This window comes from Fringilla coelebs (genome assembly GCF_963513975.1).
Source record: "Fringilla coelebs genome assembly, chromosome: 3".
Classification (NCBI taxonomy): Eukaryota; Metazoa; Chordata; class Aves; order Passeriformes; family Fringillidae; genus Fringilla; species Fringilla coelebs.
In genome coordinates this window covers 33,403,714-33,475,802 of record NC_140030.1, presented here as the reverse complement: position 1 = coordinate 33,475,802, position 72,089 = coordinate 33,403,714, and the positions used below count along the sequence as shown (strand labels likewise).

The window sequence follows — 72,089 nt, the reverse complement described above, 5'->3', positions numbered from 1 at the left end:
GGGGACAGATACCACAGCTGATCCAACTCCCTTGACAGGCACTGTAGCTGAATGTGAGAACCAACTCGTGCTGGTGTCAGATGCTCCATAGACAGGAAGACATGGACATGAAAGCTCACTTAGTAAAAGACAAAGCAGCGTTACCAAAAGAACAGGAGGAAGAAGCAGAACAAGAGGTGACCCCCTGATCCCTATCCTTGATGATCTGCAGGATGTGTGAAAAGATTTCAGCCATCATTCAATGAGCACATTGTCACTTGGCTGCTCCAGTGCTGGGATAGTGGATCTAGTGTCCTGGAATTAGGGTATGGAAGCCAAGCAGCTGGGATCACTTTCTAGGTAAAGGGAGTATTGATAAGGCAAATGGAAAGGGGAACACAAGTACTCAGCCTGTGGTGGAGATGCTTCCTGTCAGGTGTGGAGAAAAGGAATCCCTTCAAGAAAGACAAGTGGACCACCATGAAGAAAAGTATCCAGTACCTTCAGGAATCAGCCATGCTAGAGATGATTTATTCTGCCCCAAACAATATGCAGTCACCCACAGATCAAGATGAAATCTAATGTACATGACCCATGTGTCAGAAATTTGTATAGAATGCACTTTCTGCTTATGCCACCTTATTGGCAGTCATTATCTGGAAAGACAAAGAGGCATCAATGATGGGTTTAGATTTCACCAGCTCCAGCAATATGAAGAAAACCTCTGTTCCTCCCTATGAGCCTATATCTTGGCTGTAGAAAACCTGTCCAAAAGTGGGAAAAGCTGTTCCAGGAGTTTCAGCAACAAAGAGAAGATCCTCACCTGTACAGACCAGTATCTCAGCTATTGCAGTGTGCATTCTTTTGCTCAAGAGGGAGGATATAGAGGGTGTGCACCACAAGATACCCTGTGGTTTTACCTGAGGGACAACAAAGAAGACATGAGGAAATGGGGTGGAAAGTCTACCTTGACTCTAGAGACATAGGTATATGGGTTGCAAAGAAAAGCAATCACAAATGGGGGTTCTTCCAGGAGCACTGCTGCTTCAGTCTTCAGTGGGCAGTTCCCCAGTCAGAGTGGAAGGGTTGATCTTACTTCTGATCCTATGGAAATTAATTCTGTTTTTACATGTCAATGGGGATGTCTATGACCAGTACTAGAGGGGCTCTCCCTGTAAATATGTGAAAGAAGGGGGCAACCTGGTTTACTGGACTATGTGGATCCCATGGCCTGGTACATCAGATCCACAGGACTGTAAGGCTCTAGTAAATACCAGTGCACAGTGTACAGTGTTGCCATCAGATTTCAAAGAGGTAGAATCCACCTGTGTTTCTGGACTAATGGGAGATCACAGGATCTGTCTGTGTTCAAGGTTGAATTAAGTCCAACTGAGAATGAGTGGCAAAAACCCCCCTCTGCAACTGGTCCAGAGGCTCCATGCGTCTGCCCTGTAGACATCTCAGGAGAGGGTATTTCAAAGACCTAAAAGAAAATTAATGGGCTTTCAGTATAGCTGCCTTGGAGAAGGAGGAAAGTAAGCATCTGTTTACCTTGCCAGGTCTCTCAGAGGTCCCTTCTGTTGTGGCATTGTTGAAGGCTGAAGAGCAGCAGGTGCTGATTCCTACCACTGCAGTGTATTGGCAGCATTATCACACCAACTGAGACTCCCTGATTCCCATCCATGAGCTGATTCATCAACAGGAGAGCCAAGGAGTGATCAGCAGGACTCACCCTTTCATAGTCTCATATGGATAGTGTGAAAGTCTAACGGAGAAAGGAGACACACAATGAACTCTTGTGGCCTGAATGAAGTCATGCCACCACTCAGTGCTGCCATACTGGACATGCTGGAACTTCAGCACAAGCTGGAGTGAAAGGCAGCCAGCAAGCATATCAAAGTTGGCATTGCTGGTGTGTTTTCCTCAGTCCTTTGGCAGCAGAGTGCAGGACACTGCTCACGGGCCATCCAGTGCACCTGGGATTGACTGTCCTGGGAGTGGAAACACAGCCCTACCATCTGCCACAGAGTGATCCAGACTGCGCTGGAACTCCAGAACACCTGTAATACTTGGATGACAAATAATTGAAATTACTGCAAGTGGCTTGGTGAGCACCTCTGCCAGCTCCCTCAGTATCTTGTGTGGATCCCATCTGGCCCTATCGACTTGTGTGTGTCTGTGGTTCCTTCCGACTTTATCGATTCTGTGAGATTCTCCTCAGCCCTCCTTTTTTGTGGTGTATTTATAGAAACATTTTTTATTGTCTTTTATGTAGTAGCCAGATTAAGTTCTAACTGGGCTTTGGCTTTCTAGTTTTCTCTCTGAATAACCCCATGACATTCCTGTCATCTCTCCAAGCTTACTGCTCCTTCTTTCAAAGGTAATACACCCTATTTTTTTACCCTAAGTTCCAGCCAAAGCTCTATGTTCTACCAGGCCAGATTTCCCTGCTGGCTCACCTTTTGGCACATGGGAATGGCCCGCTCCTACGCCTCTAAGAGTTCCTCCTTGAAGAATGTTCAACCATCCTGGACTCCTTTGCCCTCAGGACTTCTCTCGGGGGATTCTGTAAACCAGGTTGACACTGAGTACAACAAACAAGATGATTGCTCACCTGCCTGTTAGATAATTAGTAATCTGCCATGGATGGTTTTTCAGCTGGAGCTCTACTGTGTTTTGTTCTGTTATCTGGCCACTATAAAGCATGTATGAGGCCACACAGGAAATCCGTGATGATATGAGAGTTGTGGTACCTCCAGTAGGAGGATAATACCCAGCTGTACACACTGATTTCATCAGATCCAGCTGGTGCTGTTCAGCAGCTTATTTCATTTATGACCAAACTGAGTTACAGGTTTATGTGGGCTGGAAATAACTAAAAAAGAACAGAGTTGAGAAATCGTTAAATATTGCTTGTGCAGGTTCACAGCTTTGGGTCATGCTGGATCCACGGGTTCTGTTGAATGTCCATTAAAAAAAAAAAAAAAACAAAAGAAAATATATATACATATATATATGTCAGAAATTTCCTTTCAAGTGTCCATTTTATAAAAGCTAAGCATGGTACAGTTCCCATGTTTACTGCAGCAAACTTTATATTAGTGCATTCTTGAATTTTTCTAAAAATGTCAGATAACATATGTTAAATGCAATAAAACCTATCAAACTTGTTACACTGGGTCCTATCTAGTTCCTTAGTGAAATTTTAAATCTGAGGTTTGATCTTTAAGTCTGTAAATAATGCTGTCTACTACTTCTGAGATTAAAGCTTTGGCAAAACCAATCAGTTTAGGCCAGTTAGTCAGATGGTCACAAGTTATAGTCTTTCTTGTCTACATTCTGGTCTAGTTGGACATGAAAAAAGTCCAGTTCAAAAGAGACACAGTTGTACTGGGACAGTCCTGTGACACCTGCCTGGAAAGCAGCATATGGTAGTTTGTGCAGAGTTCCTCTGCACAGCCCTTAGACTGCATGTGGTTCCTATGTGACTACTTAAGCATGGCCAGAGAAACTTGAATCTATTTCTGCCACTCCCTAAAGAGTGAGAAAGCCCTGAGAGACTCCCATTTACTTTTTGATGAAAACAAGGGGTGTGGGCGGAGGGATATAATTGGTGAATGCCACCCAGTTTAAGAAACCTGAGACCTGAGTTTGTTCAACATCTGTTCTTGACATCTTTCCTCATAAATTCCTCACTTGAGACCTAGCTATTGTTAGATTTTGGAGAAAATACTTGGACTATCAGAAAGAACCAAGTAAAAGTAGTTTTACTTGGGCAGCTCAACGTAGTAAATTTAAGGATGTGCATGGGTGAAAGATGCATTTGTGTGCAATACCAGATCAGGGCTTAAAGTTATTACAACATATCACCATTGTTCAGTGCATTATTAGAGTATTTCAGAGAGGAGGTGGCCATAATGCAATAATGTGTATCAGTCACTTTAACACGTATCTTTCTGAAGAGGTGTAATAGACATCTGAACAGCAATCACCATTGTAGCTGTAATGGGACATACAGGTGTGGTATCAGACACTTCTTGTTCCACTGTCTAAAAAAAAGATTAATAGCAAACCACATTGTTTATTGTCAGGTCATAGGATCTTGCAGAGAATATAGGATACGGATTGGTTTCTGCTAATTCATGAGTCCGTGTGGGGTCTTTAGGAGGATAGGAGAGCTACAAAGTGTGGGCCATGGTGCTCCACAGACTGTTAACTGCTGATACCATTGCAACTGTTACAAGTCTCCTTTACCACAAACAGGGAAAGCAAGACAAGATACTGAATATAATTGTGAGTTTGGTCCTGAAAAAGTGATGTTAATATCTAGATTTCAGTAATCTAAATTATGCTCTTAGCCACAAGGACATGAAATGACTTGTAAATATTTAACCAAGAAGCCATTTCTTATCAGTCTGGTTTTATGTGCAGCTTCTGTTAGCCAGTGTACCTGTGATATTTAGTAAGATAAAAAAAAAATTCAAAACCACCACCACCAACAACAGAAGCATTAATTTTCTGGAAATCATCTGCTGGGGGGAAAAAAAGAGTAGGATTAGAGAATTAGAGAGATGGAATGTGTTTGAGGATAACTACATCCAAGAAGGTACAGTCAGGGTCCAAGAAGCTTAGACAGGGTCTTCAGAGAATAAATCCAACATAGAGTAACACTTGCCCTGCCCCTCAGGTGTAATGATGACTCTGTTTCTATGCTACCTCTTACTTGCCAGTTGCTTCTTTTCCCAGCATCCCTTTTCAACAATTTTATAAAAACTGAGCTGACAAAAAGCTAATAAGGAAAAGGCCTGTGTTTTCTTTGCAAGTCTTTCTAAGCTGAGGCTTAGAGTGTTTTTTCTTCTTCATTATCTATGAAAAATGATGATGATAGTAATGGAATTGCAATCATCTCAGTGCCTCATGTGGAAGATACTATTATAAGTATGTAAATTGAGTTACTCTTATGATTGCATATATAAAAATATATTTGTACTGGGACAAAGTGTCCCCTCATAACTAGAAGAAGTAGGGTTCAAAATTTATTTAAATACTTAATCATTAATACTCCACCCTCTGAATTATCAATGCATCCAAACAATGTATCATTAAGCCACAGAGATTGCACTTCTGACCTATTAATTAAACCTTTACTAATGGCCTTAAGACGGAAGTAAATAAAATATTAGTGAAATTGATAAATGAATAGGAGGAGTTGGAATAGAAGCAACATGTAACAACCTTAGAAGAATAAAGAGTTAAACCAGATCAGAAAACAAAATTATAAAAAACAAACGACTAAGTGGGCAATCAGTAATGCTGCAAGGGAAGGGAAGGTGATGTTACACAAGGACTTAAATATGTCATAACTGCCCCCCAAAGCAATGGCATTGTATGCAATTGAACTCTGAAAAAGTTCTCATGAATCTTGTTTTTCACCCCTTACCTGATTTCTCCCTTTTCTGTTAGAGGTCCCTACTTTCATAACGCAGCTGAAGAATCCAGAGTACTTCTTTAATCCCAGTGAAAGTGGGATGTTCCCCTGAAGCAGTGCAGCTCAAATACACTTTCCTTTTGATGCACTCTGCTGCAGGGAAAGTAACCTGAGGCCGTGGGATGAAAGGAGTATCTCAGACTGGCTCACCTCTTTTCTCAGCAGCATGATCAAAACATTCAAGGCCAATTACTTTCAAAATCATCTCCTAACTCTGGAAACAGATAAATTATTTTCTGCCTTGAAAGTTCTCACTGTTTCTGCTGATAATAATGAGAAAACAACTCCGATGTTAGCAGCATGCAGCATTTGACATTTGTCTCACACTTAGCTTTAGTGGAAGACTCCAGTGACACAAAGCACTCATCTGCTCATTTCAACAGGAGGTTTCCCTGTGTTAGATATCCCATGAGCATGCACAAACCACAACTATCCAACAAATTAATGATCTGCTAACAAAGAAGCTTGTCAAAGCTTTTGCTGCCAGAATTAGGACAGAGATCAGATTCAGATTTTCTGATTTTTTTCAGCAGCCCTGGACAGACTGCATCAAAAGCATCATGGTGGTTCCTGCTTACCAGCTCATCAGAAAGTTATTGTTATTACAAAGGTATTTGCAATTTGGAAGAAGTTTTTAAAAAATGCAGGCATTTTATAAAAAAAATTACATAGGGACTAAATCTAATTAATTTATTTGTGAAGCCAGACAAGAAGTAGGAAAGTATCATACCATAACATTCAATGGGACCAATATTTTAAATGACAGCAGGTCCTAGTACCATACAGATAGGTCAGCTTTGTGTTGCATCATGTTGGTATTAATTGTCTTGAGCGCTCTTTGGATGTACATTGTAATTACTGTCCATCAGTATTGTTGAGAAAGAGGAGCCTGTAATTTCCAATCATATAGGAAATAGGGATTACTCAGATTTTGCCAGGGAGGAAGACAGGACCTGAGATGCACAGTGTCTCAGAAAATACCTGCTTGTGGATACTGCTTAGAGTATAAATAGAGTTACATTGATAAATTTTTAATTACCAATACAGCCAAATAATCTCATCAACACTCTCCACAAAATGCAGTGTAGAAATTGTTTTCTTAGTAGTTCCCTTGAGTTGAATTTTATGGTTTGATTTTTAATGTTTCAAGAAAATTGTATTTTCTCTGCAAGTTTTTAAGTGTGATATGTTGTAAATTAAGGCTTTTTTCCTATTTAATGAAAAAATAAAACTTTGGTCAACTGAAGATAATAATTTAAGACAACTGAATGAGTCTTTAGCTACTTTCAGGATATGTTCCAATAAACAGAAATAAAAACCTTTTTTGTTTTCATAATATGTAAACAGTGAAGAATAATAAGATTTGAATTATGAGGGATTGTTTCCATTGCTGGAACTAAAAATAGTTTTTAAACTTCAGCAAAAGTGGAGCAAACTGAAATTTTAGAATAGACTCAAAATGGATTTAAATGTTGCTCATTTAAAACATAAAGGAAAAAAATTGACACTGAAGGAAAAAGACATTGAATCACAGATTGTTTAGGTTAGAAAAGACCTTTAGGATCACAGAATCCAACCACTAATCCAGCATTGCCAAGTCAACCACTAAATCATGTTCCTAAGTGCCACATCTATGTGCCTTTCCAATACCTCCAGGGATGGTGACTCAACCACTTCCCCAGCAGTCTGTTCCAATGCCTTACCATCCTTTTGGGGAAGAATCTTCCCTAATATCCAACATAAACCTCCTCTGGCACAACTTGATACTGTTTCTTATTGCCTTTTGCTTGTTCAGTTCCAGAATTACTAAGAGAAGGAACCAGAGGGTACAGTCCTCTCTTGTGGGGGATATGGTTGTCTCCTCTGTGATGGTCCAGGAGACGCCCATTTCAGTCCCTTTCTTCAATCTCTCCCTTCTTTGAAGAGAAGAAACTGCTTAGATTTACTTATAATTGCTATTATTCAAGCAACAATTTATGCAGCTTGAACTGAGGCAGCTTGCTGCTATCGTCAGTTTTACTGCAGCATATTAGTAGGTTCCTGATTGTTTATAATACCTCTTTCAGAAAAAATAAATGACTCTGATCTGACATCCAGTTCTCAGGATGTACTGCTGAATACAAATCTCCAGAGGGCTTTCTAAAACAATTATTCAAAGAACATACCAATATTGATAATCTAGTCCCCAATACTGTGTTATTGAAAGGGCTAAAATTGTGATATGGGGTGATGTTTTCCCACAAAAGAACTGGCATTTTTTAGCTGAGAATATGATTGAAGATTACGCAGCAAAGCAAAGTGAATGAAAGTTTTTAGTAGGCAGATTGCCCAGAATGGAGCCTCAGGAGATATTTAAAAGAAAAAAAATTGGATCTAAGCCTGACAAACATGAAGTACATTTTAAGATCTTATTACTAGAAATAAATATGTAACTGATTTTTATCACAGCTGTAAATACCAGCATGAGTGCCAAAAGATCCACCTCAGGACATCCTCGTTATAGCTCTTAATTTTAGCTCATCTTAAATGAGCTAACCTGGTTATTGAAAGCAGTCCAAAGGCAGCAACAGAGAGCAACATGGGTTCCCATGCACTGCTGAGAGCTGTTGAGCTGAGAAGCCATGCACTATCCTGCACAGTTCTCCATGCTGTCACTGTTGCTTTTGGTACCCAAAACCATTTTCTAAGGAATACCTATAATATATAGCACAGTAGTGACTACTGCCTGATAAAAAGTCTTGCTTTCTCTATAAGAATATGACTAGTTTAAGAGATGATGATGATTTTGTGCAGAGCCATCTCTCCTATTCTGTCTTGACAGGTCTGAAACAAAGGTAATAATGAAAAATCAGGTGATTTCCCTGAGAATCAGATGTTGCAGGTTGACTTCACACTTCCCTAACTGATGGGAATGAAAGCAGCAGAAAATTAGGAAAGGAACCATAGTTTCAGTAGCAAACTGTGCTTGTGAACTCACTGCAGCGACACCTCCTCCCAAGGCTTCTTAAGGAAGGAGGTCACTTGAAAAGTAACCCATGGATTAATGGCATGAGGGAAACAACCACCAAGAGAGATTAAATCCAAGGTATGAGAGCTGAAATTAACAATTAGCAAATGTCCAGACACATGATACCTATAAAAGATTAGAAGGCTTTGTCCACCCTGTTTCCACTGGGTGTGTGAGCAGCATGAAGAGAGATGCACAAGTTAGGATAATCCAGTAAGCAGAGGTAAAAGAGCAGTCAAGATATGGCAGTACAGCGTGGGCCAGTCAGGAATGTATTTGATATTCACTGGATAGCCCCAGCGACTGCTGATGGTACCATTATCAGCACTGTGGTTATTTGAGGTAGCCAGAGCACAGCCCACACAGTGGTTCTTAGCAGTGCTAAGTGTCCATCCCATTTGTGGGTGAGATGTGGAGAGGCCAGTGGAGGCAGTGGGTTATGCTGTGCAGAGCATTACTCTTGGTTGCCTGCCAAGGTAACTCCAGGCTCATTGGAAGGGCTGACCTACATGCGGTAGTCTTGCAGCAACACTTGTTTACATTGTGCATGGAATAGATACCCAGAGGTAAGACAAGACAAAACCTAACTTCTTTTTAAAAATAAGGCCATGAATAAACAGTTATCCCATACCTAGAGTGCATCACAAGAGGATTTGTCCCCAGGGAGAAAAATACAAGAGTAATCGAAGGGGGATCACTATGGCAGTGCACATTTCTGATGCTGTGTAGCAGAGAAACCCCACCAGTTATCCAGTTTATTACCTTATGCCCTGGGAAAGTTGAAATTCAAGATTATTACACTTTAGACAACCTTAAGACCATTGCCTTAAGCAAGCGAATGTTCTTAACATTGCTGATATTAAATCCTTCAAAACTGGGATAACAGTCACAGGTAGGCAAGGTTGCTGGCATTTTGACCCTACCTGGTATGTATTCCATATATACTAGGAAATTTTCAGTGAGGCATGTGGTGCTCCAGTGTATGAGCATGAAAACTAGTTTGAAAAACCTGTCCCCATTTGCAGCGGTGAGAAGGGAATATAATTATGACCAAATGAAATATTTGATTGTCAAAAATGAAGATCCCGTAACACCAAGAAGCGATGCGAGGGCTGTCTTCCAAATAGAGAAGCCTGTCAGGAACCCTTCAGGCTTAACTCTGTCTGAAGGATTATGTTGGAAACTTTAGGCTGTTAAAGTCTTAATCCCACTGGATGTTCAGAAATACTGAGCCCATTGAAGATGGTCTGAGTTACCTGCTATCTGAACAAGGTAGCAGCAAAGATCAAGGACTGAGCTAGCATAAAGAAGAAGTGTGCAAAGGAGATGATGGAATATGTTAGAATTAATATAAACTGTCAATGAGTGATGTAAAGAAAATCTACTGTACAGATGTTGAAAGTGGTTTCAGCAGATAATCTCTATCATTTCTGTAAAGCCTAGAGCCTGAGTGTTTACAGGTACTCCTGCTTGCCCAGCCACTAACCAGTACAGGCATATCCCATGCCTCAGTACAAACTCTTTCATACAAAAACGTAATCTATTACTTTCAAGATGCCTTAGGAAAAAAGATTACAAATAAAAGCTGTCTTATTCACCAGAGTCATTACTTCAAAAAATAAATTAAAACTTAAGATAATAGAAGGTAGATTTTAACATCTTATTATAGCAGTAGAAAATTAGTCACTGTAGTGTGGAAATTCAATATAATCTAAATGGATAGGAGGGAAGATTTTGTTCTCCATGTTAAACTGAAAGAATCAAATGTTCATGGTTGAACAAATCCCATTCCTTACAGCTTGTACTGCTCTGTGAGCACCCTACAAAATGCTGACTCCCCAAGTCCCATTTTATCCAAAAAAGTGCTTGCTGTCTCTCTGAAATGATGATATCTGAGTCTCTGATCTATTTCATTTCTTCACCAAAAAGACCCACAAAGCACCTTAAAAGAAGTCTGCCTAGTTCTCACCCATCATTAGGCAGACACAGCAGAACTTTCTCACATGTGAAACCATTACACTTAACTTTGTTTTTTTCATTGGAATCTGAATTGCCAGGTGTAAATTGCCAGGTGTAAATTGCCAGCTTTATACTAGCTGGCCAGAAGGCTGGCAGAGCAGCCAATAACACCAGATCTGGTTTTGCCTTGGTCTTTACCTTACATGTATTCTGATAAGAAACCACATGTGGTCACGTATCTATACCATGAAGGTACATTGAAGAGAAGAACATATCAGCCAGTCACTGGGGCTAAGGTAGGCTCTGGATTTAGCCTCATTGCCCAGGTTAGCATGCTCTCCTGTCTGGTTTAACATCCAGAGAATGTGGTAAACAGGTCACCTCTCAGTGAGCTCACCTTTACCACAAGGTGAGAGTAGACACAGAGGGAGATACTGATGAGTAGTTGATATGTGGGGGCTTCAGATCCCTAAATTACTGCTTGCCATCTGCCCCCTTGCTGCTCTCCTAAGTTTGATTGCTTTTAGGTCAGGGACAGTAACTGCAATCAAGAAGAATAATTATTTTCATTCAGGAAACAGGCAGCATCTAGCTTAAAGGTATATTTCAACATTTCTTCACAAAGCAAAATACTTCCCTGTTTATTTACAGAGATGGATGCTAAACTGTGGTTTTGTGAGTGCTGCTACATAATAAAGTTAGTAGAATCTGATTACTTTAAATTAAATACTTTCTAATAGTATTATGGAATGATTTTCAGGTTGATTTTTTATAGAAAATGCATCTTTTCTGAGAAAATATATTGCAGAATACCCTGTAAAGGCCAAAAAGACATTTTCTAGGGCTGCTGTGGATGTTTGAAAATAGAACCATTTTCAATGAAATTTGCTTTCTTACAGTCCTCAGTCATCTGCCCCAGAGGCCATGACCTTCCAAAGATAATTGAATGTCTTTTCAATTACATTGGCCAGTACTTGTGGGTGTGCCCCATCATGTCCAGTGTGTATGTCCAGTTAATTTAAATAGTCCCTAACATTATCCTCATCCACCAAGAAAATTCTTTCTTGCTCCAGAGCCTTGATATATCTTGTGAAACTCTGAGATTTGTATGAGAGGATTTTAAGAACAGAAAACTTAGAACTATGATGGCATTGCAAAAACAAATTATTCAATTCTCATGTATAAAAATCATGTGGTTAGTGAGTAGGGGCTCAGACACGATCTTATTTTTACATGTGGTGCTGGGGAGTCTCAAATTAGTCAACAGCAAATGACTCATTTCAAAAAAACAAGTCATTAAAATACACAAAAATGTCACAAAATTACCTCAGACTTGAACAAAATGCCTTATTATTTAAGGAAGAAAAGAAAAAGGTGTTTGAGACATTACTGGATTGCTGTTAATCTTTGCTGGGAGAAAAAAGTAAGTATTACAGTGGTCTCTAAGTTAGTAGGAAAATGTTCCAGGGAACCAGTGTCTGGAAGATAAAACTGGAGACAAAACGCTGCACTAAGCATAAGCACTGAAATAAAGCTTTCAAGAGGATTTGTGAATAATCATCTTTGAATCAAATTTACTCTAAAAGAATGTTTTTTGTCAAAAGTTTCTTTAACTCAGTACAAATTTAATACAATGAAATGCAGTGAGTCTGATATATCAACACAGATGTTAATTTCACGGTCCTGTCTTACTTAAAACTATTACATAATTCATTCCAGAGGTCCTGACAGTGAGTTTGAAGCCAAAACTTTAAAAGGACTGCCTGTGCTGAAGGGTATGGTTGATGCTGTACATCTGAAGAATGCCAGTCAGGCTGAGGTATCTCAGATCGCTGTCGAGGCATGAACACCAAAATTAGATGGGAATTAAAACACAGCAGTGAATGGAAGACAGAAAAAACCTAGTAAAACATGAGATCATTTCATCAGAAGGAGAAGAGATCCCACCAAACAGTGAACATTTTGAAACTCCTACTCAACAGTGTTTCAATGTAATTTTTGTACGAATGAAGTTTCTATAGAATTATGAACATTTTTTGCCATCATGGACTAATCATTTGAGTGTGTACATTAGTCTGAATTCTTAACAATGCAGCATTGACTGTGGTGTTGATTTTGTTCTAGATAAACATGTCAGAACTACCAAATGCATTGTCACGTTTGTTTTATATTTATTAGTTACTTTTTGCTTCCTAAATTACTTACCATATGCTGAGTGACTGGGTTGCATAGCTGTATAGGAGGTGTCATTCATATGACATGAATATTTTGTGGAACTCTTTTTTGCATCAGGGTTTCTACCATTATGTATCTTAGTCTTCTCTCTTCTCCATCTGTTGAAATGGTGAATTTATTAAAGATAGTTTTAAAATAAGACTTCTGTGAGACAGTTGTCTCAGATGTGACCTTTATGTTGAACAGGGAATGCATGATTATTGCAAGACTTACACAGCTTCTCATGGAATTATAATTTTATCAAAATTTTGCATCGAAAGAAGCAAAAAGAAAGAAGAAAATAAGCTCCATTAGAGAATTGAAGAACTCGGGAACAGTTCTGAACTAATAAACTGAGTACTCAGCTACAATTTCTTTTTAATATACTTCCAAGAAAGAAAGTTTTATTGTACTTGTAAGAGAAGCTACAGTTAGATTTTCATGTGCACTACCTCTCTGATGGAATTATTTCAGTTGTACTATATTAATGTCTTCTCCAAAAATCCCATCCTCTTTGAGAGAATTCCTTCCCAAGTCTACGCTGTAAAAGCATACTCTTATTCTCTCTGTTTTCACATCACATCTTTCCCAAGCAGAAAGGCCCATCTATTTCCTCACCTACACCTGTCTTATTTGCATCCTGAGGCTACTCTACTGCTGCATGTTTTACTCCTGTTCCAGGAGGCAGCCCCAGGTCCCTGAGCACACTACGAGCTGGATTGGGGCTGGAGTCAAGACTGGTCCTTCCTTCCTTCCTTCCTTCCTTCCTTCCTTCCTTCCTTCCTTCCTTCCTTCCTTCCTTCCTTCCTTCCTTCCTTCCTTCCTTCCTTCCTTCCTTCCTTCCTTCCTTCCTTCCTTCCTTCCTTCCTTCCTTCCTTCCTTCCTTCCTTCCTTCCTTCCTTCCTTCCTTCCTTCCTTCCTTCCTTCCTTCCTTCCTTCCTTCCTTCCTTCCTTCCTTCCTTCCTTCCTTCCTTCCTTCCTTCCTTCCTTCCTTCCTTCCTTCCTTCCTTCCTTCCTTCCTTCCTTCCTTCCTTCCTTCCTTCCTTCCTTCCTTCCTTCCTTCCTTCCTTCCTTCCTTCCTTCCTTCCTTCCTTCCTTCCTTCCTTCCTTCCTTCCTTCCTTCCTTCCTTCCTTCCTTCCTTCCTTCCTTCCTTCCCTCCTTCCCTCCTTCCTTCCTTCCCTCCTTCCCTCCTTCCCTCCGTCCTTCCGTCCTTCCTTCCGTCCTTCCTTCCGTCCTTCCCTCTCTCTTCTCTTTCACCCTACTCCTTATTCCAGTTCTACCAGTGTGTGTTTATAGTAGAAGATAAAGGACTAACTCATACTGATTTCCATGCCAAGTGTATAATTTACTAATAAAACTTTAGTAAGTTTTTGAGGATCCTCTGGATTCTGCTGCTCTTTTCCAACCACAAGCCTCTATGACTGTTGAGTGCTCCCCTTCCCTAGGAGTGGGACACCACACATACAAAATCAGGCCTTGAAATGATGCCTCTAGGTTACAGGGAAATTCTGCAAATATCTCTGAAATGACGGCTGTCTGGAATGGGACTTTCCAAGTGTCAGTAAGATCATCAGTGGCACTCAAACTCATGCTATTTATCCATTAAATAAACACACAGAAACAGAATTACCGGGGGTGCTATTCCATCATTCTCAAGTGGTACTCAGTATGTGTATGTATCACAGAATCACAGAATCAGAGGATCATGGAGTGGTTTGGATTGGAAGGGGACCTTGAAGATCATTTGGTTTCACCCCCCTGCCATGGGCAGGGACACTTTCCATTAGACCAGGTTGCTCAGAGCTCCATCCAACCTGGCCTTGAACACCTCTAGGGACATAAGAAAGGTGTGTATTGTGACATTGTTAAAGAGTTAGGATGTTTGCCTTTTGGGACGAGAGAGATTTTAGTCTCTTACTGATAAGGTCATTATAAGGTTGCTGGATGATGAAAGAGTATGCAGGCTGCAGTGCAAAGATCAGTGTGTAGGGAAACACCTGGATGAAGCCCTGTCTTTGCAGAATGCTGAGCTTAGAGTGAGGGCTTGCACACTATACACGTTATCTTTTCATTACTTGAGCAGATAATGGCAGGCTCTGGTTGCATGCATTTCCCCCATACACACTCAGCTGGTAAATCTGGCACACACAGACAGAAATTCTATCCCCTCCCTCTATATCTAAGAGGAAGCAATCAGGGAAAATGAGAGATGCCTCCTGCTCCCACATCTGTTATCGCACAGTGACGTGGCTTAGGAATGAATGAATGCCAGGCAGCCTTGTGTCGCGTCGTGTGTTGTGCACTGGTGTGGTATGCACATCCACTCTGCTCTTATGGACTGATTTATGTTGTGAATTAGAGACTTTTGGGTTTACAGACTCTACCTACAACCCAGCCTTTGTGTATAAAAGCAAAAGTATGTGTAGAACGACGGAAAATATATTTTAATAGAAGAGGTGGAAAATGTTCTTCTCTTAATCTAAGCAAATAAAGCCTTGTTAGGAATTGTTATCAACATGACATGCATCTATTCCCATTTGAAATAATGTGCATTTGAAAGCCTGCTCTGAAGCAGTCTGGGACAAAATAAACAGAGGGCTCCGTTAAGAATTTATTTTTCTTTATTAACTAGTAAAAACTTTTAATGACTGGAAAAATATAAGCAGGATTTGCTAGGAAAATAATAATAGAACATGCATGGCATCATGATCATGTTACCAGAAATGGTTTCACTATTGCTTCATGCTTGGTAGATCCTGGAACACATTAGTAACGGAGACTGAAAACAAGCAAACTATGGAAAGATAAGCATAATTCCATCTGTTAATGCAAAGGAGATTTCTTCATTACCTGGTGACTCAATAGTGTGTTATGGACTGCAACATGTGTTATGGAAGTTATGGAAGTTGCCATTGAAAACAAGCACTCATTAACATCCCACTGACCACTGCAATTCCTGGGATATGAAGGGGTCTGAGGTGTCCCTTGCCAGCTACAGGGAAAATTTAGGCAAGCATGAAAAGAAGCTGAACTAAGACAGGAGTTCCAAAAAAACAAATATTTTACAAGGCTTTCCATATCCCTCTCAATCAGAAAAAGCTTGCTGAGAAATGGCACAAGCCAAAGACTGTAAGTGTACTGAGCTCTATTGTCCATCCATTTGGGATAATTTTTCAGCGATAGTTAATTAATCTTAGTCTACTGCTGTGTTAGAGCTACAAAAATATCAGAAGAGATGGGTGCTCTTCCTTAGTATACCTATATCTCTTATATTTCTGCAAATTGCAAAGAAAAATTAAAAGAGGCCCTAGTTGCATGATTAGATCACTTCCCTTCCTCCTCTGTAGTTTACCAGGTACAGGAAAAAAAAAAGAAGTGGCACAAGAGAAATGCTCTTTTCCATCTTTACACAAAGAGAAATACAACCCATATCTAAACCACTAATAAACTCAATGCATAAACCTGGATACTCTAGCAAAATTGACGAGTCTCTTCCTGTTCTGTTACAACTCACTCACGAGGACAGTAGAAAGGTCCACCAACCTTAGAAAGGCCCGTTCTTTAAGACACAGCTTTTCCTTAGTTCATTGCTTGTAGCCTTCAGCAGAACATGTAGTTCACCCACTGCCAGAGGCTGACCTTGAGGTCTGTGGTCATCGTGGTGTCTTCTCCTTCCTCTCTGCCATTAACATGCAGCCTCTCAGTTACTTTCACCTGTGTCCTGCAGGGAAAGGTTGAGAGAGCCTCTGTTCAGAGTTATGTCAGAGCAGACGATGGTGGCTCAAGGAGTTGGCTGTTGGTTGCTCGCACCAGCAGCTAACCCAAACCGTACCATGACCCAGATAGCAGCAGGAAAAGTGACTTAGCATTGTGTTGGATGGCATAACTGTGATGAACTGTGTAGCAAATGGAGATGGACACGTGGAAATGGAAAGTGAAACATTGTACAAATGTCATTCAGAAGTTGATGCATGGAAGAGTGAAAAGGGAAAAAGCAGGGAAAATAAAAACGTGGAGAGAATTACGTGAATAATATTTTGGACCTAGTATAGCAACATGTGTTTGCTTTTCCATATAGCAAAACAGGAAGTTAACTGCACAGGATTTCTCCTGCAGCTCGGGTAATACACCCTGATGAGTTGAACTGTAACTCCGTGCAGTTGCAGTCCTTGGCTTGTGCCATTTCTCACACTGATGACAGGTTTAGACATGCAAATAAGTGCTGGACAAGAATGGCAGTAGAGACATGAAGGCAGGAGGGGAGAGGAGTGCTGTGGGGCAAAAATACACAGCAGATCTTTATTGAAGGCAAGCTCATACACAGGGACATCAAGCCCACTGAAGATGTGAACAAAACGTGGCATCAATAGATACCTATGTCCCCAAAAATAAATTGGCAGCAGGAAATATTCATGATCCTGAAATGAAATCAGCTGCACTAGCAAACTTGTAAAACACTCTCTGTCTTGCTTTCAGCGTAAACCAGCTGAGCTTCTTCACAGCTGTTCTGAAGATTTGTCCAGGGAGTAGGACCCAAACACTCTCAGCCTGTCTTCATAGAAGAGGTGCTCCACCCCTCTGATCACTCTTGTGGCTTTCCTCTGGACCTGCTCCTGTGCTAAGGACCCCAGAGCTGGACACAGGTGGGGTCTCATCAGAGCAGAGTAGAGGGACAGAATCATCTCCCTTGACCATCTTGTCACATTTTTTTTGATACAGCCAAGGATATGGTTGAGTTTTTGGGCTCTTGTCCAGCCTCTTGTCCAGCTCTTGTCCAGCCTCTCATCCACCAGTACCCCTAGTCCCTCTCGTCAGGGCTATCAAATTGTTTCTTTGCTGAAAGATTGGGTTACATGGAATCAAAATAAATGAATCATACAGACACACAAATATGTCAAGTATGTGGAACGGGTATTTGACCCTTGCCCTGTGGCTGTGTTCTCAGTCTGGCTATATCTGTACCAAGTTTAGTTTATGACTGATGTGAACTCATCAGGAATTACCTTGAGCACACCACACCTCAACCTATTTACTTTGAATGGGCCGGAAGCAAGGACCATATTACACTGTTTGTATTGATTTGGGAACCACACCTTATGATTACCTTATCTTTGGGCTATGATTGTGAGGCATCCTCTTGTATTTACATTTATGCCATTGGTTTTCTGTGCAACTGGGGACAACTTATTTAAACATGCTATGGCTCCATTTCTTCATCACTAAATTGGGGGCAATTCTTTCCTCATAAGATTGTTATGAAGACACATTAATTAACATTGATAAACAGAGGATATCCTGGGGTGAATGAGATAGATACATGAAAAGTATTCTTATCATTCATACTATGACAGCACATTCTGCTTGTATGTTCACAGGGAATATATATACTGGCTCAGAATGGGTGAAGTTTACCGGAATAGTAAACTGTACATAAGGGTGGGATTAATTTTCTTTAGTCACCTAACACCTACTGGTCACTCCTCTCGGCTTTTTTTCATTATTGATTAAGATGGAAAACCTCAGTCAATGACTTTTTTATCTAAGAGTGATAGAGAACATCTTCCTCTACTAGTTTCTATTTCTCCCTATTGGCCATAGAACCTCGAGCAGCTCATAGAAAATTTGCAGGTGCACAAAGGAAAGTGAGACTAAGCACAAACTTACCATTTTGATCAAGCAACTGCTACTATTTATTACTTATTCATTAGAATGACAAGGCTAAAATAATCACCTATATTGTACCCACTGTATCCTTTAAAGTCAAGTTGGATAGCCCCATAACAAAAATTATACAAGTGCTTACCCAGCTTTATTATTGCACATGTGGATTCTTGTTACACCATCTTTCTAAGCATACAGACACAGCACTGGAGAACCACCTGGAAACTCCAGAAACTCCAAATTTCTGCAGGCATCAGCTCAGGTTTCCTCACTGAATGCATGGCAAGCCCTAGCCTCAGAAACTGAATATGCAGCAAGAATCCATTTAAATTTAACAGCAGAGCTGAGCTCACATTTGGAAGAAGAAAAGCAGGAACAGGAAGAGGTGAAAGAGGTGGGCTCACCTCAGGTACCCATTTGAACATCAGTAAGATCAGTGAGTCATTGTTACAGGTCACTGTACCTATGTAGGAATATTGTCTTGGCAGTCTCTAGCCATAACATGGGCCAGATGCCATTTTCCCTGGCCTTCCCTCCTATGGCCAGAGCATTTCTCATGCAACCATGTCAGAGTGTTTCAAAACTGCCAATATCCAACTTGCCTGCAATATATTTTTATCTAAGCTTATTTTGCAAGGCCTTTATGGTGAGTGCTCTTTTCCTGCTGTAGGTTTGATTTGTAGCATAAAAGTTCCAGTTCCAGTGACTGTGGCATTACAGATAAACTATTACTATTTGCAATGAATAGTATTCCACTCATAGGTGAAATTCCATTTATATGTGTTATACATTTATATGTGTTAGACATACAGAATATTCACATTTTAGGATATAGTCCAAGATATTTCAATATGTTTGATATTGTCATGCAAGAAAACTCTCTATACATTCATATGGAATTTGAGCCCAAGTGGCAATAAAAGTTGCTGTAAGTGCTATATTTGGTTTAGTGTTTGATTTTCTTGGTAAAATGGTCTTCCAAAATTCCTGTGATGACCATGTTGGATAGTCTGGCTGTTTTGTAACTGCTGTTACTATTATTAATCACAGTATTGCCATTCCTATACAGTAACATATTCATGGTTATCATTACACCTGTACATTCACAAATATTCCTTTACAGTATGATTTAATCTATACCATCAATGAATTTGAGTAAGTTTGGGATTATAAAGATTACCTGATCATAAATCCTGTATGTTTTACTGTGAGATAGCATATACTGAAAGTATAGCTCAGGTCATGTAACACTGTAGCCTGTGTCCTTTTGCACATACCAGGAAAAAAGAAAAGAAAAAAGACTGACTACATCAAGGAATAGATTTCATTTTTACTTGTCATACAAAAAATTTTCTGTCAATTCTGACACATTAAATGCAGTACACGTGGAACAGAATAAAATTTGCATCCCACCTAGCCACTTCACAAGTTACCAAGTAAAGCTATCCCATTTGAAACACTTGAAGTAATATTATAATTCAATGGATGCATATCTTTAATTATATTGGTAATAGTAAAAACCCCAAACAGATCAGAAATGGAAAACTCAGACTCCAAGAGTATTAAAACATTAAAATACTTTGCCAAATGACTCCCTTAAATATTAAAGTTGATTTTTCTCTAATCTTAAAACACTAATTAATTTAATGTGCATTAGAGAAAACGTGTTCAAATATTAAATTGGTTGATATCACAAATGTGTAGCTCATTAACATGATTCAGGTTCAGGACTCAACAAAAAGGCAGAAATTTGATTTCATTAAAACAAAAATAAAATATGTAAGCAATTAATGGCCACCAACTGAGTATTATGAAATACAGATTTTGCTAAATAAGCTTACTACTTGAAGATCAGAAGTCTGATCAAAAAAGGTAATGATACTAGCCTATAAGATAAAGCTTCTGTAAGCATCTGAATTAGGTGAGTTTAAAGATTTAGAGGTGCAAAAACTAGTTAATTTAATTTACATGGGTTAACAAGTAGCTAGGTGACAGTAAGCATAACTGCAAATGGACCATCAGCTGTAAGGAGCACAATAATTTCTGAGAAACCATTGACAGATCTGGCATTCACATTTCTACAGATATACTAAAAACTTGCAAGAACTTTGGTGAATGATATAATATCTGGAATGTGCCTAACACTAACCATCAAAATAAGACTAATCTGGTTTGCAGTCCAATAAAAAAATCAAGAAGCTACTAAATGAAGAAATATGAATTGAATTCCTACATAGAGAAGAGATTACTGACAATAGTCTGATCTATACAGTAGAGCTAACTAAGTATAAAAGCTGCAACTGGAAATTCTGGCAAGAAAAAAATATGATAATATGAACTTGTGGCAGATACATGCTGTTCCATTGTCAAAGCCATAAATGGAGATGTTAAACAATACTGCTCCCAATATGAATGCCCAAGGAATACCACTTGTAAACTGACAGCACATCATTTTCAGCCTGTTGCTTCAGCCTGTTTTTTTACTCACTTTAATTCACCCAGCTAATGAATTAAACTAATGGGTAAACCCACTTACCCTATCTGCTTAGTTTAGCTCCAATGATGCTGTGAGATCAGAGACAAAAGCTTGCCAAAAGTTGAAGGGCATCCACTTCTCTGCTCTTATCTTCAAATCCAGTCATTACAATGAAGAATGTAGTAAGGTTGGTCAAGCACAGTTTGCAATTGGTAAATCCATACTTCTTTTTTCCCAATCACTTTCTTCTCTCTAATGTGCCTGTACATGGCTCACACAAGGATTTGCTCCTTAACCTCCACAAAGAGGACAGTAAAGCCAGGTGATCTCTATTTTCCCAGCTATTCCTCCTTGTCTTCCTGGAAGATGACTGTGACATTTGCTTCAGCAGTCATGGGGAATTTCTGATCACTGTAACCTCCTGAAGGGGTAGGGACAGCCTTGCAGTGATATAAGTCAGACTTCCTACTGGCTCTGTGTTCAAGCTGCTTGAGTAGTCCCTAACTCAGTCTTTCTCTCACACTGGTTATATTCCACCAAACACATGGAAAGCCTGAGAACAAATTTTGCCTGTAAAATCTGGGATGTAAAAACCTCCACCTTTCTGACTCCTGCATTACTAGGCTACCTGTTTACTTGGCCTTATTCTTCCTCTTGCTTCTTCCTTCATGTACCTCACCAATTTTTACTCTGGCTAGTCTTTCAGTTTTTTAATTCAATCATTTCAGACTTGGGAATTCCTTCTGTATTTATCCTGAGCAGCCCATGCCGCCTTCTGTGTCCCATAGGATCCCCTTTTCCCCTCTAAGCCCTGTCAGGAGTTCTTCATTCAGACAGTCTGGCTGCCTCACACCTGCATCATGTCCTGCAGACAGAAGCTGATGCTTCTCATGGTTTGAGACTCACTCTCCTGGGATCCTTTTCTTTCAAAGGAGCAGACCCCAGAAACTTGCACAACAATATTCTCCCTGAGGTCCTCTTCATTTAAGTTCAGAGTAGATATCACTTCTTTCCTCTTTTGTTTTCTTTCTTCAGATCTTATGGCTTACTAGGTCTAGACCAAATAATCCTGGTTCTTTTGTTATTAGAATCAGCTAGGCAGAAATAAAACCAAATTTTATTATTCAACAAGTTTATTTAAAAAGAAGAAATTTTTTTCAGCATGTATCAATAAATGGATCCTCAGAATTTACTACTGTAAATATTTTATTGTACTCTTATAATTCAGCATCCTTGGCCTTCCTCACATTGGCCACTTTCCCAATGAAAAGACAAGTAGCATACTTTTCTTGGTGTTTCTGCTGTAAACAATATAAAATAGGTGTCCATAAAGACTCTACTGAATTCAGCAGAGTCCTGCTCATCTACACAAGATCTCTTCCAAGTATTGATTCATGAACTCTTTAAATAATTCAGATACAGAGCTATCCTTTTGTGTCCATGAGCCCCTCATTACTTGTGATTTTTTGGCAGGTATTACAGTATCCGATTGGCCTTTGTCATTTGGACATACTTTAATATTGCCTCTAACAGACAGATTCTCTTCCAATGTCAGGCTTCCCAGGTTTTGGTTTTAAGCATCCTGCTCCATTCCATAGATAAGACCTAATATTTTGACACAAGGCCTGAGGCAAAATAAAGATTTGTGGGTAGATGAAGAGTTCATAAAATGTGCACATAGATAAAAATGTGCTTATTTAGTGCATCTACTCATATGCAATAATAGTCTTTTAAAAAACATGAAAGTTTAAGGTGTCAGCTTTCCCTTTGGGAGTCCATTTATCTGCCACATAGAGCTGTGACTCTTACCTTGGGGACAGGTGACTTCATTCCCACCAGAGCTTTGTAATCCTGGTAAAATCTTCCTGAGTATTAATTGCTGCTTGCGCTAAGAATGGATGGCTCAGAGGCTAACACCAAGCCCAGTGCCACAACACCCTGTAATGGCAGTGCAAATCCCAGCAGGAAACACAGTCTGCCTGCAGAGCAGCCCTCCCTGGGGATTTCCCTGCCTGTCCCCAGCCAGGACAGATGGATGCATGGCAACTTGGGCTGAGTGTGAGCAGGATGAGGTGGAAGATGATTTCAAGGCCCTTTACAAGGTAATGACTGTGTTTCTGATTTCATCAACTAAACACGCATATGTTCTATTATCTTTTTCTGCTCTTGCTTTTTCTCTTGAAACACTATTGTTATACACACACATACACAAAACTACTACAAAATTTTCTACTGCAAATCCTGACAACTAAAAGATTTACAGTAGTCACTGCACAAAAACTCAGAGCAAAAGCTCTCATATATTTAGTAAGAAATTTAGAATTTCACTATACAAGTGTAGGAAGTGTTACGTTTTATATGTGTCTTTCTTGCCTTCAAATACCTGGTGGATATTGAGGTTCTTTCCAAGTAGTGTCCTGAGGCTCGTGCCCATCCTGCATATGGCACTGGAAAGACCCATGAACCATGGATTTATACCAGGGAGTGGCCAAGACACAGCTAGTTCAAGGGACATGCCAAAAATTTCTGCTCTATTCCACTCCAAATGGTTGGACCTGGCATCACTTTTCTCTAGGCTCGGTTTCCCCATACATAAAATGAAATTAATCATGCCAGATTAGCTCAGTAGGGCTATATGGCTTACCTATTGTTTATCAAATGTGTAGAGCCTGTGGCAAATACTTTCACATGATTTTCTGAGGATAAGACAACACGCCTATAATGAGGAATGGCACTCGGGCTTGTCCATCCAGAGCGTGCAGATCCACAGCGTATCCCCCTGGCAGAGCGAAAGGTGGAGCGTGAGCCAGGTCACACCAGCTCAGGGGCCCAGAGGCTGACACAGCCTTTATAGAACTCCTTTACCACAATTTCGTCCTTCCACACACCACACAGATAAAGGGTATGGGCAGCACCATCGTTACCACCCATACTCACACAGCTACAGCTGGAGACAGCACAATGGCACCCAGCTTGCACAACCAACACCCTTCCACCTGCCTGCATTGCTATAAGCAGCTTCTGCAGGGGACTATGCCCTACATTTCAGGCCATTACTAGCGCAGAAGCAAAGGTGCAAGATCATCCCTACAAACAGCTACACGCCTTCAGGAGGCTGACACACCCAGTGAAGTGGGTGCAGTAGCAGTGACACACACCTATGGAAAAGGCTGGATTTGGGAGTTAGTGACTTGCTGCAGATCTGACTATACATGTTGCTGTCATTTCAACACAGTGCCCTCAAAACATCAGCCCATAGTTTAGCATCGTCCTTCTCCAGAATGTACACATATGAAGCCCTCATTGCAAAAGCGCGCTTGCCACACCTCACAAATGATAGATGCTGTGACAGATATCACTGCAGATAAAAATCTTAGCTGTGTAAAAGTATGAGAAACCATGTAAGAAAAGTATCGTCAAGGCAGAGCAAGACAGTATATATACAGGTTTCTACCATCCTCATCTCTGTTGAACACTCATTTTTGAAAAGAAGCTGAAACCCAGGTAAAGCTCTGAATGTATGTGTACCTGCTGGGTACACAGCACATCTCATATACTGGATATCCATATTAGCTTCATGGTTAGTGACAATTCCCCCACAGGAATAAATTAATCGCCCAGAATGGCGCTGGGAAACACTGGACTAAGGGCTCCTCTTCTGAACAAGTACCAAAGAGCAGCAGTTTAAGCTAAATGCAGCCCAGCACTGCAGGCCAACACTTCCAGTCTCTGCCCAGACTGCAGTAAGCAGGGTTTGTTCTACAGTTTAGGTAAAAACTCTAAACATAATGATCCTGAGTCAAATCACAGATATATTTACTTGAGAGTCAAGCCTGATATGGCTAGGGAGAAAGCTGTCCACCACTTCCCTCATCTTCTTCTTGGCACCAATTTTTTATGCAGAAAGATGAAGAAGAAATGCCAGTATGTATAGAGCCCTTTGGAAGCAAAACTTGCATTGATTTCACTGGGAGTGTTCAGTCTGGCCCTTGACTATTAAAACCAGGATATTAAATATACTTTAATTCTCAGATTTCTGTTAGAGCCACAGTAAAAATGGCTGATGTTCAAAACATGAAGTTGACACATGAGAGATCCAATCCAGTGCTGGTGACAACAGCAAGATGGAACCTTGTGGGAACTTACATCAAGGGTAAGTTTTGGCCAAAGCCTGCACTGAGCATTAGCATCTCTGGACACTTTCTGAGGCATCACTCCAATATATTTGGTTTGGAAAAAAATCCTTTGATGCAGTTAAATGGATGAAAGGACAGATGGCATCTAGCAGATGGTTTAGAAAACAAAAAGCCAGATCTGTTTCAGATCCCATGGAAGACTCTCTGTGCTGTGGAATACCTGTGTGCAGAGTTACCCCACCTCAAATTATGGAATTAACAGTATGTTACGTAATAAACAAATTAATTAGTGCTGAAAGACACATAGTTGGTTTTAATGTTATTATTTTAGAATATTATGGTTGTATGAAACAAGCTTCTTTTAAGCTTTTATAGTATAAAGCTGCCTTAAATCAGCTTCTCTGTTGAGGCAGATTTTGCACTATTGCATATGAATACACTTGAGCCTGTACTTGTTGATTCAAAGATCAAATGAGCTTTTTTTTGGCTCTGCTATCAGTCTTTATAAGGCATATCAACTTGAAAGTTTTAATGCAAGGAGCATATCAATTGGATAGGCTGTGCAAGAAAATCCCATTCACTGCAAATTAATGTGCTAATTTATTTAATAATTTTCCCTCCCAAGACATCGATGGAATCAAATGAAAAGACATGAGAATTCAATAATTCAAGTAATTAAAACACATTTCTAAAGTTAAATGTGTTTTCATCATTTAAATTTGGTCATGCTTCAACATATACAATACTTTATGACCCTTCTTTACTGATAAGTGAATAGATTGTCCCTTGCCACATCATGTTACATTTAGATCTGTCAAATGTGTTGATTCAAGCAATTTTATGCTTTCCCACCAGGTAAGTTCCTGACTGTGGTGATTCTCTTTATAACACAGCAGAGTTCTTTGACTGCTCTTTTTGTCTTTTATTGAGCTGCCTGGAGGGATCACTGGCGGCAACATACGAAGCTCTGACTGCTTTCTTCCTACTACACTTCATAAATATTACCAAATATACCTGCATTACATTTTCCCCTCACAGCAATTTCATTGCTTACCTGAAGCAAAACCTGAGTGGGAATACTTTCAACTAGTGCAGAAGCATCTGCTGATTCATCAATCATTATGATAGCATATGCTTCACTGAAATTAATGAATAAATGCATTTTTACAAGCACGACTAAAGGCGCTGATCATCGGGAGCCTGTAACATTTCTATCGCTATTTATTTGTTTCATGAAGAAGCAGAAAATGGTTTGAAACAGCTCTGAAATGAAATATCGTTGGGGTTTTTTCTACAAATATCTGGAAGAAATACAAACAATTTGTATCTGGAATGGGAACTGGGAGGAGAGCTTCCTAGAGACACCTATCCCACGACTTCCTGTTACCTTCTGCACCCTTCCCAAAGCACACAGTGCTGCCAGCACAAGCACCCTGGAGCACTGGGCAAATGGCCGGAGCACAGCTGGGAATTCATGTGTGTGTTCCTCTGGGATCAGCTGCCACAGATCTGCCTTTTCCTAGCAGAAATCTGCCTATCTGAGATGTCCAGGTTTTAGGAATGAGTAAATTATCAAGTAGAAAATGACAACACTGGCCAACTGATGATATTGAAAAATCATCATTTTCTGACTACCATGCTGGAGATTTCTTTGGAGGATATTTTGATCCTATGCCTTTGGATGCCTTCCTCCTTCTGCTCTCTTTGAGTAGAAGACATGGTCTCAGCATTCTTAAGGTACCATTCTCTGCTGGGCGCACAAATGTAGAAAACTAGCTGAGATGTGTTTGGAAGCCCAGACACAGACCTAATCTTAAAAGCATGTCCACATAATTGCAGGCTGAAAGTTAAAGTAATAAAAATAGTTAGCTATAAATTTCAGCATGTTTTTTAAGGTAACCTCAAAGCACAGAGGAAGTTACTCTGGTGAGACAGTTCATCTTCTCCCTGTTGTCCAAACTCTGCAATTCAGTTGTGGCTCCTCTCAAGCCTTAATGGCTCTGTGAAATTATCTATGTACAATCATATTGCTAATATAAAGGATTTAATTGCCATCAAGAAAAGTCACCTAATTGGAAATAGATGAAACAGTAAATTGGATGATATAAACATTTTATAAACAACAATTATTAGTGTCAGTTGTGCAAAAAAGACTGCCACAGAATAAACAGGCATTCTAATAAAGAAGTATATGTAAGTTATAATATAAAAATTATTAAAAGAGATATGTATTCATATTGCTAATATGTCTTGTTCCTTTTTTGTTCTTTGGTAGACTGTGAATCTTCACTCCTTGTGCTGGTGGCACTCTCCTAAATCCACATCTTGCCCAACAGGGCAGGGAAGTGCAAACCTTTGTCACGTTGATTCACTCAGTAGCCCTTCTGTTTCAAGCATGCGACCAACACAAATGGCCACATACCAATTTGAGGATTATGACTCAATCTCCTGGTTTCCTTTTGATTTAAATGACAATGTTAGAAAAAGTTCTGAAGCTGTGCTTTAGACAATGCTAACCACATATCAAGATAGTAAATGTCCAACAACACACTCCAGGGGTTTCTCCTATTGGAGGCACAGGAAGCACAGCTAACACTACACTGTCTGCCTGTAACTTGAGACGCAGGTTGGTGTTCACCTTGCCCTACCCAGGGACAGATCCATTTCAGAGCTCTCACCAGACCTTCTGCCATGATCCGCACCATCAAAATAAGGCATAGTTCAAGTCACTGTAATTCATGTAGAATTTTGATTGTCTATTCTCATGTGAGAGAAGCAGCAGCTCTCCATACATCCGCATGTGACATCCTTGCTTTGCTCCAACTTTCAGCCAGCATTGGGGTAAGCTGGACTTCCCTGTCCATCGAGGCCTCCAGGTGTTGACATAGCTCCTCTTCCTTTTCCCAGCGCAGGTGATCCCTACTGCCAACCACCTGGTTTTGATGCAGTGACCCTGCTTCCAGTGGAGTAACTAGTGATGGCCAGTGTCCTTTCCTGTCCATAGGGCTGGGAACGCAGCAGCCAGAGCAGTGCAGGAGCTAAGCCGGGGGTGGCTCACCCAGGAGGAGGAGTGCGAGCTGCGCTCACCAAGACCAAGTGACAACAAGTGACAGAGGTGCTGCTGCACTGGAGGAGGGAGACGCAGACACCATCTGATCTACTGCCTGCTAGGAGGAAAGCTGGCAACTTGGGTGGAGCAGGTCCCCTCCTGCCCCTCGCTCCCGAGGGTGCCATGCAGCCATCTGCACTATGCAAGATCATGGGACAGACAAGCTGCCAAGAAGGAGATAAGAAGCAAAGGGTGTGAGGAGCAGGTGGCGCCTTTACACCAGACAGAGGGTTTACTGGGACTGAAACACGGGGTGCAGAATGGATGCTTCTCCTGCAGCACCCAGCAACACTCCAGGCAGCTGAATCTCTCTGCTCCGTGAAGCGACCACAGAGGTCTTGGTCCAGGAGATAAAGGGAGGTGTGCAAAGGGCAGCTGTGGAGAAGGCTGGTCAGGGAAGTGCCACCAGGTGGTGGGGCAGGGAGGTAGCGAGGTCCCGCTGCGGTTGCTGGTGTTATCCGAACTGGGAGGAGAAGGGACCTTAGCGAAGGCTCCTGGAAGGAGCAGAAGAGCCCTGATACGCACAGACCGAGGTAACACCAGCATCGCTCACGCCGGACCCTCGGCGTGCCTGTCAAGGGGTAGCAAGAGGGGAAGAGAGAAGAAAAATCCAAATTTATACAAAGAGAAAAGAAAGAAAGGAAATTGGAGTTGGCTGAAACACTCATTTTCCCCCTTTCTGATAGAATAAAAAATTTAAAAAATCCTATTTGAACATAAAAAGCCAGGCTGAGATAACAAGCGCCTCCTCGCCACCCCGCACGCCCTCCGAGGGAGGAGGAGCGGGTCCCCGCGCCGCCCGCACCTGCTGCGGCGGGGCCGCCGGGCGCCTGCGCGGCCGGGCCGGGCCGGGCCGTGGGGCCGCGCTCCACGGGCGCCGCCGGGGGCAGCGGGACGGCGGCCACGTGACGCCCCCGCCCGCACCGCGCCGGGCGCTGCGCACCGAGCCGGGAGCACCGAGCTGCGGAGCCGCGGCCGCCGCCGCGCCGCCCCCCGCCTCCGCGCCCTCCACCCTGCCCGCGGGGCACGGGAGCCGGTGACGGGAGCGAGGCGGAGTCTGGAGGGGAGATACGGAGAGACAGAGATTTAAATCACATCCCCGGCTGTAGAAGGGGCAGCAGCAGCAGCAGCCCCGGCGCAGAGGCACGGACGCACGCGCCGAGACAGGTCTGCCGGCTCCGCCGCTGCTGCTGCTGCTCACCATGGGTGCCGCCGCCGCCGAGCCCCCCAGCGCCATGGGCCTGGTGTCCAGCGTGGTGAACGACACCCTCGAGTTCTACCGCTGGACCTGGAGCATCCGAGGTAACGCGCCAGGGCGGCCGCGGCCCCGCCATCGCCGTGCCCGGCGCCCCCCGCCTGCTGCCACTGATGCGCAGCGGCTCAAAATGGCTCCATCTCCCGGGAGACGCGGAGCGCGTTCCGGATCCCCGGGATGGGGCCGCGGCGGGGGCAGACCCCCCCCACCCCCGCCTGCCCTCCTCGCCCCTCCGGGTGCGCTCGGTGCGGCGTTTGTTTATCCGCCGTAATCCCGTGTAGCGGCCCGGGCTGCGCGGGGCATCGATCCGCGGCAAGGTGAGCGCGTCCCCCGGGCGCCCGCGGCTGGACGTAGCGAAATCCGCTTCCCAGGGCCGTGGTTCCTCCGGTTCTCGGCCGCCGCGGCGTGCCTTGGGGTTGTCATACGGGGATCTGATGTCGGAGGTAAGCGAGGCCCTCCGGTAAGTCGTGCCGGAGCTCAGGCGGTCTTTGGCTTCTGCGGCAGGTGGGAGCCTCGCGTCGGCATCGCGTGGAGTTCAGCAAAAGAAATGAGGAGATGGTTATTACCGCCCGGGCAGCAGCTTTTCGTTTTATATTTAAGTGTGTTTGGGTCAGTCCTGCTGTTTTCCGTTTTCAATTTGCTCCACTCCTGTATGGGCACTCCACGACTGCAATGTGGCAGATATTGAAGGAAGAGTAAATGTCTTGGAATACGGAGAAATGTGCAAAAGCAGCTTGCAGTGCTGGGACAGCAAATGAGGTGGTACCGCGCTGCAGTGACCGGTAGCTCTGGGAGTGTTATTGGTCAGCGGGGATGGCTCTGTCTCGTGTGACAAATGAAAGGAGTCGCTTTCACAGTTGCTATTGTGAGTAGCCACGGGCAGCTGGCAGAAGGATCATTTACTCCTCTGGATGTTTTTTTCATGTTTTTGTTGTCCACGCAGCGATGAGGTTTTGCTATTTTGAAACACAGAGCAAAACTGGTGTGCAGTGTAACTGTGGATGTATTTGGTGGCAGTGTGATAGGTGGGAATGTGGGGCCTTCATTACAGACGGGAAGCTCACTGCATCAGCAGTCTTTGCTTTTCCGCCCCCCCTCCCTTCTGCCATCTGTCAGATAATAAATTAATCTTATGTTATAGATGGAAGGAGCTCACTTTTTTCACAATTTGCCTTTCCATAACTTCTGTATATTGCTATATTTTAAAAATTGAGCCTGCATGCGTATTTTTCTCTTCTGTTTTTAAAAACTGCCAGAATATGAGAGCAAATAAAAATGCTTGCAGCAGCACTGCATTGTAATCTACCAGTGTTTGCTCTCTGACTCTTGCAACATACAATTGTTCATAGTCTGCCAGGTAATAAATGAAAGAGATGCTATTCTAGTCAATCAATAGCATTTTCAGATGAATATAAAAATAGATGGGGGTACAAAGTTAATAACCGTATAGATTACTTGATTTATTTGAAAAAAAATACTTCAAGTTCTGATATATTTCCTGAACTTCAAAAATGTGATTTAAGTCGTTCAATAAACCATGTCTATTGTAAGCAAAAATGATTGGGGTCGGGGGAAAAAAAGAAGAAAAAGCAAGTAAATGTAAAGAATGTAACAATAAGTAACTAACAGTGATACTACACATAGAGCACACTTTTTTCTTCTGCTTCTTTGGAGGATGCTTATTTAAGCAGTAGTAGGATGACGTTGTTATTGCCCCTAAAATATGTGCAAGTCTTACTGATTCACTAATGGAAAGTTTTTAATTTTTGCTTTAAGTTTGGTAGCACTGCTGGTAAAGGATGACTCCATTGTAATGAAGTAATCAGTCCTATCTTGTAGAGAGTTTCTTGTTCAGATTTTGGATTACAGCAGGTCGCTGCAAGGCTAGTTTTGGGAAGAGCCTAAGTCACATGAAAAACCACATTACAGTTCTTATTTATACCCAGTAGTATGGGGAACAAGGTTCTCCTGTAGTTTTTACAGTCAGGTAGGGATAGGTGAAACATGTAATATGGCACATTGTAGTTACAAGGTAGCTCAGGATAAGAAAGTGTTACTCATGTGGCAATGCTGCGTGGCTCTTCAGTGAAATAATTTCTAATGCCCTAAGTACTGCAAAAATACCTGCTCAGTTTGCTGCTTTTTTGCATGTTTCTTTGTTCAGACAAAAATAGTTGTCTCCATTTGTCATCTCTGAGTGAGCATACAGCATCCTTCCAGTACCTAAAAGGGGTGCAGGAGAGGGACCTTTACAAGGGCAGGTAGTGATAGGACAAAGTAATGGCTTCAGACTGAAAGAGAGTAGGTTTAATTAATAGGAAAAAAAAATCTCTCCTGCAAGGGTGATGAGACGCAGGAACAGGTTGCCCAGAGAACTTGTGGATGTCCCATCCCTGGAATTGTTCAAGGCCAGGTTGGATGAGCGTCTGAAATTCTAGTGGAAGGTTCTTTCTGACCATGGCAGAGTGGTTGGAAGTAAATGATCTTTAAGGTCCCTTCCAACCCAAGCCATTCTATGATATGTTAAAATTGTAAATTCAGCACTGTTATGAGTTCATGCAATTCACCTTTGTGTTAAAAGCTATGACAGTAATGTTGCTCAACAGAAAACACAAATTATGGTATGCAAGACCATTGCCTAATGTTCAATATCATTAAATAAAAAAACTATACCACGCAGCAAAGTTGCTCAACAAATGATGCTATGCAATAGCATTACACAATAAATCATACTGAAACACTACTACACAGCAAAATTACACAACAAAATGTGAAGAAATTTTATTCCCACTACTACTCCTACACTTATTCTCTCAATTTCTCACTTCCATTTTTTTATTGAACACCTGTGTGTCTTTAGCCCTGTTCTCTGTATTCAGCAAGATTGTCTTGCCAGCAGGTGTTTTCTCCTGCTGCCTCGGACTCCTGTGATGACGCTTGTGTAGAACTGTGCCAGAACATCCCACTGAGTCTTGTGCTGCTTTATTTTAGCACATTAAAGATTTGATAATTTTCCTTCCCTGCTTTGTGCTATTTAAAAAGCAACTGACCTTTTCTGAGACCAAAAAAAAAAACCAAAAGACCAAGTATTTAATGAGCCTAAATGGATTTTGAGTTGATGTTACAATTTCTTTTAGCATTAAGCATGCTGCCTAAAGTTGATTTGTGGGTTGTTTTTTTTTTTAAGTCTTGCATTTGGGAATAATAACAGTGTTCTGTGACTTTTTCCCCAAGTATATTATCAAATACATTTTCAGCAATAGTTTGATGCTTTTGCTTGTTCTTTTGTTGAAAAACTACTTTTTTTCTCTCCACCCTTGACTACTTTTCAGACCCCTTCCATGAAAGCCCAAAATCCATTGTAACTACATATTTGCCTAGGAGGCTGAAGAACATAATTTAGGAAGCCCTAATCTTCTAGAAGAGATGGAAAGGTCAAAAACATGTTCTTAGCGGTCATCAAGAACAAAAAAAAGGTGGTCAGAGGAACAGTTACTATCAGGACATACGATCTAGGAATTCCGTGCCCTTATTTCTGTAAGGCCATGGGACCAGTTCCATGTAATTGCTAGGGCAGGGCTTCCTTCTTTCTCTCAGCTCGAGTAGCTGGTTGGGGTTGGATTTGCCAGGAAGGATTAAGGGTATGATTAGATGACTGAGCAAGTGACTTAAAGGGAGGTTCCAGGCTGAGTCCAGGGGAACTATTAAGATGAATAACTCAGGACACAATCCAGGAAAGAAGAGTGTGGAAATCTCAAAATGTGGGTGAAGAGACCATTGTCAGTTGGGGAGGGGGAATAGGGGATTGTGGCTTGAAAAGAAGATTCATGAAACACTAAATTTTTATTTAGAGGAGCTACTTAATTGGAATGTACTGAGCTAAGGAACAGAAGGCTTTACTGACTTTGGGGGAGAATGATTGTTCTTGGAGCTCAAGAGTTTAAAGGAGGCAGGGCCATCCCAGGCCACGTGGGACTGCTTTGGAACAGCAACTATTTACAGCTGTTGCAGTTAATAAGATTACAGACTTTTTCCATCAGTAGGAAAGGAGAGAGAAGCAAACTTTCACTTTAGTGGTAGGGTAGTGTTCTACCTAGCATCTTGTTCAGGAGCAACATCAATTGTAGGTTTAATCAGTTGGGTGGGAAGTGTAAGGCAGTGAGGATGGAGAAGATGGGAAACTTACAGCTGCTTGCCTAAAAGGTGAACCAGTGGAGGAGCTTCCTTGAGAACACTGATTGCGATGAACACTTTTGCTAGAAGATCTTGGGACTAATTTAAAAATCACCCAGGAAGTTCAGGTTCATTTTCTTTTTCAGTCCAGGGAACAGAAACAGAGCAAAACACGTTTCTTCTTCCCTTGTACCTTCCCCCATGGAGAACCCAAGTATGACCAAAGGATCCTGAGTGTTTATGCTTGAGAAGTTCACTGGGGTGCTTAGCAGAACACTCTGAGTGCAAGTAGTCCCTTGTAGCTGAGGATTTGTGCCAAAGCTGGAGGCGAGTAGAATCCCAGTGAAAGTGCTTCAGAGGATGATGATGGGGAAAGAGAATGAAGGGTGATATTTAGGTTCCTGAAGTCTGTTTCACAGAAACAAAGCAGAACGTGTTCCTAAACTTTCAGAGGGCTGGCTGAGCATCAGATTTGGTGATTTGGCACAGTACTTATCTTGCAGATACAATATTCTTCTCAAGGGAACGGTTTTATTAATCTGTGGCCATGACTGGGTAAAACACAAGGATTAGACAGGGAGAAACATACTGGAAATGGAAAAGCTGTCTAACTGGGCTGGCTGTCTTGTGGCAGAAACATAAGGAAAAAACCTGTGGCAGAAGCAGCACTTGGAGAAATTGATTGTGAAAGTAAAGACTGCTAATGCCTGGATCATATGAGGCTGCTGTCAACTAAACTGAGCAATAGGAGCATCCAGTTTATTTGATTCATTTGACATTTAATTGCCAGTTAGTGAAGGGAGGGAATTTATTGGTGAAGAAAAAAAAAATGCTTGGTATTGAAGGCAATTTGCTGAATGTTGAGGGAAATTCTACTCCCATTTCATCATCAGGAGATTTTATCAGATTGTACAACTCAAAAGACATAATCAGAACTAAACAGATACCAAGCATTTTTGGAAATGGAATCATTCAGAAAAGTACATTAGTGAAGGGGAAATGTCTACTTAGACACCTTGGGTCAGCAAGCTTGTCTATGAGGGAATAGGATCAAGCAAAATGAACTCTATGGATGAGAAGCTGAGTTATGAGTGGAAGACTTCTCTTTCCTAAAATGAAGGATGAGAAGTTGTAGGGATGATATGCAAATTTCAGCTCCAGTAAAGAAATGAAACAGAAAAAAACCTTCAAAGAGCGCCAGCAAGAATGTAATACAAACTTCTGTTTGAACACTCATCAGCATATTCCAGAAGGAAAAAGAAATGTGTAGACAAAATGACAAGAACATAACTGAATATTTGAAAATTCATTCTAAAACTGTGTAGGTAGCACGTCTTGAAATCTTTGAAGGAAATAAGTTGTTATGAATACCCTTAAAGGAGAATCCATGGGAAAAGATCTGGAAATGGCTGTATACAGAATTTAACCAAGCTGATTGCATGACCTTAGTACCTACTGCAGAAGGCCAAATGACTAGATGTTTAGAATTCAGCACATGGCAAATTGCTGTTGCAGAGTTCTAAGCAAATCTTGTTTCTCAGCTGAGGCATCACGGGGTATAAATCAGTACGTGGTCCTGGAGCCCCATACTGCAACCAGAGGTGAAGGATTCCTGGGAAGTGGAAATATCCTTGCCATGAAGCAGATGCAGTCATCCTGGAGACCCCACTGGTTACAGAGATTGATCAAGGACAGTGGCTGAACTCCTGTTCATGGGTAGCTGTCTCTGGTTGGAGTACCTTGGCAGGAGTGCTCATGGTTGTCACCCTGCACTCATGCTGTGCCCAGGGGGAAGAGGGCTGTGGCAGGGCTGTGGTTATAGATAGGAACCACCAGAAGAGGCTGTGTTCAAGGCAGCTGTGCTGCTGTCCTGTGCAGCCAGGGAGGAGTGTCAAAGGCTGCACAAGGACAGGTACTAGAAGAAGCTTAGGGAACATAGGATGTAGTTCCTCTTAAGGTCTTGTAGATCAGGAGTCATGAGGAGTGGGTGAGGCAGGACTCCACTTTTTTCTCTGCCGGTCCAGAAAGGTTTTGGAGTTACTTGATTGATTAGGAGAGCATTTAGATAAAAGGTGAATGAATGAAAAGTCTCCAAACAGATATGGAGAGGACTTTGAGAGGAAGAATTTGCTGGGATGCAAGGCTAAGGGGGGGAGAAGAGGCCGTTGTGTGTACTGAAGAGTTTTTTCAGGTAAGACAAGTGGGGTTGAATGAATGGCCTGAAAAAACTGGAGGTAAATCAGACTTCATTTGTCTAAAAGGAATTGACCATTAAAAGAATGACAGCTTTGGCTTTTAAAGAGTGTTGATATGACTGGGGTGTTCCCAGAGCACAGAAGTTGTGACAGTGTGATTTTAAGGACAGATCTGATCCATAAGGTAGGGCTTCTCTGACTAGTAAATATATGACAAGGCTTTGCTTTCTCAGCTGCATTTGGAAACCAAGTTGGAGCTACCACTGCACTTCATAAAGATCTCTTTGAGTGGGTCTGTCTGACTGACACCTCACTTAGGAGGATGTAGATGCTGAATGCAGTTCCTGGATCTTGTGTGGTGACAAGTGGGTACAACTGTGCTTAGTGTTGTCAAATTCAAGTGCTTCTGAGTGTATGAACTTCAAAGTCTTGTGGAATTTTAAGGATGCAAATGAAGGCAGCTCTGAAATTCAGGCTTGGCAATACTTAGGTGTTAGCCCTGTTGGGGTTTTGAGTACTGCACCCTAGCTAGTAGGCAAAGCAATAAGTAGCTGCAAGGCAAGCCTGGAGATAAATGGAGTGCAGTGTGGTTTGTATTTGTGTGTGCTTGGATCTCAAGATAAGCAAGAGCTAGATTACCTTTCTCTCATGGGAGGTGAGGGAGAATAAGCTACCTCAGTTTGGCTTGCATTTGATGCAAGATAGTGATGCCTGTGGGCATCAATTGCTCTTGGTTTTGTGTTGCTTGTGTGCCTGCAACTCGACTTTTCTTTAGGTACTTGAATAATTTCAGTGGTTTGATCATTAACTCCTGTCCTGGAGTGTTCACTCTCTCTGTGGCATTGTGTCTGCTTGTACCATGGGATCCTTCCCTTGTATTGTGTTTGCATGGCAAGGGTTTGGTACCAGGGGGGACTATGCTAGAAGCTTCCCCTATGTCCAACATAGCCAATGCCAGCCCATTCCAAGGTGGGCCTGCTGCTGGCCAAGGCTGAACCAATCTGTGGTGGTAATAAAATCTCTGTGACAGCAATCACACCCTCAAAAGCAGCAGGGCCAGCAGATTGAGGCAGGTGAGTCTGCCCCTCTACTCCACTCTTGTGAGACCTTCCACCTCCCCAGCACAAAAAGGACAATGACCTAACAGAACAAATCTAGAGCAGGGCCACCAAGTTGATTAGAGTGATGGAGCACCTCTCCTATGAGAAAGGGCTAGGAGAATTGGAATCGCTCAGCCTGGAAAAGAGAAGGCTTTAGGGTGACCTAATTATGCCCTTCCAGTATCTGAAAGGAGCCTACAAGAAAAATGGAAAGAAACTTTTTTACAAGGGCATTTAGTGAGAAGATAAAGGGGAATGGCTTCAAACTGAAAGAGTGGAGGTTTGGCTTAGAAATGTTAGGAAAAAATTCTTTATTCTGAGAATGGTGAGATGGTAGAACAGGTTGTCCAGAGAAGCTGTGGGTGCCCCATCCATGGGAATGTTTAAAGCCAGGTTGGATGGGGCTCTAAACAACCCAGTCTAATGGAAGATGTCCTTGTTCATGACAGAGTTGTTTGAAGTGGATGATCTTTAATGTCCCTTCCAAACCAGGCCATTCTATGATTCTACAATAATATATTTAGGAAGATGGGAAAAAATGGCACAGAAGCAATTGCAGCCAGAGAAGAGAGGAGTGAGAATATGTGAGACAAACCACTCTGCAGACATGGAGGTCAGGGAAGGAAGGTGAGGAGGTGCTCCAGGCGCTGGAGCAGAGATTCCCCTGCAGCCCATGGGAACGGCCAGGGTGAGGTACCTGTGTCCCTGGTGCCTGTGGAGCTCCATAGGGCTGCAGAGATCCATCTGCAGCCTCTGGAGGAGCCTCACACTTACAGCTGGATGCTGTTAGAAGGCTGTGACCCTGTGGGAAGCCTGTGCTGGAGCAGGCTCCTGGCAGGAAGGATCCCACACTGGATCAGTTTGTGAAGAGCTGCAGCCTGTGAGAAGGACTCAGGCTGGAGAATTTCATGGAGGACTGTCTCCTGTGGGAACAACCTGACACTGGAGCAGGGGAAAGACTCCTCCTCCTAAGAAAGAAGCAGCCTCAGAAGCAGCATGTGATGAACTGATGGCAATCCCTGTTCCCTGTCTCCCATTGCCACTGACAGGGCAATGACAGGTAGAGAATCAGGAGTGAAGTTAAGCCTGGGAAGGAGGGAGGGTTTGGGAGAGAGGTGCTTTTCAGCTTTGTTCTACTTCTCTATTATACAACTCAGATTTTCATTGGTATTATATTCAAGTAATTTCTCCTTGTCACATCTGTTTTGTCCATGACAGCAATCAGTTTGTGACCTCTCCCTGTCCTTATCCCTCCCTACAACTCCCTGAAAGGTGGCTGTAGTCAGGTGGGGGCTGGTCTCTCTCTCCAGGCAGCAACTGACAGAACAAGAGTACACAGTCTCAAGCTGTGCCAAGGGAAATATGGGTTGGATATTAGGAAAAAGTTTTTTACAAAAAGAGTGATAAAGTCCTGGAATAGTCTGTCTGGGGAGGTGGTGGAGTCACCATCCCTGGATCTGTTTTAAAAAAGACTGGATGTGGCACTCAGTGCCGTGGTTAGGTTGAGGTGTTGGGGCATGGGTTGGACTCGATGATCTTGAAGGTCTCTTCCAGCCTAGTGATTCTGTGGTTCTGATTAACTCATGAGCCTTTTCTTCTACCTTCTCCCACCTATCCAGCTGAGAGGGGAGTGATAGAGCAGCTTTGGTGGGTACCTGGCCTCCAGACAGGGTCAAGCCAGCACATCCCTAGTTTCTGTTTCAGCATAATTGTGAACTCCTGACTGTTTGGTTTGTTTCCATCATATTTTCCTATTCCTCTTATCTATTTCTGCTATATCTAAAAAGTGTCTTCTTCCATCTCTTGCATATGTTGTGCTTATTTTACATGCTTGACTATGGTGTTCTCCTATTTTCTTTTTTTATTTGCTTATAGATATTATCTCCTTGATTCCTTTTCACAGTTATGACCAATAAGAAAAATTGTTTTGTTGCTTTCTAAATGTTCCTAGAATATTGCTGAAAGAAGTGAATTTGTAACCCATATCTTTCACTTTTTCTGTTGAGCCTCTTCCCTCTGACTTGATTTGGTGTCCTCCTATTCTTAAAACATCATTGTAACACCTTGTTTTTAAATGGTTTGAGTTATTATAAAATTAAAAAAAAAAAAAAAGTAGATAGTAGTTAAATTGACTCACTGACGAGCTGGGCTGTAAATAGGAGACTTTCTAATCATATTTTCTACACAGTTTAATATTTAGTGGTTTGCCAGGAGCAGATGAGCCCAGAGAGTACTCACATAGAGAGTACCCTAAAATGCTTTGATAATTAGGTCAGGTTTTTTTCTACTCTGTCCAATCTCCATTTCAGTGATCCCTGAATTTTTTACCATGAGGGAAAAACTTTATTGCTGAAACAATTAGAGGAGCTTGGGGCCCATGTGTTAGCACGAAGGTAACACAAGAGTGGAAGTGAAAAGACTCAGTTGTAGCAGTCATTTGGACATGGCCATTACATGGCTTCCAAATGATGATTTTGCTACTGTGTACTTAGTGAATGAAAGATTCAGACACCGATCATTCTTTTCATCTTTTTGGGTTAAAAACATTTTGTCATTCAGTTCATATTTTGAAAATCAGCATTTCAAAATTAGGGTTTTTTTTTTGTGCTTGGTTCCTCACCTTCCCAGTTTTTCATTTCTGCTGATGTTAAAGGGATGTTGAGGAATTAAGTTCTAAATGTTTTAGAGGTTTGTTTTTCCTTGGAGGCTTTGACTGATGTATTTGTGTTAAGCTAACAGACGACCTAATGCATCTCACAACTGTAAATTTACTTCTGCCTCTGAACTTTGAAGCGCTAATGCATTTCAGTAACTCCTTTTGTAGTTTTTAATCAAAACAAAATTCTCATCTCATTCATCCTTCTCTAAAAGTGAAGTGATGAGGAGCATCCTTGTGATAATGCAAACAGGAAAAACAGGTAGTTTATCAGAGAGCTTTCTGTGCTGCTTCTTGCAAATTTTACCCAGTAGCTTGCTGGTATTATTCTTAGGTAGATTTCACTTGCCACTGCTGGTTTTCATACATGCTCAAGCAGTGCATTTAAGAGTCTCTAAATGTTCATCTAGAACCCCAAATAGCTGTGTTACAAGTGCATCAACAGAAGTTGTTTATATTTGCTGTGTGGTTAACATGGCTCACCTTCAGGTGTGTTAGCACATGAGACGTGTGTCAGTGCTGAATTTCCTGTCCCGTGTATGCTGGGTATGTAACACTTGACTCCACAGAGGATAAGACCTTGCAGAGTTATTATTGAGCTGATATTAATAATCTTTCACATTTTTCAATGAACTTATGTTTAAACTGAAGGAATCCAGTATCTGTTGTTGGAGAAGATTGTCATACCCTGTGATCATCCCCTTCAGCATTATAAAACTCTGGGTGGGCCAATAGACTAATCTGTTATTGCAACACTGAATGTGCATAAATCCTGTGTTTGCATTACTGCTTACTGATGCTCCTACAACTGTTTTCACAGTGCTAAACCCCAGCACTTTTGTATGACACAGTGACATGAGAAATAGTTTTTTTGGCAAAAAACCAAAAGCTTGAATAAAAGTTTCAGTAGAAGAAAAGCTTTATGGAGCGTGTTTTGTGCAGCACTTCTGTTGCTTTAGAAATACAGAGACATATGCTGGGTCATAAAGTCTGCAACTAGTTTATAGAATTACATTGTGTGGGAGGGTTGGGGGTTTTGTATGCTTTCATCTGTTTACTCCATAACTTATAATATTTAAGAAAAAGCATGCAGGCATCACTGCATTGGGAATGCATCTTGCATCTGTGGTGTTTGGAAAAGAAGATTTGGCAACCAGAAGAAGTTGATGAAGACATGCCTTCATGCCTCAAGGGCTTGTATCTTGCATATCTTGTGTAAGCTTCAATGAGGATTATATTTTTATTATTACTTGAAGCAGAGCATTTGTAGTGTCCCCACAAGTAATCATAATCAGTGGAGATAAATATAATTTGAGCAAAGTAATATATTTGGACTTGAAAATCCTGAGACTTGATGGTAAATTGTCATGTGTCCTGAACTTCATAGGAATTCCATTACTATCCTTGTCTTGAAACATGTGTGTAGACACAAAGAAAATATGGTATTAATGATTGATAGGAGTCCTGAGAAGACTGGAATGCTGGTCAGAATAATTGGGGAAGGCTAATTAAAATACATCTGGCCTTTTAACAGCAAATTGGGATTTGGCCTTCTTGTTACTTTAATGGGAGTTTATGAAACACATGCACATTACACAGGTGTTCCATAGCTGCAGGAGACGTTGCTCTTAGCTGTGTGGTATTTTGATTTTATGTTGCTGTTTACAGCTTTTAAGAAGACTAAGCAGTCAATTACAAAGCCCTGAAATTCAAAATTAAGCCACAACTGGTTATGGGTGGTAGCTGTTAGTCTTGCCTCATAGTTCTCTTGGTTTTGGGGCAGGAATCTCTCATTTCTGACCACAACAGGGTTTTGTACAGCAAACTTAGGATATGTGGGTTTCATTATTTTGCTTTTTGTGGTATGTGCTCTCATTATTCATTGTGCTTGAGGCTGAGTACTCTTATTCTTGCACCTTAGTTTTATGTTTTATGGCTTGTTAAAATGATAATGCTTTGCCATAAAATTTTGATGTCTCTTGTTCTTGACCTGAACAAATTAGTTTATTCCTTACTAGTTAAAGCTTAAGGATAGACAAAGTACTTAACTCAGATTTTTAGATTTATTATCAAAGATTAAAAAAAAACTTGCTTTCTCTCTACTGATCTACTCATTAATTAAAAAAAAATTACTTAAACAGATCAGCTGTTATGCTTTTTTTTTCTGGGTTTTGGGAACCTTTGTCCATATAGCATCCTGTGCATGTCATCCTTAGCTTTACCAATACCATTCATGGGAAGAAATTCTTTACTGTGAGGATGGTGAGGCCCTGGAACAGGATGCCCAGAGAAGCTGTGCATGCCCCATCCCTGCAACTGTTCAAGACCAGGTTGGATGGGACTCTGAGCAACCTCTAGTGGGAGGTGTCCCTGCTCATGACAGGGTGGTTTGAAGGGGCTGATCTTGGAGATCCCTTCCAACCCAAGCCATTCTATGATTCTCTGATACTCACATCTTTGTTTTCTTGCCAGTTATTACCACCACTGATACTGTGACATTATGATAATACAGAATTTTTTGTGAGATAAAGCAGCAGGGACTTGACTGATTCCCGAGAAACCAGTGCAATGCCAATTTAAATTGTAGAGTATACAGAGATGAGCCTGAAGATGATTCTATGATTGGAAAATATGCCTGTAGGTGAATGAGATTGAATGTTTCTTTAAGGAAAATTAAAAAAAAAAAAAAAGGCAACTTGTGAGTGACATGATAACTGTTCCAAACTACCCAAATGAGGAAGGAAAAAGAATGATAGGTCTAGGAAAGAAAATTATAGTGAACTAGTTAAAGTTTAATCCTAATTTCTTTGGCTGTAGAGAGCAACTTCATGCTAGTTAATGTTATAGCAAGCTGCTATATGTTCTACTGGGCTTGCTGCCTCTGAAAAGACATATCCTGTACTCAAATGGGGAATTCTTCTGAGAAAGATCTCTTGGCTTGTACATGTGTTAAAGGAAGTTTCATGACCTTTGCTCTGTAGATGGTATTAGATTCTTTCTGAGTTAGGTACGGGTATCTTTGACCCTGTCAAACTCTTTAGAAATATCCACAGTGACAGAAGACTGCAGACATTGCCAAGTGTGATAGATAAGAAAGAAGCATTAACTGGCCATTCTTTTTGTCCCAGTCATTTGGCTTTCCTGCAGCAATCTGTCTGCACAATCCCTCCGAAGAAGACATGGACTTTTCATTTGCCTGAAACACGGATGAGGCTGTAGGGATATCATTTCAGTTCGTGCAGTACCTTCAATCTGCTATTTCGGGATTTCTCATTAAAGAAACATTATAAACTGAGATTGTTAGCAACAGGACAAGAGGAAATGGCCCGAAGCTGTGCAGGGGGAGGTTCAGGTTGGACATCAGGAAAAGTGTCTTCACTGGATGGAGTGGTTAGATGTTGGAATAGGCTGCCCCAGGAAGTGATGGAGTCACCATTCCTGGAGGTGTTCAAGAAACACCTGACTGGACATGGCATTTAGGGGCTATGGTTTAATTGACATGGTGATGTTCAGTCATAGGATGGACTAGATGATCCTGAAGGTCTTTTCCAACTTTAATGATTCTCTGATTCCACTAATTGAGGAATAGAGTGCAATTTGTGCAGTGAATAATCAATAGCAAAGCAGGTAAGTTGATTCAAGCAATGACAACCTAAGAGAAAAATTCATTTGGTGCCAAATGAACAGCTCTATTAAAATAATAGTAAGTGAACAGAAATTTTTAAATTCTATAGATTTTCCATCCAAAAATTTGAGGCCTCTCAATTTTCACTCTGCAGTGCTGCTTCATTATCAGTCTTCAGTCTCAAACTGTGCAGCCCATGTAGTCATGTACTATTTTAAAGACTAATTTTATAGCTTTAGCTGTTGTTTTTCTGAGGTGTTAGTTAGTCAGAGACTGAGCTATTTTCTTGGAATTTCTACAAACTGCTAACAGTAAATCTACTTTTAAATTATTCTGATGTATTACTCAGTTTAGTTTAAAAGCATAGGGTCAAATCAGCTGCATGCTTACTCAAGTTTGCTTTCAACGGATCTGGTCTGCAGTGGTTGTGTAGCCAGAGGGAATCTTGTATTCACTTGTAAATATTGACATGACTGAACCAGTATTTCTAATAAAAATCTTGGGGAGAAGTATATTGTATATTTATCTGTAGCCAGAAAGAAAAGGGGGAAGGAGGGGATCACTAAAGCACTAAAACACTGAAGGCATCTTGTGTGAAAACTTTGTAAACATTTTAAGGTGTGTGAAGTTATATTTCTCACCTTTTGTTTTATATGGTACAGGCTTTCATTTTGTAATTGTTTCAATTATAGTGGTAGTGAAACTAACAAGATGTGGGAAATTCTTAGATAATTAAACCACTGTGGTTCATGGAACAGTACTCCAATTAGGTAATACTGCTTTGCCTTCCTTCTGTTGTGGAGTCAAAATGTGACTTGTTTAAGGAAATCTCTCTTAAACTTCAGGTTGGCTTTGAGAGTACTTTTGTTCAAATAGAGGTGATCTGCAGAGAGCTCTCCCAGAAGCACTTTTAAATGCTCCCTGTCATTTCTGCAGTGTCTTTAGAAATGTAATCGGCCAGATGGATGTGCTGGATTGGCACTGTAAGTGTCTTTGCGCTGAGAATAGTATCAATAGCTATTAATAACTTTGAAAGTCTCTCCAGATAAATTAGTGAGCACCGACCTTATAGCTGAGGAATGCATATGTTGTTAAACTGAAGATTTCCCAAGTATTTCTTTTGAAACTATCATGAACACAGGGCATTGCAATAGTTATGTATTTAAATATTTTAGTGATGTAATATTTTCTCTAAAACTGATTTTAAAAGCAAAGATAATCAGCATTGTACTGTTTCGGGATTTTTCCAGGTGAATGTCAAAGGGACTGTGCTATGCATTTGTTTGCTTGTTTTTCTTGAGGAAAGAAAAAAATTGATCATAGGCTAAGTAAAATGTAGGAAATTGAACCATCTAAAATCTCTTCTATCAGAAAGGAAATGCTGAACCATGTTTAACAGAAATACTTGCATATTAAAATAATTACAGTAGGTCTCTCAAAAGTTTCTTGTGATTTTTAATGCTAGAACACCCTCACTGCAGCCTTACTTATTGAAATTCATCTTTACTTTCCATCCATATTTCAGTATAGGTTAATTATGTCCTCTTTGGACATTGCCAGGCAGGATATTCAGTCCTTTTCACTGGTCCTGCTCTTCTTGCTTTGAATGAAGAAATCAAAGGTACCTATTTGTGTATTTCTTGTTAATTTCCCCACAAAAAGAATTACATCCTGCAAAGGTAGGTACCTCCAGGCAATTTCAATTATTTTTATATATAAAAATAATAATAAATATACTTACATATAAATATATAAATGTAAGTTCTTCTGGTTTTTGTCTTTGTAAGGTGTAACTTCAGAATGTATATACACAAAATGATAGGAAAGCCTTATGTACAAACATATTTTCTACTATTTCCTTACATAACAATCATTTTCTATCAAGAACACGTTAGTAGATGCCTTAGTCTAGGCTAGATTCGTTTTTGCTATCAAGTGCAACCCTAAGTATTTGTTGTAAAACTTTTCCCACCTTACCAGCAGAGCACTGTACTACAGGCTGTGCCACCACAGCAGACACTTTATTTGTGATGGAATTAGAATCTGGGTCTTGGGATTTGAAAGACAAACGCATTAATCCCCTGAAAGATTCAGTCAATCTCTGTCAATTCTAATCAGGTAAAGGCATTGGTCTTTTTGCTTCACAGCAGTTGGAGGGATTTTTTTTAATTCAGGGAGCTGGCCTTTTTATTTCAAGCTTATTTCATCTTTGAGGTAAAAATGCCCCTATTCCATGTGAAATACTGCAGGGTTTAATGCACTCGTACGTCCCCTTAAGCTGTCACAGTTCTCTGTAATTTGCAGAAATCTTTTGTGGTCATCAGCACCAGCTTGTAAGTAGGACACAAAATTATGCTGGTTTTGCTAAAACAGATTGGGGGCTGGGAAGGAGGAAGGTGTTGGAGTAGCTTGGAATGTTTGCCACTTGAGCAGATGACTTAAGATAGTGAAATTATCCTTGAAAGAGAACATCTGAAAAGAAGTTTGGAGCAAGAGTCTGCACTTTTCCAGGTTTTCTGTGTAGAACATGAACAAGCAGGCTTGCCAGGTAAACTGAAATTAAATTGGTTTTTTATAACCTGCTGTGCAATAAGAATGGAGTTGACTTATGAGGCAACAAGTTACTTTGCATTGTCCAGGAGAGAGGCTGTGATGAAAAAGTTCAGGTGTCATGTTTTCTGATGCCACAGTACTAGTTAAAAATAATCATATGCAGCAGCTCCTAGATGCCCTTAAAATAAACATAAGGTGGTGTTCATAGTCAGCCCAGTAGAATAGACTGCTCTACTGTTTTGGCCAGGATGCCAGAACTGAATTTCTGACCAGTTCCCTGTCATAGAAGCATTTTGTGTTTGTAATTACTTGTCCTAGGAGAGATCAGGCCCCCAAAAAGGCAATGTTGGATACCCTGGGCAGTGTGTTACGAGATTTGTATCAGTAATATATGTTTTTCCAGTAAATAATTCAAGACCTCTGAGATGTGGTGGCTCACTGTCCAAAAACCCTTTGGAGAGGGAAAGGAATAGGCTGAGACCGTGGCATGGAAGAGTAATGGCAGCTTCTCAGGTGCTCTTGTGTCATTTCAGAGTTAATATAATATATCTCTGGGTTTTCTCCAGTGAGGTTCTTCAATTTATAGTATTTGTGGAAAGGAGGTGGAAGAATTGTTTACAGTACTGATGAGGTGTGAGGCAAAGCCTACTGGCAGCTGGGTTTTAGTATAAATTGTCCCTTTGTCTTTCCTTTCACCCTCTGGTGAATCCTCATTTTTCCATCTAGAAGTGCAGAAATCTATGTCTCCTGACACAAAAAGAAATCTGGAACAGGTCATGGTTTCCTGTTTTCAGCAGTGGGTGGTAACCTTTACCTCCTGGCTAAAATTCAAATCTTCCTCTTTCACATTTCTTTGTATTGCCACTTTGGTGTGTAAGATTACCATGAAACCATGTGTTAGAAGACAGATTCTCTAATGTGTCTTTTTCTCTTTATCCTCTTTATATTCCTTATTGTAAGAAACCTGGGAAAGCAACTGGGTCTCTTGCCTCACCTGCTCTTAACTCTGTACAGTGCAGTGAAGGGAGTTCTGAATTTGATTAAAACGTGGCACTCTGGCTATTCCCAGAGCTGTCTCTTTACTGACACCTTTCTTCTTGTTTCATGATGAATCATTGCCTGTTACTTGGTACCAGGTAGATTAGATGATGAGGTGGGGTTTTTTGGTGTGTTTTTTTGTTGGGTTTTTTTTTTTTGGTGCATTTTTTGGGGGGGTTGGTTTTGTGTGTGTGTTATCTTTGGGTTTTAAATTCAGATTAGTAGAGCAATCATTAAAGAAGGAATGAATTTGTAAAGAATATAAGAGTGTAATAATTGCAATGCAGTAGTGATTTCAGCTTTGGTAGGTGATATTCTGTGTGGTTTCAGGAGCTTGATGAAAAGTTAAGTGGTAACTGTCTTCTCTCACTCTGTTCAGGTCCTCTTTTATTGCCTGTGTTTCTACAGCTGATTTTTTTACACTCCTCCCTGTAGTCCTTGCCCGATCTTTCCCTTGGCTTCTTTTGGTTTCTGTGGCCACATGGCTGAATCCCATCATTCTAGCAGCACCAGTGTTCTTCCTTGAAGTTTCCATGCGTTAGGATAAATTTTCTCTTCTGGTATTAGCAGCCATAATGGAAGTAGTTAGGTTTCTCTTTCTGCTTTTCCATTTCTTTTTAGGCCTCCTAGCATCTTGGAATGTGCAGCTTGATTATTATTAAATCATCTGGAAGTAAGAATAATCTGTGTTCTGCATGCCCTCTTTCCCTAGATCACAGTACTTGTTGTTTATTAGAAATAGAGGGCCTCATGAAATTTGTGCCCAAAATTAGGTTCTAATTTATGGCCTTAAATGCAACACAGGAAACAAGAAAGAAGTGTGGGAGAAGTAATGATAGCAGTGTTCTGTACTTTCCTCATTTTCTTGATAAGAAGGGTTTTCTAATTTGCTGGTTATATGCCTGAGATCAAAATTAATTTATGGTATATGATTTTTTAAATTTAATTTATGGTTTATGATTTTTCATGGTCTTTGACTTACAGTTCTCTAAATAAACTTGTCCTCTAGGTAAATCCCTGGCAGCTGCCTTTGTGAGTTTACCCACACTTGACTGAAGGCAGGTGTTTCAGATGTTTGAGCTTCCCAAGGAGCCCTGTGCTGTGATTTCCATGGGAACTGTAACTGGCCTGAGCATCTGGAAAGTAATCCAGTTAGTGTCATAGAGCTGTGCAGTATCTGATGTTCTGAGAGTTATGAAGTTTTATCTCCTGCTGCAACTTGATGTTAGCCTTCAGGGCAGGGGGGGACATGTGACACATGGGACAGCACAGGCACTAAGTAAGGAGGTGTCACTGCAGTCTCGCTTCCCTCCCCTAGCAGAGCTGTCCTCTCATCCTAGGTGTCACTGGTTCTTCAAGCTAACACTGCTTCTGTCATACTAATCTGGAACTTGATGTAGCATATTCTCAGCTCTGAAATGTGTGTAATGTGACTGGATCCTGTGGGTGACTGAAGGAGACTGTAAATAAAACCTCTGTTTCCCAGCACAGATTGACTAGAACCATCCCTTTAGAACTCTTTTATGTGGTTGTTTTTTGGTGGCACTGCTGGTATTCTGTCTGAAACATGAGACTGACCTACATCAAGTAGCAAAGGTTATCATCATACAACCTGTATGACCTTTCTAGGAGACTATCTAGTGCCTAATTTTAAACTAATAAAAGATACTGGTTTTATCAGTATTTTGCCAAATTTGTGTATCTTTCATTTGCAGTGGTCTTGAAAGTCATTATTCCTCATAAGCAAAATTCATTGGGGGATTAGTGGGTTGATTTGTGTTTGGGCTCATGTGATTCTGTTTGCTTTATTGTTTTGGATTGTAGAACTGGACAACAGAGCTTGAATGACAATGAATGTCTCTGTGAGGTAATGTGATATAGTGGGGTTTTTTTCTAAAAAACTATTTTCTTTAACCTTCCTAGAAAGAATGAGTGCATTTTGTTTCTACTATCTGATGCAGCTATTCCAGGAGAAAATAATACTTACCAAATTCAAGGCTTAAAGTGATGATGGAATATATTTCACTCAGAGCTTGCTGACTCCTTCTGTGTGCTTGACTCCCCCAGACAAGCGTGTTGATGACTGGCCCTTGATGCAGTCTCCATTCCCAACGCTGACCATCAGCACTATTTATCTCCTCACTGTCTGGCTGGGCCCCAAATGGATGAAGACGAGAGAGCCCTTCCAGCTACGCTTCCTGTTGGTTGTTTACAACTTTGGCATGGTTCTGCTCAACTTCTTCATTTTCAAAGAGGTGTGTATGCCCTCTTGCAAGAGGGAATTCTTACTGAGGTTTGAGGATGTCGAAATGAAAACGGTGTTGCATATTCTTGATGTCTGTTCAGAGGGAATGTTTTGCACAGACTTTTAAAGACGGGTTTGCCTTTGAGGTATTTCTATAAATAGGTAGTTTCTGTTTGAGAATAATTACACTAGATGAGTCTATAGAGAGAATTTTTGAGGTATTCCAAGTCTTCTTAGATTTATGTTAGTCTAAATACTGGAGAGACTAAAATCTGTAAATTTAACACCTGTAACTGATGCTTTTTTTTTTTCATCTTAATAATCCCTAAGGGTATCAGAACGTATCTTTTTAGAAATTGAGCTGTTTACTCTGTCAATGTGTTTATAATATTTAGAAATTCAGATATCCATTGTCTGTAGTGAGGAAAAGTACTGGAAGTTATCTTTAAGAACAAAGATGAGGTGAACTATACCTTTAAATAAAAATAAAAAGATACAGACTTCTAATATTTGGTTTGCAATGTTCTGAGTGTGTTACATGTGATAAATTTCAGTGTTGCTGCATTTTTCCTTTCTTGGATTTTCTGGACATAGGGAATGAATAGTAACCCTGCAGTGGATCAGCTGTGTAGCAGTAGCTAACTGGGATCACTTAACAGTTTGATAATTGTTATTCAAGGACAGCTGTACAGAATATGGCCCAGAATAGCTGGGTCCATGCTGCTGTGACTGCTCGTGTGGATCAGAAGCTGTTTTCCTGGAAGACCTCTGATCATAGATTTTCAAAATCTGTTTCCAGAAGTAAGCAAATGAACAGAGCAGTTAAAATTACAGCATTGCAGAGCTGTCTGGTCTGTTCTGTACTTTTGCCAGGAAAAAATGGCATATCTGATGATGATCTGCAATTTGACCCTTTCCCAGAGCTCCTAGCATAAAATCATTAATCATAAAATTATTTCAGCCTCTCTTTAAGACATGGTTTAGTAAAATTTAACCATCACACCTTAGTCATCATCTTGTGTAAACTGTTTTCTTGGACTATTCAACTAAGTAGTGTGACAGGTACAAAAGAATTTAATGCTGACATGAAAGCATTGTTGAAGGAAGAGATTAAATCCAATCATCTTGGCAGGTTAAAACTGAAACTCCTGAAATTAGTTCTGCAGTGTTACTGCAATGCCTGTCTTTCTCACATATTCTTTTAAACTTGTTTGTTTCATCCATAAGCTGGATTATACCAAACTTGCAGTCAAATAATTTTCATACCTATGTCCCTTACAGGATATGGGTTTGTAGCATTTCCAAGTCACAGAAAATTAACATAAAACTGAGTGGGACTGGAAATACATATTTGTTGTTGATATGCTGAAAGCTCATAACTTATAGACAGAGGTTCTAATTTCTTCCTTTCTCCTAGTGGTAGGTTGTTATTCAATGGATGTTAAGGCAATGGATCCAGCACTTCCACCAAGTGTCTTTTCTTGATTGTAGAGACTGATAGCAGGAAGGTGTTCAAGTTTCAGTGGTTCCCTGTTACAAGGCAATTTCTGCTTCCAAAGTTTACAATACCACTGTGCCACTATTGTAATTCACACGAGTTTTAATGTAATTGTTATAAAACAATACTGTTTGTATTTTGTGAGTGATTGTAAAGTTTCCAGACATTGCTAAGAACAGAATTTGAATGTGAAACGCCTTTAAAAGTTATTTAAATAACGATCCTGATGGCAAGCTCTTTTATTTGTCTGTGGCAGCTTATGTTAAATAGTAAATCATAAAGCACAGTGCAAGACTCATATGCTGAATTCAAATTCAGGTCCAAATTTGAAGCAAATTTTGCTTAGAACATGCAGAAGTCACAATGGAATAGACTCTATTTTGCCTCAGAATCCTGAATTTCTTATTCTACTTCAGGGCAGTCTGGTGAAGTCAATTTACTGCCTTTTCCCAAGGGAACCTTGGTTGAGTTATCCATTAGGTCACAGTAGAGATGGGTTGGTTTCTGTAACAGTGCAAATTAAACTTTCCCTGCTCTTCCCTATTAGTACTGGATGTGCTTTGCCCATGTGGGACCACACTGGAGTTCCAGTTAGTTACAATAGTTTTTAAATGGAATTAGATGATGCAGAAGTAGTTCTGTTTCTTTTCTAGGATAATTTCCATGGACAGTTCTTTCATTTACCTCCTTTAACACACGTGCAGCAGACAAGTCCAGAGGTTCACAAGGTTCTGTATGTTATAAATAAGATGGAAGTCAGGTTAGTGGTATAAGAGTAGTCAGTGCCTGTCCATGGCAGGTTTTTTGAAATCTTTTTCTATCACCCCAATTTATGTCTGCTCCATTGCTGTCTTTCTTTGATCCTTAATAGAGGGATTACTTGGTTTTAAAAGTTCTTGGATCATAACATTTATGAATGTCAAGCTAAGTGTTACTTGAACTTTGTACAACTCTAGACCAGTGTACTTTTTTCCAAAGGGAACTTGTTCAAATGTCAGTGTTATCTTCTGTCCAGGTTTTTACAACGTGCTTAGTTAGGAGAGGCCCTACAGAAGCACTTCAACTGCTTTAGGCCATTTTTGTTGGCACAAAATGGGGAATTTTTCTCCATCCTTTTTTCCACACTGTGTTTAGTGGGTATTCAGCTTTGGCTGTTCAAAGTTTGGGGGGGGAGGGTGTGTTCTGGATTTTGATTGTTATACTGTGCTAAGAATTGTAGATCCAAATTATCCAATCCCTGTCTCTTGGATAGTGTTCTCTTGAATCCATACTGGGAATAGCATTTCTGTCAATTGTAGTGAAAGCAATTAGGTATTTTCTGTTTCTGAAGCTAGAGCCATCAGAAAGAATATTAGTGTCCCAATAGCTTAAGGTCATACTGGAATTTATTGTACAAGGCTCTAATTATCTGGGCAGATACATGCAGGGAAAAATGAGTACTTTCTTTATAATTTTTAAGGAAAAAATAAATAATCTGTAGCAATAGGTTGTTAGAACTAAATATTTGCTTTCTTCAATAATTTTCTCAGGATTAAGAATATTTTAAGTATTTCTGTTCTGGTAAGTTTGACGTAGCAAGAAATTTGCTGATAATTGTTATAAATGTGCTTTATGTATTGTATTTCCCCTCATGTGTGACTTTAATATTTTCAGTTGTTCTTGTCATCAAGAGCTCGAGGGTACAGCTACGTCTGCCAGACTGTGGATTATTCAGATAATGTTTATGAAGTTAGGGTGAGTATTTCTTTTTTGTATGCCTATATGAATGTGTGTAATGTACAGCACTACCATGATGGTTTAAGCCTTTTCTGAAAACAGTGTTTCCACTGCTGCTGTCAGCAATGGCTGTATCCCGTTACATCCTCACAGGCCACTTCAGGTTTGACTGCATCCTACGCGGCAGGTTTAATCAAAATGCATCAGCATAGTTGTGCTAACTTGCATCTGACTGCTGCAAGTAAGGGGAGTCTTAAAGATACCATCCTTGGCTTCATCCACAGTTGTACCATCCAGGGTAAACTTTGTGTACATCCTTTGCTTCCCATCCTTTGCTACTGCCAGGGTAACCGCAGTAAAGGTGGTGTGTCCTAGGCAGATCAAAGCAAGTGAGATTTGTCATCTTATCTTGTGGTTGCACTTCACCCATACTGGTGTGGCAACTCTTTGTCTCCTTAGCCATGTTTGGCTTTATGAGGCCTTGCTGGCATTTGGTAAATGTATTATCAGTACATTTCATTGTATAATCTTAGATTTCAAATATCTGGGTTTTGGAAAACATCCAAATTAAAAGCAAGTGCAGATCCTTGTTCATTTTCGTAATGCTGTTGATTAGCTCACATACTAAACCTTATCTTCCAGCAGAGCTGACACTGGAGAATCTCTCAGCCGTTCTTGCAAGTTTCATGTACAGATTAGGACATGTTCCTGAAAATGCAGTGAAAATGCGTCATGTTTATGGTAGTTTGAAAAATGTTTGTCTGTGAGGTGGCTGCTCATGGACAGTGTTAGTGAAAGCTTGTGCATGTGGCTGGGGTGGTAGTGGGAGCAAAAGGTTTGAGTCTTACACCTTGTTTATAATGGCTGATATTGCAGAACAGCTCTGTGTGTGTGGATTTTTATTGGCATTATTGCCAATCTTTCCCCTTTGCCAATACAGTGCTCTCACTATGTCAGTCACTAGAATGAGTCTGTTAAAAATTTTGTGGAAAAACAAGATCTAGCAGTGTATAGCAAATGCTCAACAGGTTTGGAGTTTTTAATAGATTAGCAAAATAGAATGCCCTTGTATTTAGCTGAGTGACATTGAGGACTGGTGTGGTATATATTGAAATAATTTTTATACCAGCTCAATACAAGCAGTAGTCTGTTTCATAGCCTCACTTGTAGGTGCACTTGTTTGTGAGAGATCAGACCTGCTCAAAAGAACTATCATCCATTTTGTTTGTTATGACAAGTACAGCATTATTATACAATGAAATAAAGGCAAAATGACCTGAAGAATGTATTTAGGCCATATAACATGTCCAGATAGGAAGGATTGCTCTAGCAATATTTACTCTTTTGACTTCCTGACTTTTTTTCTTTTTTTTTTAAATTTTATAAATTTATTTGCTGTTTTTGTGGATTTGCATAAAATTTATCCCTGAAGTTTTAAGTTGTAGCATGTTCAAATTGCAGCTGAGGGAGTTGAGGAAGGAGGGAAAATGGAGCCCTCTCAAGTTGCTGCAGCAAGTGTATAGTATGCTATCAGTCAACATTCTTATCTTGATCATTTTCTGGTAGTTCTTTTGAATGAATTCTCAATTTAGGTAAATAAGTTGCAAGTAGAAAATTGTCGAACTGAGGATCCTGGGGTACATTTCTGTCCTGCTTTACAGTATGTCATGCTCTGGATTTAGGAGGTATGCTGGTTTTTGACACTGTCAGACCAAAAAAAATAAAAAATCCAAACCTCCTCAAGATTTCGTTCACCATCATCTTTCATAACACAAACCTGCAAAAGCAATTTTAAAATGTTTTTGCAGTTTTGAGTATAGAGTTGATAAGCATTTTAGCACATCTCTCATGTCCTTTTAATAGATCTAGATACTAAATGTCTAGCATTTATTGGCACCAGGTTTGCTCTGCAGAGAAACGCTGCACTGCAACAGTAGAATCAATTACAAAATGCAATGACCATATTTGTAAGGGAGTGAGTAAATAAATCCTGTGTTGCTCAGATAAAGAAGGCTGGGACTAGCTCACATGGAAACAGCACTGAGCCCAGAAGGCATTATGGAACATGCTCTGAAAAGCAGAGCTTCATATATGACTTTAGTTTGGGGCTTTGAAATTTGGAGCAAATGTTGAGAAACATGAAACTAATTGTATATAGTGGTGTAAATGGCAGCATAGGAGCCTTGCTAGGGCCCCCATTTCTGGATTTTTGGCAATGTGCCACTGTGATATTGCCATCACATTGAGTGGCCTCCTTTGTGTAAAGCTCTTTATCATAACAAGGGGTCAAGAAACCATCCTTTGTCATTCAAGAGACTACACAGAGCTCCCAGAAAACAGTTCTCCAAAAAAAAAAAAGTTTGGCTATCCTGGATACCAGAGAATGTCCTTTTCTGCCTCTCCAACCCACATCATGTATCAAGACAGTAAGCCAGTGATTTTAAGGGAGCAAAGTAAGGACATTTGGTGCCACTTCCCCTGTACAGTTTAGCAGCTCAGCAACCTGTGGCTCAGAGACCTCTTAAGTCAGACATAGCCTCTTTGGTTTTCCAGTTTTTAGGGGGATATTTTCCCATGTATTTTTCTTCAACTTTATATTGACCTTCTGGCTTTCACTGATGGTTAATTGTGTAGATAGTTTACACAATATGTGAAGAAGCTGGTCCTCCTGTTTACTGTTTTGCACCTACCTACACATGTTAATCTCATTCGGGCTCCCTTGACTGTTCTACAAGAAACAATGGACAACTGGAGCAAGCAGGGATGAAAATTAAATTCCCCAGTTGATGAAACATTTGCTGAAATAAATTCCTTTGTGAAGGACTTACCTGATGTATGTAGTAGGCAGCCACCTTACTGACTGCTGGTGGGAAGTTGAGTGGTTTTGTTATGAAAAAAAATAAAATGTTCAAAGTAGACAGGAAAGAAAAGGGGGTAGAAAACCTCTAAGAAAGTATTTAGAGAGATCTACAGATGTAACTTGGGAAAACTTTTTTCCTTATAGCTTAAGAGTCAAAATAATAAATGCAAAGGGCGATGTTAAATCTATGCTCCTTTGGGAGCTTCAATATTTGAAGTGAATGATTTCGTAACACTGTCTAACTTAATGTATGCTGGTGTCTCTCAGTAGTCATTCCCCCATCTGCTTATGTTTGTGTGTGCTTGTTTACCAGGTCAAAGTTCATCTATTTTATTAGCATTTCTGAAGAATTGGGAATATGGGGCTGTGTGAATTGGTTCTTGTTTTAAGTGTGATGATTGTAATCATGAAGCCAAGCAATGGTTGTTTTCTCTATTATAATTGTAATCTGCATTGTTAGTATTTGTGTCTGGAGCTTGAGGGGTTTCCTCTTATGAAAAAGACATAATAAACTGTAAACTTCAGTAAACTTGACTTCACAAGTTCTGTAAACAAAATTCTATAAATGAAAATACACTAGAAAAGCTATTTCAATTTTTCACGTTGCTGTAACTTCACACCCCTTAATGGATAAATGTCTCCAATGCAAAATGAGGAAAAATGCTGCAGAAACAGTCCTGTAATAAAACAGCCCTCCAGTCAAAAACCCTGCAGCAGGCAGAGGGCATGGGATTGGACCTCTTGTTGACCCCCTTAATCCTGGCTGTAATGTAATCTTTCTGTGCCATCTGGTGTTTTAACAGACTTACATTGGTACATATGAAAATCACCAGAAAATAGATAGTTGTGACTAGTATTGTTCACCACAAGGATGTGCCTTTATAATGCATGACTCCTTTTCTTTTCAACTAAATCTTTTTTGCATGCAGTGTCCAAAAGCTAAAGGTTAGGTCATGATTTTTGATGCTTTGCAAAAGAAATTTAATAGTAGCCATCTGCTCCTGACATGGCTTACATATCAGTGTATTGTTCTCTGTTTCTGCCCTTTTTCACTGATATTATGTATGGCCTCAGGCAAATGGCTTGACATTTGTTTCATTTTTTTCTATAAGCTAATGATGAAAACATCTGTAGAAGTCACTGGAAGTACTGAAATAGATCATCAGTACACAAAACCTATCAGGTTTGAGAGTAAATGGTAGAAAATTTGATGATAGTATGAGAGCAAAGAAGCTAACAGGCAAAAAAATCGACAGGAACACAAAATCAGCAGGTATAATCCTTCAAAGAGTCCTGTTGTGTTTCTTAAGTGATGGGAAGCATTTTTGTCTAAAGCTCAGATTATTTTTACCCAGGAAGGGCAATTGCTTTCTCTCCTAGGTGCAATTCAAAAGAAGAGTAATGAGATGTGTTATGTGACTTGTCCAAGAACATATACTGAACTTGTGGCACTTTGGGTATAAGACAGAAGTATTTTCGTAGGATTTTTATATTTTGCTCTGTGTCACAGTAAATTGGCTATTTACTTATTGGATATTTGACTTATTGTTCCCTTATTTCATTAACAAAAATGTCCATTTACTTTATAAAAGATTTTATGGTGGTTTGCTTGTGACTGACCTCCTGGTTCTCTAAAAGTTTCTTTGAAGAGAGGCTCTCAAAAGAGCTAAAGTATTGCAGTGCTGGATTGTCATTTTATGGCTATACAGTCCAAAGTGTTTATTGTTAACTTATGAAATGAAAAGATGCTTATCTTAATTTATGTAAGAGAAGCAACTTTAGCAAAGACCTGTAAGAGATGCTGGACTGTTATGCTAAGCCATTGGGTGTGAGACAAACCTTGATGTGGGTGTTATTAAATACCTGACTACCTGTCCCAGAGGCAGTACTGGGTATTGAGCAATATATACATACATACATATATATATATATAAATGATTCTTGCAGCTTGCCTGTGTGTCTGGGAACTCCAAGATCTGTGGGAGTCACTTTTCTGTCATTAAGCCTCTCTCCAGCTTTAGATATTAATATCTCTTCATATAAAAGTGAAAAAATCTGTCTCCTCTTCCCAAGATGTGAAGTGGGCTAAATCACATCCAGAGAGAGAGAAGGGTGTTCATTAATGGATACATAGAAGGCTGCAGTTTGGCATCAGTGAGATGTGCAGTCCCTCTGGGAAACTGCAGAGCCTGCAATGCAGATATGCAGCACTCTTCTTCTGTGCTGCATTTTTTGCTTCTGCTGTAATTTCTCCTAAACTGTTCACCAGACCAATTATAGCTATGGCAAACTTAATCTGTAGAGAGATGAGATGTTGTCCTTTCCCACTGCTTTGGAGAAGTGGAGGAAAACACAGTGCAGGGCCATAGCATTGCTCTCCACAGCTCTTTCTGATTCCCCTTATCTCACCAAGAAGCATGTGTGGAGTTGGGAAAGGAAGGTACTCTGTGTTAGCTATTTTTTCTTCTGTCTTCCCTGCGCACTGTGGGGGTGGTGAGGTTATTTCACGCCATATTAAGTTAAGAAAGTCTGATTTACCATCAACTGAGTCCTGAAAGACAAGGCCAGCTTCTTACAAATAGTGTGTTGTGACATTGCCTGCTCTCCTTGCTGGTGGTACCTATTCCAACTCTTTTTTTTTTTTTCCACTCTCTGTGTGAGTCACCATCTGGTCCCACCCTTGCATAACAAGCTGGATGACTTACAATGCCAAAACGAGACTTGTTGCTATGTTTTGGGATCTGGGAGGGAGTCCCTACCACCACCATACTCCCATATCATAGCATTAGCATATTGCTACACAGAGCTTCTGGGCTTTACTTGCTCTGACAATATCCTAATTTCAGCAGGAAGCCCTGTTTATGTTGCATCCTGGGCAAGATGCGCTGTGATGGGCGGATGAGAAAAAGAATTTTGGGTGTGTAGCACTTCCCTGTTGGGTAGATGGATGATATCTGTTCAGTTTGTATGGCTCCTGTGGTCTCTTTTTTTCTACTCCCTGAATAGCAGAGAGCCACTGGGGGAAAGCTGCTTTAGAGAGGGAGTTACTGAGCAGGCCAGGAGAAGCTGAGGGAATATTGCTGTAAGGAATATGAAATCTGTGCTGCATCTAACTTTTTTTGATATCTTTCCACCCATATGCCTGTGGTACTGAAGGTTTCACCTTTGCAACTTCATTTTATCATCATGTTTCTGCCTCATTGTTCTGACCACATCAAAGTGTTGCCTCATTAGAGGGGGAAGCCCTGTGGCAGACTTCTTCTGCAAAGCTTAGGAGAGAATGAGGACACAAACATCCTGTGCTTTACTGGTAAACTGTTCAGATATGGCAAAGCTTTTAACTATATCAGCTCTTTTTTTTTTTTACAGATGTGATTTGTGAGCAACAGGCTCAGAATAGCCTTCTTCCATAATTTTCTTCCATGTCCAGAACAGATGAAAGGAGTATTTTTTTGTTGTTCTCATGCTGTCAGATGTTTGCCAGCACCTCAACATTTAACCAAGATTTAGGGAAGGCAGCAGGATCCTCCTCTTACAGTAGCTAGCTGGTGAGAACGTTATTCCATTCAGCTTGGAATCACTCAAACTTACATAGTCTCTGTTTTTCATTGCAGATAGCTGCTGCTTTATGGTGGTATTATGTCTCTAAAGGAATTGAGTATTTGGATACAGTATTCTTCATCCTGAGGAAGAAATTTAACCAAATTAGTTTCCTTCATGTCTATCACCATTTCACCATGTTCACCTTGTGGTGGATTGGTATTAAGTGGGTTGCAGGTGGACAAGGTGAGTTCCCTTCCTCTCACATGCTTTTGACTGGGCAGGAGGGAGAATTATTATTGTTTGGGAGCAATAGAAGAAAACTTTATAGACTTGACTTAATAATATACAAAACTGTTTATTAATGCATCCAGTCTCCTTCTGTGGGAAACATGGGGGAGGAAAAGATAGCAGGGCAATAATCTAATGAATTGCAAAACTTCTTTTCTTTTCCTCATGGGCATCAATTGCAAGCCTGAAGTTCTGCCTTCGAAAGTATCTGTATCTGTGGGAAACAGAAAGATGTATGCGTCTTGCTTAACTTTAATTTTTGCAGATACAGAGAGCTGCAAAATCTAATTGTGGGCCACATTCTGTGTGCAAATTTAATGAAGAAAATGGAGATGCTATTTTGGCATTGTATATGAGTTTGAGGTTTGCTTTTATTTTTATTAAGAGGCACGTATAAAATTCTGAAACCTTCCCTAGGAGGTGAGCCAATAAATCTGTCAATTCACTTTTAAAGCCTATTCATAATGACACAAGTCTAGATTCATTATCAGCCTTTTTCCCCCTTGCTTCTTTTCTAAAGCCTCCATCAAATAATTTTATTTTTGTTTTTTTTTACTTGCCACACCCTTCATTGCCTACACTGTACTCTTGCTCCTGTTGTTTAGCCTTGTCTCAAATTGAAAGCTCTGCAGAGCTGAGGGTACAGGGAAAATGCCCTGTTTCCTTTGAAGTGTGCTTTGGAGGCTTGCAACACTGAAAATACCATATAGTGAACACAAAATACCATACTAATATTTTGGGTTTGTTGTTTTGGTTTTTTTGAGCCACACTAACACTTAATGCATGGGTGGTTTATGCTCCCATTTACTATAGATATTTAGTACTGAGTGGCCACTTACATTGCAAGGACAAAATATGTGAATTTCGTGTCTCTTGACTGCCTTTTAATTTCCCTCACATAATATGCAGGAAGCAGGTACTCAACCAGATGTTTAATGATCTTTATTTGCAACTGCACCTATAAAATAAGATTATTGGAGACTGGATGGTTACTTGTAGTCTTGCTTAGAAATTCCCTGGATATCCCAAAAGGCCCACTCCCTTGTTGCCTTGTCAGAATTTTCATGTTAAAAATCTGCAGTTTTTAATACAACAGTTACAACTATTTCCAAATTTCTTTAAAGTTTTGTGTTCTAGCACTGCCTCTTAGTTCCTAGAGGCCTGCAAAAAGAAAAGCAGCAGTTGCTTTTCTGCATATATGTTGCACCACTGCATAAATGTGGATAGGTCTGTGTTCTTCTATTTTCTAGTTGATAGCACACTGCTTACATAGACAGGTCTATTATAAACTAGACCCTATTACAAAAACTGGGTCCTGACCACACGGGCATCTGAGCTGTTGGATGTCAGCAGCTATTGTCTGTGTTGCCCTAATTTTATACATTTAGAGTATTTTTGAGCCTCTCTGTCAGTGTAAGAATACTTTAACAAGATATAAGGTGTTTCTGTTAAATGGCTGCTAATCTTGACAAAGCAAAGAGATCTTAATGCAAATGAAACTGTCAACATGCATCTAACGTGGATCATTCTGGAAAATGTTATACTACACACTGACATGTTTAAGAATGCTAGATATTTTAAATCATAAATAAAGAAACTAAAGATTATTAATTTAGACAAACTCACCTGGCAATGCCTTAAAGTTCTTATAAACATGAGTCAAGTCTTGCTTTGTATGGGCTTTTTTCAGCCTATTTAATCAGATTTCCATGTGACTTTCTTGACTTCTTGCTGAGAAGTGAACTTTTGCATTTAAAGACAGTTTAAAAGACTCAAATTCAGAGCCTGGTACTTTATACTTTACATTGTCAAAAAAAGCTTTTAATAATCCTTCAGAAAAACAGTTGCAGTTACACTACAACAACTAATGTGGAATAGATGTCACTTATGTTTGTTCAACAAAAATCTTATAAAAAGCTTTGGCATAAGTAGTTACATTGAAGATGTGACATACTACTTCCATTAACATCTGTTTGTGTCAGCACATGTTGACAGCCAGGTCTCTATTATACTATTCAATGTTTTGGAAATGGAATCCTGACATGTCCTGTGCTTTGTAATTTTTGCAATTAAAAATAATTGTACAAGTAATACTGGAAAATAATCTTCTTTTCCAAAATTACATGATGGTCTTCCCTTCTGTTCCTGGACAGCTTTTTTCGGAGCTCAGATGAATGCGTTTATTCATGTCATTATGTACATGTATTATGGATTGGCAGCTTGTGGCCCTAAATTTCAGAAATACCTGTGGTGGAAACGATATTTGACCATATTGCAATTGGTAAGTGATTCACCTCCTTTTGGGATAAAGGGTGTTGCCTCTGCATGGATTTGCATTTGCAGAGCTTTGGATCAGATGCTGCTCCTTCCAAAAGTTCTCTGCCTGACACTCCTCAGTTAGAATACTTCCTGGAGATGGAAGCATTTATTCAACTTTGAAAAAACATATGCAGAATAGATGAGAGTTTTGTGAGTTAAAGTCTAATGCTTCCTTGCTGGTTGTTTCGAAGTGAATAACAAAAGCACGTTCAAAATGTAGAGAAAATTCAGATTGCTTATTATCTTCTCATTTTCCTGTTTCTGAAAACTGATGCCAGATACTGCAATAAATGTGATGCTCCTGGTCAAGCATAAATGTGCCTTCATGAATGTGACAGCTTCCCTACCACCTCCCAGTTCAGCTGCTTTCCTTACTTAATGAATTGGTATAAACTGATGTGCTCAGACCTACAGAACACATCCAGACGTTTTTGATTCTGTATTTTCTGTCTTTCAGGTGCAGTTCCATGTGACTATTGGCCACACAGCCTTGTCTATTTATATTGATTGTCCTTTCCCTAAATGGATGCACTGGGGTGTCATTTTCTATGCTGTCACCTTCATTTTCCTGTTTGGTAACTTCTACTATCGGACATATAAGCTGCCCAAGGAACCTGTAAAGAATGGCAAAATAGCAAATGGTGCTGTTGCAAATGGAGTAAGCAAACCAGAAAATAATGCGGTGGTGGAAAATGGAAAAAAGCAGAAAAAGGGAAAAGCAAAAGGAGAGTAACTTGATCCAGGCCTTAACCATTGTTGGCAGTGAGGAACCTCCAGTTTGGTTTATAAAAGGAAGAAAAAAACATTATCTGTACCAATTAACCTTAGGTTACTGAAGAGCTAGAACACAGATATTTTCATTATTTATGAAGATTGTTTTAAGAACAACACTAAAGTTGAATTTCTATTGTAATTATGTAATTATCATGCATATGGTCTCTGTGTAAACTTGTAGACTGCTGGTGTTGGTGAATGTAAGGAAGAATTGCAGTTGATTCCATGTTTAGCAGTCCAAAAGTTAATACTACCATTGATACAGGCAGTTTTGTTGGCACCCACATTTCTTGGGGGGTGGGGGGGAGGGAAAGGAAGTAGCATTTGAATACTTGTGCTTTCTTTCCAGAAAATTATTAAATTTCAAATTATGACGTATTATCTAATCAGAATGTGCAACTTTTCTTCTCCTCCTTGGAGAGTACCTTCAGACAAAATATGTGCTGTCAGAACAGTGTTTGACTTTTCAGACATTACTTGATTTAATTGAGTATCTGTTACAGTTTGGTTTTTGTTTTATTATTTTTTCTTGTGTGGAAATATACCTACCTCTTCATCTGCTGAAAACAATATTGAGCATTAAATAACTGGTTTCTGAAATATGGAGTCCTCTAATCTAAATATCCGTTAATACTAATTCAGGAGCATGTGTGTTTCCCTGTGGGAGTAAAAGGGATTTTTGGTGGTATCCTTTGATCAAGTCATCATTTTAGTGTAAACTGAAATTTTGGAGTGGTACTTTTAGTAGAGCCAAGTCAAGAGTACATTTTAAGAATGTGTAAATATGAACAAATATATTGGTCAAAACAAGCAGTAAAAATAGGCCTGCTGCTTGTTGTCCATGACCTGCATTAAATCTGTGGCACTGACTGATACTCAGAATGGTAAGATAATGCTATGGTGGAGAGAAAACAGCATGTAATTCCATTTAGAAATGTTGTGTGCATGAGTAGTCATGCTAACTACCAGACCAACCATCACTTTATTGGGAGAGAGAATTCGGTTTAAAAGTACTAAATACAGCAAACATAAAACCGTGAGAACGTTGCTATTGCTTGATACCTGTCAAAACTCCATTTGTTAGACACTTGCAGGCAAAGTATTGCTGATAGACAGGCCACCATTGTAAGTCAAAACTGCTAAAATAAGTAGAAATTTTTAGATGGATTTTCATTTACATGTTACATAAAGCACTTTTTACCATTCCTTTTGTGAAGATAATAGGGAAAGACTTACACACCTTCTGAATAATGTGATTACTAAGAGATACATTTTGAGCTGCTTAGCATGCAATGAGTAGAAGATAGGTGGAATTAGAAACTATATCCTGAATTACTGTGTTCCTTGGCCATCACTGCAAGAGCTGCATTGTTACTGTCCAAATGCATTCCCCCCAGCTCTGGTCAAAAACATATCCAAAGGTAGCAGCAGACATACATCTGGCAAGTGGCACCATTGGTGCAGAAAGAGTACACGGGACTGTGAGTATAAAGTGAGTGACATGTTTAATAGATTTTTGTATCTCAATCATCCATTGACTGTTTATAATATGCAAGCAGGTCACATATTCTGGTTCTCAGGTTTGTCTTGTTTCTATTTTAAAAAAAAAAATCTAAACCCAGAAAGCAGGTCCTAGGAAAGAGAGTTTTGGATATAGTCTGTTGCATTAAAAAATAATTCCTAATGCTGGAGTTGGTTCAGCTGGAAGGTGGTTCATCCCTAATCAGCACTACTGTGGATTTTTTGAGCAGAATGTAGAATTGTGAAAAACTGTCTGCTGAGCTCAAATGCATGTGACCATTAAGTTTCTTATCTGCTGTGTCTTCTGATTCTTCCAGCCTTTGTAATGATGCTTTTTGCATTTGCATAACTGCGTATTTGCGTAGTGTGGCACGGGGAAGAGGGATGGGGATCTACCCTTCCTTCTTGGACAAATGCCACTACCCTTAACCAAGCCAAAATGCTGGCTGACTCAGTCACTTTGGAGTAGCTAAAGGAGTAAATAACTGCAGAGCAGATTTACAGCACACCTGCTACTCCAAGGTAGTGATGGGTGTGAATGCAGTTACCCTGCTGTAATTTCAAGGTCGTTTACCCCACTTTGATTAAAGGGTAGCTTCTTTCTATTTGCCATGGGATGTGGGCAGCTAACTTCTAAATCTGTATCATTCCTTGAATTGTGTTAGATTGGTTGTTTGCTCTGTCATTCATTCAATAAGCCAGATCAGCTAAACTGATACTCTTAATGTGATCTAGCTCTGAAACCTCATACTGGGGAGTATTCCAGTACAGGCTCAATTGTGTCTTTGCTACACTTTCTGACTTAAAAATTATGTCTTGCATGATGGTAAATATTTAAATAACTGAAAGTCAATTTTTTCCCCCCCTCATCATGCATGGAAGTGAATTAAAGTTGATTGGAACTTGAACATTGTTGACAGAACTTGAGTAGAAATCTACTATCAGATTCTGGGGTAATTGTTAAACTCCAAAAAGGTGTGAAAAACTCATTGTGAGAATGCATGTGTACATACACATCATGTTGTCTGGCCCTGTGCATAAAACCAGTTTGAGAGATTGCCATTTCGTGGGGTAAAAAACCCCAGTTATTAAATTATTGGAACACTGCTGTTTTGAGTACATCTTTTGCAGTATGACTTTCCTAGGTCTATTATGATATATTTGATTGTTCATGTAATTCAAGTCCCATTACAATCTTGAATATAATGGCCTTATTAAATGTGCATTTTTGTAGGCATGGTCTTGAGTGCAATATTTCTGTTTCTGACTATGCAGCCAGACTCACAGAATACAGGGCTCAACTTGTACAGCCTTTTGGTTTTCAAAATATAGGCAATAATGCACATGTGAAATACTGGCAGATTCATTAGAGTCATCTTTGAATCTTACGAAGCTTAAAATTTTGCCATGAAAGTATGTATAAATGTGTATTTTCTGTACACAGTACTGAAATTCAAATTATACAATCTTTTGCAGTACAATTATTCTTTACAGGGTTATTGGGGTTTTGTTCTTCTAAATCTTTCAATTTATTGAAAAATTAAATTCAAACCATTTGAAACGTTTCTTTTTTTGCCAACAAATGATAATTTTTTGCTAAGAGTTCTGAAGCTCTTGGACCAGAGTCTCTAAATATTTGATGCCATATAAGTAATAATAAATAATAATTCATTTAGCCTCATCTCTAGCAGTGACAGTTGTTGGATTATTTTAGCACTTTTTCAGTGTAAAATTAAATACAAATTATCTATACATGTGTGTATATATGTGTACACATACATAGTGTATGTGTGTGTGTATATATGTATGGGTTCTTAGCAGATTCTTTCAATATGTGAAGTAAATTATATTCTTGAATGTGAATTTGGCAGGAGCTAATAGAATGATTCCTACAGCTCCAGCAGGAAAATGAAGCAGTTTTCCTTCCACAGATCCAATATCAGTCTTGCAAACATAAATAGTATTTGTCAGTTATTTTAGATATAGGATGGCAGAAAAGACAGAGCCATTTCTACCAGTGTAATAGATATTTTGATGCATCAGTGGTAGATTCTGAGGGGAGAGATCTCAACTCAGGGTAGCTGGGGAATTAATGCTGTATTATGGTAGGGATCATTTTAGTATGAGTAACTTGCTCCAGGTGAGTCTTTGAAATCATTGCAATCATATTCTCTGTTTAGCAGAAACCTTCTAAAAATAAATCATAGAGTCATAAAACCATTTAGGTTGGAGAAGACCATTAAGAAGACTGAGTCCAACTGTTATACCAATGTTTCCCTGTAAGTTCAAAAGCATGGCCTATTTGATTGCAGGACCATCAATTTCTTCCAGCTCCAGACCAGGAGAAAAAGGTGAAGGCAAAATGAAAATGCTGCACATTTTTTCAGGTTAACCTAAGGGCACATTTCTTCAGAGTAAACACTTGAACTGCATGTGCTGGGAAGGGAGGTAAGAAAGGACAAATAGCTTTTGTGATGCAAGGTCTCAGTCCTAAAATAGCTTACAAGCACTAGCTGTCTCTTAAAAACTTGAATAAAGCTGTTCATGGTGCATAAAGTTAAACCTTGCATGAAGCTAGTGTGGGCTGAGAGTCATATTTCAAATGAGATCTATTTCAGTTAAAATTGAAGAGAATGACGAGCTAATTAACTATCTGGGTAGTGTATTGGTTAGAAACACAGACTAATCGAATTTGATACCTAAAGCAAGACACCCATATGACATCTCATTGCACTCCAGTCTGATGCACTGGCCCCTTTGCTAAGGCAAGCAGAGGGAGCTCCATGGAAATGAGTGGGTTGGTTCCCATTTACCTCAGCAGAGTATGCTGAGCACTAAAGAGCAGAGAAAATACTTGCTTTCTGCCAATATCCCAGGAGGACTGAGTGAAATGTATGGTTCAGGGTGCTGCTTTTGCATAAGGTGTTCATGCTTTTGTAAACATTAAAAATAAACCTTACTTTTTCATGCTGTTTGTGTTTGGTTTTATACATTCTGTAGTATGTTATTCTGTGTCCCATCTTGCCTCAAGGTTCCTGCTAATTTTAGCGTTGTGCAGATTGTATGATGTCATCTGTTTTGTTGCCCAGGACTTTGAGAAAACCAATTTTTTGTGACACATCCTCCTACTTTAAGGTTACAGGGACTTCCTAATTTTGAATATTGTCCCCAAGTAATAGTGGAGTGGCTTTGAAATCACCCTTAGGGAACTGACTGAAAATAGGATGCCCACTTAAAACAAACAAAAAAAAGTCCCCTGAGTTTCCTTATTTGGTCTTGGAATTGTTAACAATTAGGAATACAATTACCCATTAAGTTTATGTTTTGCTGGACACTGTGTGGTGTTAATGAAGTCTCTCATCCCAGAGAATCTGGAGCACTTTTGGCATTAGGTGCAATTCGTGGTTACATGTGCTGGGTACAGTAAGTTCCTTCATTGTCTGCCAAGTATGATCTCTGTAATCAACCTTATAATATCGAGTTGCACCCATGTTGCACTCCTAGAACCTAAGTGCAAATAGCTACTCCAGATGTCAAGTAGTAGAGAATCAAGTCTGCCATCATAGCAAAATACGGTGTGGTCAATTATGTCTTGCACAATTCTCAGCTATTGCTTCAATCCACTGCTTGCATCCTCCCTGGAATCAGAAAATACACCAAGTGTTCAGAACAAGATTTGTCCTTTAGGTGATTAACACGTGCTGGGGTAGGCTCTCTCTGCAGGCATCTTTCTCATAACTCTATTCCCCACCAGTAATTAAAAAAAAGAACGTGGTCAAATCAGATTTATCAGGCGATGGGATAGAATAGACTGGATCCTCTGATGCTCGATTTTATTTTTTGTATCGCTTGCTTCTTAACATCTGGGAAATTGGGGTTCAGCAGGGGAAGGGTTTTATTACCTCTTTTCTTGCTCAGCTCAAAGCACTGGGTGAATGTGGGCTGCTCAGACACACACATGAAGCATGTGCTCGAAGACAGCTTTGAAGGCAGTGCCTTCTATGGACTAGTGCCTTTCTGTGTCTTTTTTTATGCTTGGGACTTCTAGGTCACCCCATGAATGCAGGCACGCTTTTCTGTTGGCTGCCTGACATGTCAGTGACATCACATTTGACTTAATTACAAAGATACTTATTGATGGGTGAGTTTATGTCTCTTGATCATCCAGGCCCTGATTAGTGCACCCTATAAAACAGCGCTGGCAGCTGCTGCCAGAGCACCCCACAGTCAGTGCTGCTTTGAGGGAAAAAGCTGGTTGTGTTTTGATTCAGTAGGTGGGAATTGATACAAGCTCACATGGCATCACTGCTAGCTGTCAAATCAATCAGGTAGGTTTTAGTCTGCTAAACAAAAAGAAATCTCTCATTTTTGAAATTATTCAGTGTTTTCTGTCCTCCTTATCTTTAGCTAGAGAGCTATTGTTCTTGCACTGGTGTAACCTTAATTTGTTTGACAAGAAAACCACTGTTATGCTAGTATTTTTAGAGTGTGTTTGTGAGAGAAAGCTAGAGAAATACAAGAAACAATTTGGGCCAAAAGCTGGAGAACATGAGGTAATTGCTCCTGTAGTTTTTGCTGTTGCCCCTAGATGTTGCAGGAGTTAAATGACTAGAACTGTTTCTGCTGTGTATTCATTAGAGATGCTGTAATGGTATACAAGTAGTGTACTTGTGCATAGGTACACTCTGTAGCACATGAAAGTTTGCTTTGTCTTACATGACAATCAAGAGAGTGATTTTTCTGACTACAAATGCTTGGAGTGAAAGTGATGACAATCATACTCCTGCATTGGCAGGACTCGCTCTGTATTTTCTCATTAATAATCTTCAGAGCTTCTGAGTAGCTTCTTGCAGTAACACAAAGCCCAAAAAAGCTGGAAATTGCTGTGTAACTGCTAAAAACCTGTTTTTGCAGAGCTTCTGTTACTGCTTTGTTTCTTTTTTGTACATGTATCTTCAGGCTAGGTGCTTGCTTACTAAATTATTCCAGAGTGGGATGTATGTCATAGAAAGGTCTTGTAATAGCTGCAAGTGAGTAAAATGTTAAAATAAACTTTGGGGCATTTTACAGAGAAAGGGTTTCAAGTCCTTGGCATCATTTGGTGCACTGGGTGCTCCTCAAATGCTGCTCTTGGGTGCAGGGTGCAGCAGTCTGGGTCTACCCAGCCTGATAGGAATTTTCCTTACTGAACAACAAATTCTCACCTGGAAATTGGTGTCTAACCTGGTTTCCACACATTTGGCAGATGGCACAGAAGTCCCTGGGCCAGTGAGGAATGGGGTTTTTTTGTAGTTCTACCTATTCTCAAAATATCAAATTTGGCAGGGGGTGTTGGAACATTTTCTGCTGACAGCATAAGGTATGGAGTTTGAATCTGGATGCAGTGCTTGTAAAGAGCCTAGAATACTTTTCAGCTCTTAGTTGCTTGACATAAACCAAATATGCTGGAAGTGCTCCACTAAATAGGGAAATAGGAAAAAACCCACCTCGTTGTTAGGATTTACTCAGAAAATGAGATTTTAGGTAATAGGTAGTTCTTTACCGAAAAACTCCTCTTTTTTGCTCTTTGCCCACTTCAGTCACTTCATCTGTGCTTGCCTTTCTGCTGTGCTGGAGTGGCTTCTTGGATGAAGACTGTGATGTGTTCAGGGAATAGTTTACTGCTGTGATTTGTCACTGGGGCATGTGAAGTGGCTTTTCCTGCAGTCTGAAATGCCAAATAGAGGCTGCACGTTCTGAGCAGGTTGAGTAGTAACAACGTCTGTCATTTAATGATCTCAAAACTGGCTGTTCTAGATACAATAAATTAATAGAAGGAACAGCTTTTATTAAATTTTGCCTTCCTGCTCAGCAAATATGGGGCTACAAGGAAAAACTCCAGTTTTGTATTCTATGATATGAAGGCACACTGTACATTCATGACCAGAGCTTTGTGAGAAACAGAGAGTTTACTGCGCTATAAAATCACCTTGTTAGAGATTTTATACTGAGTTCCTCTGTGATGGCAATTTAATAAATACCAGATTTTCCTATAACTCTGACTTTTGGGTATTTTTATTTTAAAGTCAGGTAAGATTTCTTGTACAGGTAAAATCCCTCATTGTGAGTTTTGATGCTTTTCGGTATTCTCTAGGTAAAGTTTCACTTATTTCAGTGAGAATTTCACTAAGGACAGTCCATGATGCTGACAAAATTTATAAAATTTATTTACCATCTAGACCTCACATTGCAAACTAGGAAAGTTGGAGTATAATAGAAAAATAAGGATCAAAAACGTTAAATTTTTTTCCACTTTGTTTTCTTTTGCTAGTTGTTGTTTTGGCTTGGGTTTGGGTTTTTTGGGGTTTGTTGTTGTTGTTGTTGTGGGGTTTTTTTTAAGACTTTACAATGAAGGTGTAATTACTTTAGTAAAATACTAGAATTGCAACATATTTTGAACTTACACAGTGTGGGCTGAGGCAGAATTCTTACAGAGAAAACTCCACTTTGTGCTGCAGACCACTGCGTGGGTGATTTTTTTCTTGCTTTATGACACTTTATTAAATCTCCTTTCGATAAGGGATGAGATATGAGACTTGTATGTGTGATACTTGCAACTCAAACTCTCTTTAATGCCTCTAGTTGCACCAGCACTGGAATACCCCTGTAGTACCATCTTGATAAGCACTTGGCATAAGTTACCTGTCTCACAAGTCTATAACATCTCTTGGATCCAGAAGATGTTGTCTGAAACCCATTGAAAGCTACAGAGGGATTGATTTACTAAAATCCTTGAGCTGAACCATTAGAACAACAATTTCAATTCCAAATTAAGAATTTGTAATTTTGTAATTTTTGAAATTGTAAATTTTTTTCATACTCAGACTCACAGGGTGCCTTTCAAAATATATTTCAGCGCATTTTTGGCAGTGAGACAATTTTTCATTCTTTCAACACCTTGAGTCTGACTTTGCCAGCCTCTGGTCCAGCCCCTGGCTACCAGGGAGCAGCACTGGACTCTCTGCAGTTCAGGGCAAGTATTAGAAGATGGTTGCTCTGCTCAGTAGAAGATACACTAAGTAGAAGAAATCCATTTACTTTGTCATGTGTTTTGTTAGGAATTTGAACTGACTGGGGAATAAGTGGGTATTTTCATCTGACAAAAATATTCTTGATATTTTCTTCACATTACCTCTTGATGCATGTTTTCATGGGGAGTAGAAACATGCTGTAGGAACAAAGAGATGCACAAAGCATTAGTGGTCTGCTTGCTTTTGCATTGCAAGGATGCTGAAAATAATATGATGCTTTAGCCAGACAAAGGATTTGAGACTCTGTTCTCAATTTAATTTTTGGTGTAGCAATTTTGGCAGCATGACATCTTGAGGCAATGTAATTCTTTGTTTGTTAAAACAGCAGCAGAATGCTGTGCAGTGCCTCCTTCACTGAGCAAATTTCCCATTATAAGCATAATGCCAGACACAAGATTAGTTCTCAACATCATTGTGACCTGGTGAGCAGTCCATTCTGGATCTAAATTAGAAATTTAAAAGAATTCCATAATCTGCCACAAAGTCAATATAGTTAGCAGCTTTTTTTCAGCACAGTGACAAGGCCAGGATTAGAAATTATTAGCTGCAAAAGCTATGTTTAGGAACTAGGAATTCAGAAAAATAAATGAAAAAATCAACTGTTTGTGTTCTATTTCCTGATTTAAGTAAGTTTTAAAAGTCATTTCATTCCATACAACTTTCTCATGTCTTTCTTCAGCATTGAGGAATAAGTTTAAGAACAGAAAAATCCCTGAACTCTGCTCATTGAGGTTATTACTTACTGTTCTTTTTGTGCCCTCTTCTATTCCAGTAGCTAAAGCAACTGAATTAAGAAATGCCCTCATTTTTGCTTATTAATGCTATTTAGATTAAGAAAAAAGTATCAGGTTCTAAAATCCCAGCTGGAGCTTGTTTCTCTTTGATGCTTAGATAAAGTAGCCATTACACTTGTGAAGAATGCTTTAGAGAAGAGATTGATGATACACTCAATCAGAGGTGAGGGTGGGCTAATTAACTATATTTCCTAATTTATTTTTTTCAGCTGTTATAATGCAATCTGAATGTTTATGCAAGAATTTCAGATCTCGAAACTGGAAATTCCATAGCAAAAGGAGCATTTTATGTTGGCAAGGAGGAATTCATCCACTCCCAGTGGGATGGCCCTGCTGTCCTATGAAAGTTGAAAGAATAAGAAATCATAGCAATATTTGGCCCTGACCCACTTTTAAAATTTCAATATTCTCATCAGCGGTCAATCCTATTTCTTGGGACTGGTTTACCTTTGAGGATTTATGGGATTGACTGGGCAGCAATTTAAATATGTAAATAAATAAAAATAGGAGATGTTGAATATCTGTTCCAGGTGATTTAGTGGGGAAAGTGAAGATTCCCATAGCTGGAAACTGCATCCACTTGCAAAACATTTTTTGGGTGGCACTTGAATTCAGCAGGTTTGCACAACCTGCGAGCTGTCGCCAGAATGAAGGATGAAGGGATGAACACAGGTGAGTGGTGGTGAAGGCACAGACAGCTGGATGATGCATTTCATTACAGTGTTTCCTTGGGAAAACTTGGAGCCCTTCCTAACTGCTGATGTTTTCTAAGGAAGAGCTAAATAATGTTCTGGCATCAATAGGAAGGGCGTTTCTGCAGCTCCACCTCCACGGCT

At 40.1% G+C, this 72,089-nt stretch overlaps 1 protein-coding gene across 1 annotated transcript; it reads left to right on the top strand.

Annotated features, from left to right (window-relative positions):
* Positions 1-29,007: 29,007 nt before the first annotated feature.
* Positions 29,008-62,143, top strand: ELOVL4 (ELOVL fatty acid elongase 4). The gene is made up of 6 exons (XM_084202752.1): positions 29,008-29,332; positions 48,693-48,880; positions 52,022-52,102; positions 58,559-58,730; positions 60,929-61,056; positions 61,552-62,143. Exons 1-6 carry the CDS (start codon positions 29,233-29,235, stop codon positions 61,825-61,827), a joined length of 945 nt encoding a protein of 314 aa, XP_084058878.1. The 5' UTR covers positions 29,008-29,232; the 3' UTR covers positions 61,828-62,143.
* Positions 62,144-72,089: the final 9,946 nt, after the last annotated feature.

What these genes read in the sequence shown, in the direction of transcription:
- ELOVL4 (XM_084202752.1), top strand. Translation starts at nt 29,233, where the DNA reads ATGGGTGCCGCCGCCGCCGAGCCCCCCAGCGCCATGGGCCTGGTGTCC. An exon ending in CTGGACCTGGAGCATCCGAG is followed by an intron (nt 29,333 to 48,692) that starts GTAACGCGCCAG and finishes TGACTCCCCCAG; the next exon opens with ACAAGCGTGTTGATGACTGG. An exon ending in ATTTGACCATATTGCAATTG is followed by an intron (nt 61,057 to 61,551) that starts GTAAGTGATTCA and finishes TCTGTCTTTCAG; the next exon opens with GTGCAGTTCCATGTGACTAT.